The following is a 72,089-nucleotide window of genomic DNA, read 5'->3' on the forward strand; positions in this document are numbered from 1 at the left end:
ATACTGAGGTATAAAACTCTGAAGTCAGAGCTTGTAAAGCAGTTACAAATTAAAAAGACACTGATTATGTATTTGTTTTCTTTTGTTATCAGGGTAGCACAGTATTTCAGGAAAACCCTAAGATTCTCTAAGAGAGAGAAAAACGGGAAAGAGTTTAATTGGGCTCCTGTAAAAGTACTTATTTTCTGGTTGTTGTTGTTGTTTTATTTTTTCATTTTTCTTAATATTTTTAATAAACATCAACTTGTTGCCAGCGCTCCATGAACATTAAAAGTTGCAAAGTTCTATGTATTTCACAGTTTGATAGAAACTTAGCAAACAGCAGCCAAACAGATGCTTTTCTAGTAAGGAACTGCTGAAGGAAGAGCCAAGAGATACCTGTATGCTTCTGTTTCTTTGTCAGTTCAGTAATGAATGGGATCAAAGCTCTGTCTTCCAATAGTTTTTCTTATCTTGAGAAGACATGAGTGTTTTCATTTTTTCCTTTTTTTTTTTTTTCCTCCTTTTATCATGGCATAAGCATACACTTAATTTCCTAAATAAGACTTTGTGGTCTACATCTTTGTGTGCATTCATGCATGTACATCTGTCTGGGTGTGTGCATAAGTGATGCAGATTATAATCTGCAAACCATTCATTGGAAGACTAACAGACAAAAATTAAACCCCAAGTGGCACTTTTAAATTTGATCCAAACTCCCAATAAGTCTGGCCAAGACAAGGTCTGAAAATGACTTCAAGAGCTGCTTTGGTGGGCCAATCCCAAAGCAGCTGAAGTCAATGGAAGACTCTCCTTTTGCAATCATCCGATGTGGAATAGGCCCAATGGATCTACCAGGATGATGTGACAAGACCGTAAGTGATCACATATGCATAAATGAGATCCTGAACTGTGTTCACATGTCTGAACTGTGTTCATTTAAATCCCCAGGACACATATGAGTTCTCAACAGCCATTAATTCCTTATCTGTCATAATGAGCTTAAATTGTGAGCTGATGTCCCTGGAAGTTTTATGCAAGCTTCTTCTTTTACTTAACTGGAACAAGTCAGACTTTAAAAAAAAATATAAAAAAAAATCTCACAAAACCAAAAATCAACAATAGTATTAATAATAAAAAGTATCTTTCTGGTTTAGTTGTAATTTCTTTTCTGGTATTTACATCTGAGATGTTAACACTATGGCCCAGACACTGAACTCTCTTGAGGCAAATATGTTAAAGCTTTATAGATTAAAATAATTGTTCCCAGAGTAAATCAGATAATATGCGAAGAGATACAGAAATGAACATGATGAATAAATCTACTGTAACCTAAAGTAAGAGATGTTAAAGATTAAAAAGTAGAAGGGCATGGGACTTCAGGGCTTGCACTTCTTTAATAAAGCATACTGACAATAGTGTCAAGCAACTATAAACCTTATACTACAACTATATATTATCCTGCAAATTGCTGTAAATGGAAATAAACAGCGGTGCTCAGGGCAGCTGGCTTTAGTTCATACAGAGCAAAATGACCGAGAGTACGAATGAAGACCGTAACATTTCTTCTTTTAGTTAATACCACTAGAACTAAGAAATGAACATTAGAAATGCATTCTGTATGGGATATATGAGTGTGCATGCAGAAATGGGATGGATAAATGCCTTCAAGCATAGAGATCAGCCTTACATGGTTGTGGTGTTACTTGGAATGGTAAATGGTCCACTGGCATAATTCTCAGAGCATAAAGCCAACAGCATATTTAGAGGGCAATCACTGAGAAGTGACATGTCATTGCTTCTTTGGTATTTGGAAATCAGCCGGAGGTAGGAGCTGCTACCTTGAAAGAAATGAAATCCTGCTGACCTGCAGATTAATGCCATCTTTCCTCTTTCAGCCACAGGAACTCTTGGATCCTGGATATCTTATAATTTTAGGGAGAGAGAAGAAGAAGAAGGGGGGGGGGGGGAAACAAACTCCCCCCCCCCCCCCAAAAAAAAAAAAAAAAAAAAAAAAACAAACAAAAAAAAAAACAACAAAAAAAAAAACAACAAAGAAACAACATTTAGTACCATCTTTAAAAGGCAGATGGTTTTCCTGTCTTGCATCATATATCACTGAAGCAATGTGCCACCTCTGCTTGCCGCATTGCCTACACCAGCTATGACATACAGGTTAGTTTGAACCTTGGCTGGTGGATTGCTTTTGAATGATCAGATTATGTGGGTGATTTAGACAGTGATTTACTTTGCCTTGTTGTTTTGCTATTGGGTTTGGGGGGGGGGGTTACTTGAATTTTTGTATAATTATTAGATTCAGCACAACAACAATTTGGAAGATTTTGCAGCTTTTAAACAAATACACAATGGCGGCAAAATCTAATTTACAGTTTATGGAAGTATACGCTGAGAATAAATCCATTACCAATATTGGGCACTAAATTTGTGTTTATAATGTCATGAGCATTTCTATTTTCTTACAAACTAAATCCCTTTTATACTGGAAAAATTCTTGACACAAATATAGTATGGATACAAAGAAAAGCAGGCTACAAATTAAGATATTTTGTTTTGTTTTCAAAACCAAGAAAAATTTGAAATTCTGGTGCTAGTGGGTTAGGGTTGGGGATGTTTACATGATAATTTGAGTCAGGACTAAAACAAAAGGAACATTTTCATCCTTTCTGATTAGTAGATGTTTGTACAGCACTCTGAAGATGAGAGGCAAGTTAAGTGTTATTAATTAATATTCTTTCAAGGTATTTATAGGATATGTATAATATTTATGCATTTATGACAACAAAAATGTTTCAATATAAAAGTGAATTATCCCAGAAAAAATGCCAAGCTTTTGATCTGCTTATACATCACATCACTGCAAACCTTTTCCTTTCAACCTAGAGTTACATTCGAAAGCAGAAAGATATACAGCTGACGTTTCAAACTGAACGACACTACGATAAACTAGGGTTTCTCCAGAAGATAAAATACATCATAAATCGGTGTAACACTTACCTCATTTTAAATATTACTGTCTCCTTTTATCAGGTAACACTATATAACCTCCCTTTACCTCCTTTCTTCCCATATTTTATTTGGTATATTAATTCTGAACAATGATCACAACCAGAATTTTTTTTTAATTAAAATCAAATATATGGCTTTAGAGGCTTAGGTTATCTGATAAAAATATTTTAATTAAAATAAGATACTAACTCTTAATTCTTTGATGAATTGATAATAATTGAAATGTACAGTGTTAATTTTAATCTTCAGCCAGTTGTTTAAAGAAATAATTCTTACCCTTCCTCAAAGTCAAAAATAAATAAGTAAAAAAAATCCCTCAAGGAGAGAAGGAATCTCTGGCCCAATAGACTTTTTTACTGTAAATTATCACAAAATCACCATTAAAAAATAATATATATATATTTATTTATTTAAAAAGTTATTTAACTTTTTTTTTTTTTTGAAGAATAAGTAATTACTTGCCAGACTACAGTAACTGACTTGTTTCTCTTTTCATAGCACTTTACCTATACAGAAAACTCTAGCTCTTACAAATGTACTTGCTTTACAAAATGCTGGCTCCATCATAATCAATTGCGAAACAGATTTCACTGCCATGAGGATTTCCCCTGGGTCTTGCCCTAAGGAAAATGCATGTAACCCAGACAAATTTCAAACCCAGAAAATTATTTGTATGATGGCTGTCATGGAGCAGCTCTGCAAAGACCCATTAGAGGAATGTTGAGAGTAGGAAATAAAACTCAAATGTTTCAAAAGCACACAAAACAGGGAAAAAGAAACTAAAGGCAGATTTTATTATTACTCTCACTGCTACTAATATTGTAAACCACTATGAGAATAAATTCTTCTTCAGGCATTTTTAAGAACTTGAAATTCACACTTACCATCAGTGAAATTTAAAATACTGTTATAAAACTCCAGGTCAAGTTTCTATTTGGAAACTAATTTAAGCATAAGTTTTTAAAAATAGATCAAATTTTTAGGAGTGGTTAATCATCTTATATGGGCATTCAGGTTAACATGAATTTGATAACCAGGACTGAAACAAAATTATAGAACTTGTTTGGCAGGTATTGTAAGAGTTTCTATAGAATTTAAGAAAACTTGGAAATATCAGATACATGTGCATGAGTTACTGAAGAAATGTTTTTCCTCCTTTGAGTCTGTTATACTTAATTAGATATTAACTCCAGGTGGGATGTCACCTGGAATTCTTTCATTTGGAATGATTGATTTTTAAGATCTAATCCATTTTGATAAATCACTGTGTGAGCATGGCTCAGTTCAGAACAGTGATTTAATTCTACTGTGACTATTCTGACCTTAAATATTAAGCAAGCATGAGATACTCAGAGAAAACTGTTATGGACTACTCTTCTGAATAGAAGCATTTGCATTTAGTTCTTTACAGAATTTTGAGATCTTTATATTTTTCATATCATTAATCAAAATTACTACAAATAAATTCTGACTAGTTCTTTTCATAATAACTTAAATTAATCTACATATGCATTCTGTTTAAGCCACTGAGAAAATAAAAAGATGAGAAATGGAGAACTGTGTGTGCCATTTAATACTCTGTAAGAGTAAAAACTGTTATTATTTATTACGCTACCCACATAAAAAAATCGCACCACCTATGCATGTTAGCAGACCAAGTATGCTGAAAGCATGGATGCAGATGTCAGGTTATGGAAAGTTATTCTCTTCTTTTAATATGCCTCCAGTCTATGCAAACACCTTACTTGGGCAGCTAAATAAGTACTGCAAGTTGTGGAAGTGCAGAACACCAGTGTTAGTGGGAATTGCTGGCCAGACTTCATTCAGCAGCTAAATGAGATCCTGAGAGTCCAACTGTCAGCATTTAATTCCTTTGTTCAGCAGCCTTAACATGTACACTTTCTTAGCATATGTATAGTTGATTGCTCACACTTCTTCCAGATCTTGCAAATATTCCTGGACTGAAGTTCATTCCTGTGTGTTGTACGGGTTGTTTAAATTTGTTCTCGTCACATCTTTTTGCCCTGATCCTGTAGTAGGGGAAGGGCTGAGGATTTATTTATGCATACTATTTATTATTTTAACTGTTATTTCAGCAAAAGTCTCATAAGATCTAATATGATTTGCCATTTCGAATATTTCCTGAACTTTTAAGTGTGTTTAGGAAATGAGGGAGAACAAAACTTGATTTGGTATATCAATAAAGTCATGGACTTGAATTTTAGAAACAGGTAAGTAACTTTTTAATTCTTTGACATTAAATTTAAAAATGTTGTGCCTGAATTGAGGCAGCTATTTGCTCATAATTTAATGTTATGACTTGACACATTTGCCTTCCTAATATCTATTTAATAACCATTAGGTAACCAGAATAACAGAATTAGAGACATTCAGTATGGATGTTTCGAATCAACACCAATCCTTGGTAAGCAGTATTCTGGCTTTAGGGTAAAATGCATTTGTTATCAACTCCCAAAAAAACGTATTATGTTGGTGATTTTTAGTCTCTTATTTCTGTCTTTTTGGTCTGTCGCAGGAAAAAATAAATAAACATCAGCATGCAAAATTACTCTTACGCTAGGTCAACGGTGTGTTTTAGAAACAGGTTTGCAGGAAGCAGATATCCAATAGCTTTTACTTCTCTTTCATCTCATGTCTATACTGTTTGCCTTCGTAAGACAACAGTAACAGACAATATGAAGAAATTTGTGTTGCTTAGAAGTTATGTCAGTCTGTGCTTTTCTTGAGCATAACTCTCAAAACAACATATTTCTTACCTTTTTTTTTTTTTTTTTTTTAATGAATCAATCTTTTATTATCTCCCTTCACAGAAGGGCAACATTTGTTTCTTTATTTTGTATATGATGTTACTACAATAGATAACAGGATATTGCAGTCTTTGTGATGATTTAGAACCAAGGGGGGCTTCTTTCTTTTTCTCTTTTTTTACGTGCCATTTCTTTACCTCGTTTGCTTTTGGTTTTGCTCATGCTGGATTGACCTGCACATGTGCTGTAGACAGTCTTCTGGCTTGCATGCACACACACACGTGTGGTGCATATACCAATGGGATCCACTGCCACATTCTGCATGCATTCCTGCAAAAAAAATTCCTCTTTCTTTTGAAAATTTGGCTTATTGATGTGTCTTTTTACAAGGAAAAACAAACCAAAATAAAATAAAAACAGCAACTAAACCAAACAAATCCAAACAATAAAATACAACAAACAAAAAACAAACACTCTAATTCAGCATATCCTGAAAGAGGAATGCTCAAAAGTGCTCATCAAACCTGAGAGGGGCTTGGATTCAGGACTGCTTTTCACTTCCTTTTTTTTCCCACAGAAGAAATCCTAGTACTGGTGAAGTCTTCTAGATTTGAAAAATATACACCCCTGTTGAAGTGGCTGCACCCAGAGCACATGATTAATACAGATTTTGTTGATTAATCAGTACATGTTGCTAAGGGTACTTCTTGTTTTTCTGGTGATAAATAAGTAGAAATAATCACACAGATCATAGAAAAATAATATTTCTAAAATTAAACATTTTTGCCAGTTAAAAATGTGTGGAATAATCTGATAAATAAGCACAATACTTAATTTTTTATTCAGTTTTTATAAATCACTTTATCATTTTGAAAGAAAATTTTCACAAAATTCCTTCAAAAATACGTATATTTTACTGAGTATATGTATAACAAAATGGTAAATTCATGAGATTGTCAGTTTAAACATTTTGTTCAGAAATGATTTATATTAATGAAATAGTCTCTTTTTAAACAAAAATAAAGAATGTTTAAATATCATGAACATCACCACCACGTTTTGCATTTTATAAGTCTCTGTCATTCTTTAAATGACTTTATTCCCCAGTTAGAGAATAAAGATTCAATTTCTAACTATGCTTCACTGCTCAAGGTATGAAAATTTCTTAAAAAGGAAGTATAGGATCAATTTACTGTTAAATGTATTACAGAAGTGAAATGTTAAAACGCTACAATGGTATGTTGGAAGCATTTAATTTTGATAGGCATGATGTATAGCTAGGGAAGTAAGTGTACTCAAATAATTATGCTGTCTTTGAAAGACTAGGCAATTTAAAAGTAGATTATCCAATGAGACTGAAGTAGTAGTTGTCAAATTTTCAGGAAGTAATTAAACAAGCAGAGGTTCTCTCTTTTTTACTGGCCGTTTCTGGGTTGCATAGGGATTATGAAGAGAGACAAGAAAAATGACAGAGAAGGCTAAACAACACATCAAACTCCCCTTGAACAAAACTTTTTTTTTCCTTTTGAAATTACAAACAAACAAAGTAATATTTGTAATATTTTTCTTGCAGGTATTGGAGAAAATGTTGCTCTTTGGAAAAACAAAAGACAATGGATTTTATTTTTTGAATACCTCACAATGAAATCTGTGTTGCCCCAGAAGACTAGTTCCCCTCTTTAGGTTTGAGCTTTTTTTTTTTTTTTTTTTTTTTTTTTTTTTTTTTTTTTTTTTTTCAAGGGCTTTTGTTTAGAACCAGGCCATTCTGGTTGGCTGCCATCTGGCACTTGGCCTTTCCTTTCAGAAAGTGGGGCTGCAATTGTTTCTCCAGCTGCTGTCAGTGCTTCCTGAGCCTTTGCACAGCTCCACGCCGCTCACAGGGTGCCTCCATCCTCTGGTGTATGCAGCCCAGCTCTGTCACACTCTGCTTTTTTAATGCAATAGCTGCCTCTGGTTTTCTCAGTGAGTTAATACCTCATAATGAGCAGCTCTTTGCCTGGGCCTTGGTTTAGCTGAGAACGGCTGCTGACTGCCCCTTGGACAAAAAAAGTGATGGAATATGATGATGTACATCAGCATCCCGTGGCTGCGGTCCAGCACAGGTATGCAGTTAGGTGTCCAAAAAACATCCAATGGCCAGCAGAAATATAGAGGGCAGGGGCACACCTTCATGCCCACTTCACTTTAGTGCCCTTTTCACTTGGCTTGCTTGGGGATGTGCAGAATTGCCCAATTTTTTATGATCTACAAGACAAAGTACTCCATGGAATATTCTAATACACATGTAAAGGTAACTGTATGCATCTTTTGACTTCATTTCTTAAATTTCTTTCAAACAGTAAATGTGGTTCTCCCTCCCCCCCCCAAACAAACAAGCAAATAAAAAACAACATAATAAATTTATTTATTTATAATTATTTATTTATAATATAAAATGTGTGATTGAGCCCCTACAGGTTTTAAATAGCAATGAGTCTCAGCCTCCCATTTCCTTGGCATCAGGATAAGCTGAGCAACAACACAACTGTGTCATTATTTTCATTTAAAGTAGATATGATGGCTGTTGATAAAGAACCTGATCCAGTAATTGCCAGAAGGTATTTTTAGGGGGTCATCCATTGGATGAGGAACTTCAGGAGATTTGGAGATTTCTGCAGATAAATTTATGCTTTCTAAACTCATGGCTTAATTATGATTCTGCAGAGACAAGTTCACGATACACAGGAAACTTTGAAATCGAAGGTGCACATATATGGAGTTGAAGTAGTATGGACAGAAATTGGAAGTACAATTAGTCCAAAACAGTGACTCAAATCCTAAAGCTGTTGTGTTTAATCCTTAGTGGTAGCTTTTAGTTTTTTGTCCCAAGGGCAGTTTCTAGCAGCCATAAACAAGACACACAATATTTAGTGGGTTTAAAAATTCTTATCTAACTATCCTCATAACCAATCCCTGAGTATCTAGGCACTAAGTGTTGTATCAAGCCAATGTTTTCTGACTTTAGGAAGATGAGAAAATTGATTTACCCACTGTATGTGTTCTGGAGCATCTCTAACAAAATAGTCCACTCTCCTACTTTACTGTAGGAGGAGAAAAGTTCTGTAGTTTTTCTTTCTTGTCCTCACTTCCATGACAGTGCCTTACAGCAGGTAGGGTAAAATGCTACCTATCCCAGGGAAAAGAATAACCAAATTTAGGTTTGCTAAAATGGTTGAATACTTTGAACTATGGCTGAGTTTTGGATTCTGTAGCAGGATAGAAAGCCCTTAACAGCAACTCTAATTCAAGGTTGAGATTTGACACATAGACAATTTTTGAAAGGGCTTATGTATCTTACATAATTTGTTTTAAGGCAAATAGAACTGAAACATGATGCTCTTTCAAATACAGCATGCCCTTAATATTGCTTATGAATTTGTAGCAGTAAGATGGAATTCATGGTGCTTTCTTAAAAAATAAAAAATGACATACATATAATGTGGGGGAAAAAAAAAAATGTTCTTTAAAGTGACTCCATTTCAGCTGTGCCCTGTTTTGTCCAAATGCCATCTCATCATCAAAGATATGTTAAGATATGTTCCTGAATTTGTATACACTGAGTTTCTCTTCAGGAAGGAAAATAAATAAATTAAAGCTCAACATACAACTGTGCAATTTTGTGTGTTTGTTACTGCTTTTCATTCTGTTCTTGACAGGCACATAGTGACTTCCTAAAAACATTCTAGCCAAAATTTGCAAGACAGCCAAACCAATAAGCACTGCCTGAATGTTAAGATGTAGTACTTCCACTACAGTGCTCACAAGCTGTTAGGCAGGATGAATGTTAGGCTCAGGTGAATGGAGATGCACTGCTAGTTTCTAGAGCTATGCTGGTGGTACAAGCCAGCTCACATCACGGCACCATGAAGCCCAGGCTACCTATTTCTGCTTTTGGTACCAGCTCACCAACCATCTCATGTCAGCACCCTCCAAACCTATTCCAAAGCAGGAATGCCAGAATCTGGTATATGAATGTCCAGCCAAGAAAGTGGCTTTCATGCTTATTCTAAAATTTCCATCCATCTCTCTCTGTATGTTCCAGTAGAGCAGACTCCAGTGGACATATCCCACATATCCCACCCCAGGTGAGGGAGTAGATCAGATCACTCCAGCAGCTTCTTCGGACAAATGCCTCAGGAGAGGCAGTAAAAAGCTTTCTAAAAGAGCCCTTGCCCTGCACAAGGCAGTAAGTGACACCAGAGACCACTTGGGGGGACTCTAGGTCCGTGGGACTGGCCTCTAAGAAAACAGGAAAGGAAACTAAGTATGTCGGATAGACAGACCAACTCTTTAATTGCCTACAAGTAGTCCTTTCTGTCTTGACTTGTTCTAGAGGCATGACGTTTCTCCTGCCAGCAAATTGCTGACCCTGTCACTTTCAGTTGCCTAAAGAACTAGCTCTCCTCCCCTCCAGCCAGGGCTTTGGCTACTCTCTCACTTGGTGCTAGGACAAGTGTGGAAACTACCCATATTGTAGGCAGAGCCAGACAAGGCTCTCTTCAGCTTCCTTACCCTCTCATACAACAGAATAATGCAGGATTTCTCACTAGGACATCCCGATTTATAGCTGTTTACCTCACCCTTTAAACTCCAAACTGCAGGATGTAGACCATGGATGAAAGCTGCTACCTAACAGCAGCCAAGGTGCTCAGCTGCAAGGGCTGGCAGATACCCAGGGCATCTCTTGGAGCAAAATCTCCACTTAGAAAGTCCATAGTTACCAGTCCAGCAGCTAATCCATTAACACCTCCATAATTAGCTCTTCAAAGTGAACTTGTACACTTTCTTTTCAAAAGTGGGTATCTGAGAACATCAGTAAGAAGATTTTATTTTCTTTTCAAAATTTTTGAACCGTGCACCTGGAATATTTTCTCTTCCACTCCTTACAAATGGTTAAATTCAAAAATTAATGGGTTTTACAGTTATCTGAACAGTTTTGCATTTCTGTATCAAGCCAGCATATTCAAAACATCATTTCCAGCAGTTGAAAAATAGAGACATTAGGGAAATATAACAATAGAGGAAGGTGATAACTCTTCTGCAATTGTACTATATGCTTACATGTATGCACTACACTGGAAGGTGTTAATAACACTAAAGAGGCACTTTTCAACCTGTCTGTTCCTGGTAAACCTAGATAGGCACCTACATATCACAAATATTATACAACAATTCTAAAGACACTCCAGTTTGCATCCACAATATACGGATATTGACAGGAGAGGTATCAGAGTAAATACTCATATTTGTGATTAGAAATACGGATATGTGCACATTAATTCAGTCTTAGGACAGGTCTGTTAACAGACTGATTTTTTTCTTAGTTGACACAGCTGATCAGAGCTGGTTGCCCTGGCTGGGAAGTCACCAGCTCGCTGCTTTTAATGGAAGTGATGCTGGAATCAATGCCCAGCAAAAGGCCTGCGGTGGTGAGGCCGAAGTGTTGCAAACTGGTCTGGGACTGGTGCGGAGGAGCTGTCCTTGATACCCTGGAGGGGGATAGGTGGAAGGTCTCACTCAGGAACGAAATGTTTGCGAGTTGCTCTTCCTACAAGTGCGGCTCTTAGCCTTGTTTCGTGTCACTGGCACAGCAGGCGGGGGGGAGCGGAGAATACTCTCTGAGGCGAAATGGCAGCTGTTAATTGCAGCTGGTATTAATTACTGTGAGTGTAAATAGGACTGCGAGGAGTAAGACTGGCTTGCTGTCTCACACTGTGTGTCAGGACCGTCCTTTGGAACCACGCGCCCTTTGCAGCGGATGAGCAAGGAGAGGCCAGCAGCGGGGCGCGGTGCCCCAAACCGCCCCGTGCCCGGTAAGGGGTCGGAGTATGGCCACATGGGGCATCGTTACACATGCGAGAGAAATGTGGGGGCATGCGAGAGGCACCAATCGGCCCGCTCTTTGGATTCGTTTTTAGTCCTGTGTCGGGCTGGCTCCTAATTGGGCGGCTTGGGAATTTTCCCCAAATAAGTACGGGGTAACTGATTTCGGGAACCCAACTCCATGCTTTGGCTTCTGTGCAGGGAAACGTGAGTACGAACACCCTTGCCAAGGCGCTGGGTTTAAAACCCAGACCAGAAATCCCTATCAAAACGCGTCCGCCGCCCTTTCTTCCCAGATAAGAGGCCGGGTTCATGGAGCAGCGGGGGCCGCTTGCAGTCGAAATAGGTTCCACTCATCCCCTTTTCTCTGCGCCTTTTCCGCTCCGCAGCATGTCCCTCGGCCATGTGTTAGGAGGCGAGGTGTCGGCTCCCATCTCCCGTGCCGCCGCAGCATCGCCCTTCACCCCCCCCGAGCAGCCGACCTTGCTCTCTGGAAAGAGTTCTCCCTGATACGGGGCTCCTCCTATTACGTTCCCCCCCCCCCTTTTTCTTTTTTTCGGGGTGGGTAGGAAGGCTGCCCTGGCGCTAGCGGCGAAGGTAAATCTCCCGGCGGCGGAGCCTCCCCGACGGCAAAGGCTGGGCGCCGCGCCCCGCCGCTTCTCTCGTGTCCCCGGTGCTCTGGTTTTCCTCTTCCTGAAGCCCTGTGTACACAAAGGGCTTGCTTCTGCCTTTCAATTAGGTAACCGAGATTTATTTACTTTTGCTCTTTCTGCCGTCCGTACACATATTTAGTGTTTGTAGCTCCTGTCAGCCTCGGGGTTGGGTTTCTTTTCTCCCCGAGAAGTTATTTATTTGTATTTCTCGGGAGGCAGTTTTAAATCAAATGCCCGTGTCACGGAGGATTCCGACATGCCTGGCCCCTAAAACAAGCCGGCGACTTTTAAGGAGTCGTCGGGGCGCCCCTTAGCACAGGGGGGGCCCGGCCGAGTGCGACCCACCTCCAGGTTCCCCCGTTGGTCAGGGCTAGGGCCGGCCGCGGTTCTCGGGGTGCCCCCGCCACCCCTCGGCTCTCGAGGAGCCCCGGGTGGGTGGATGGGCGGCTTCTTCGCCGTACGTCGGGGGGCAGGACGAGCACACCCCTCAGGAAAGACAAAACAAAGCAAAAAGAGAAGAAGAAAAAAAAAAAAAAAAACGGGTACTGCTGGAGAGCAAGGATTTCCCCGAGTTCAAGGGGCCTTGAGACGCGGTAAGGGCACCCAGCAGCCTGGGGAGGATGCCCCAGCGCCACCCACGGCTGCGGGTGGGGGCCAAGGATGGGGAAGAGCGTGTGGTGGTGGTGTGTTTGCGTGAGTGTGCGCGGGGGGCAGCTGCTCGGTGCTCCACGCAGCCGAGTGTCATCCTAGGTGGCAGAGGGAGCGCCTACCGGAGGAGCCGGGGATCTGCGAGGCGAGCCGGTGCCGCAGGAAAGCAGAGGGATGGCATTTACCCTCCCGGCCACCAAAGGTAAACCAGATTCGGTCACTCTCGCTTTTTTTTGTTTCCTTCGCCTCGGCGCTCAGGGACCTGCCCTCGGGTCCCACGCTGGGTAGGAGACTGCCCCCGGCCTTAGAGGGGAAATAAGGGGACCGTAGGCGACCAGAGGGAACCTGAAGCGTTGCCTCCTTGCTGCTCGACTCCTCCTCGCCCCCCGGCTCCGGCCCGGGCCACCCGAGAGGCTGCTGCCCATCCTTAGCATGAGGGGTTCGAGGAGGTGGGAAGGGAGCCGGGCATGGCTGTCTTCCTGGAAGGGAAACTGGGGAAAAAATATATGCCTAAGAGATAATGCGCGACCACCTGTTCCGCACCCTCCCGCAGCTCCGCACGCCCCGAGAAGGAGCTTTTATTGTCAATAAAGAGCAAAACGGGAGCGGCCGGTAATGAGATCAGGAAAAGAGGCATTAGAAAAAATAACGCTGGGGCACCGCACACGTAAAAGGAGGGTGTTCTCCAAAGACACTTCTGGGCGAGCTGCAGTAAAGGTTTTATTGGTAATCGAGAAGCGACTCCCACCCGCAGGCTTGGCGTTGAAGGACCACCTCAGGGGGCAGAAGTGACACTGCCTGGCTCGTGGACGAGACCCGCTGGGCAAAGGGCACGGCTCGGTAATAACAAGTATTTACTAAACGAGTTACTGCCAAATGAACGCCGGGGTTTAGGCTTCGATTTGCTGGATAAGCTCTTTAGTAACTACGAAAGCAGGCCAACAACTTTTATAGAGGAAAGGAAAATATTTAACGTCAGTAACTTCTCTAGTAGCTGAAAACTACCTTCTGACAACAAACGGGACTTTCCTTCCCCGTCGAATCAAAGAAACGCTTATACTTAAATTTCACCCTGAAAGATCTACTCTATTTTTTTAAATAACAGTATCAACAGGGCAATTTTTCAGCTTCAGAAGAACCAAACGAAAGCAAAGCGCTGCCCGCGGACAGACGCCTGGGCTCAGAGCGGCTGAGAGCAGAGCACCCGCACCGGTGCCGGGAGGGTTTCGCACACGCAGGGAGAGCAAAAATGCCATTTCCCCTACAGGTCCTGAGGTTCTTCCGAGGGGATTTTAATTAGACAAAGGAATTACCCGCCCTGGCTCCGTGCCTTTAGGTAGCTGCGGGATCTGAGTGTCCCCGGCTCATCCTCCTCCTCCTCCAGCACCGGGGCCGCTGGCTTTTGGGTTCCCAGCTGGGCTCCTGTGTCCCGAGGATCTCCTCGATGTTAACGTGGCTTTAAGGAGGAAAGGAGAAGAAGGAGGAAGGCATTCGTGACCGATTTTAGCCCGTGCCTTGCTGCTTTTCCTCGGTTCTCAGTCCTGAACGGTCTCGCTGCAGCTGAAATCACTGAAAATCGAGGTAAGGGGGTGTTCAGATGCGGGTCTGCAGAGGTAGCGTGAGTTTATGGATGAGCAATTTTGTCACTTGTTCAGAGCACTCTCCTTGAAAAAGAGGAGAAACCGGAGAAACGGTTATCCCTCTCCTAGATTAAAAACCATCTGCTATTTCTGAATGTTTAAAGACTTTCGTCAGGATTATGGCTTTATTCCAAATGATAAAACATAGGGATTTCACTTGTCACTGCCGCAGGAAAAGACAAAAAAATCTCCACCTTCCCTGCTCCAAAATAACATATACCCAGAGCATCAGAACATTTTTGGTTTTTATTTTGCTTTCATTAGTCAACGTTGAGACATAACAAACGATTACAGATCGGAAAACACATTTGGAAAAAGCAGTAGGGTCACGTTACAACAAAGGTCTGGCCAGCATTAATCTGGAGTTTGGAAAACAGTTGACAGTTGCGAGGTTTCTTTTTTTGTGGTTGTTTTTTATTATTATTATTTCTCCTTTCCTCCTTCCCTTTAAAATAACCCCCTCCATACTAATAATAATGAAATAATATCCCGAACCCTAGTGCGATTACCATAAGCAGAGTCCCTTCTCACTTGCAACCAGCACGGCCGTGTAAATTGAAAGATCATTTAATTATTTTCATTCTAATCGCTTTAATCCCGCTTCTACTAGGAGCAAATGATGCTAATGGGATCCACATGGAGAAGCCCCGGGGTGGCGGTGGGGGGAATCCTCCCGGCCCCGCGCTCAGGCAGGTGGAGCCGAGCGGGGCGGAGCTCGGCTCGGCCCGGCCAGGAGCTTTAAAATAAATACAACTTATACAATTTGCTCTTAAAACTCCCCCACCCCCGTGTGTGTATATATATGTGTGTGTGTATGCATATATATGTATGTATGTAGACACGCTCTAAGGTGACCCTATTGTCAACCCGTGGCAACAGGGGACCCTCCTGTAAAACAGAAGGAAAGTCAAGCCCCGCTCTCGTTCCTTGGCCCCCTCCCCCCCCCCCCCGTTGTCACCCCCGCGGCAATAGGGGACTCTCCTAAAACAAGGAAGGAAAAACGAGCCCCGAGCTCTTTCCTTCTCTCTCTCTTCCCGCCCCATCCCCAGGCGCTCGGCGGCAATGCGCCAGTGCCGCCCGCTGCGCCTCCCTGGTGCCCAGGGAGGAGGAAGGGGATTAGTACACGGGATTAGTTCTAGCAGTGCTCTCGGCGGCCAGCGACTCGGCATCGGAGCCCGCAGGAATGCAGCTCACAGTGGGATCGCTTTGGTTTGCTTCGGGTGTTCGCGCACATGTTCAAATACAGTACCTGCCTATTTTTATAAACATCTCTCAGTACACAGTCAATCAATCATGCTGGCAAGCAAGCAGACCAGGAGCCTAGAGTATATACAAGACATAAATATATATACACGAAACCCTCGTCAGCGTTGTAGTATTTACACATTATTTTTCTACAACCCTTTTCTGAGGAAAACTGTATCTGGAAGATCTAAAGCTGGGAAATCAAGGTGAAAAAGTAGCAGATATTGTTGAGGAAGTTAAGTTATACCATATGTTCTAATGCCAGCAAGAGAAATGTTAGAAATAAAAAGAAAAAAAAAAAAAAGAATTTCCAAAGTTGAAGACTTGTAAAAAACCCTATTATGCTTACAGTCAAGGACTCAACTTAGAGAATATGTGGCTGAAAAAAAAAAAAAAAAAAAAAAAAACAAAAAACAAAAAACAAACAAAACAAACAAACAAAAAAAAAACATGAAAACTGGTCGTTTAAAAATACAATGCAATAGATATATCTGGAAAAGACATGAGTTTACCAGATTTTCTAGTCAGCAGAGCATTCTTTATGTTGCAGTCATTTCTAGTCCTACTTTAATTTGAAACATATTTACATCCAGAGATAGGTCCTTGCAAATGCACTGCGTATTTTTAACGATCTTTTGATAATAAGAGCTCTGCACAGCCCCCTCTTTGTGACGCTGAGCCTTTTGCTTGCAGGAGGACATGTGTGAACACAGCATCTTTAGCATGAGGTGCCCAGCAGATCTGAAGCATCCCAGCAATGCGGAGAGAATAGTCTACCTCCAAGGTAGGAGAAAATCAACTTCTAGGTTATAAAGGCAGACACCAAGGTTGGGGGAAACTAGGAGTTTCACTGAAACAGAGGTGGCTGGTGCTGCAGAAATGGCAGGGTGCAGTTCTTAAGTTGCCACAATTCTTACCTGTGCCCCCCTCCTCTGCATAGTGAGCATCAGGGAAAGCCCTGGGCTGCTTTGGCCTGGCAGGGGATGATGCCTGGGGAGCAGGAGCTGAGTTTCAGCAGGGAGTATCACAGGCAGCTTTTCCCCAGTGGTGAAAGCTGCCAAACAAGCTTGTGAAATTGGGGACCACCACATTGGTCTTGCTCAATAACGATCTTGTGACTCTGTTCTCTCTGTGGAGCCATTGTCAGGCATATTATTCTTCTGTTGCAGCTACAGCATTTGTTGTACACATTTTCCAATCAAGAATAAACTTGATATTAAACTCACTCTCACTTTGTGGTTGTTTTTGTTAAAAAACAAATCATATAAAGAGCTTAAAACAAACATTACTGATGTCAGTGGAGTGGTTTTTGGTGCTGCCATTACAAGTCGGCTGGTAGTTAGAGACATAAATAGTAGGAAAAGTTAGTTTCATTGGCTTCTCTGAGACTTAAAAGCATATATTTAAAAATGGGTCTGTCTGCAGAACAGGGATTGGATTTTTCATCTGCTTACATCTAAGATGCCCTCCATTCTCCCTGTTAAGTACGATGTTTAAAATGGATTGGATTACTCATTTGCTTAAAGGACACTTTCATTCTTATATAACCATTTCCACTTGTCACCATATAAGTGAGTGCTTCATCTATCAAAGCTTTACTCTCATGAACTTGATGCATGATTTTCTGCAGCAATGGATTATGGAGTCCTTTGACATGTCTTGGTCTGTGGTGGATAGAAATCTTAACTGATAATTTGCAATTAAAATAGTACATAAAGTACTGAAGAAATACTTAATAACTTTAATACAAGTGGTGTTTTATGTAAGCACTGTAGCACTGATTCCATGTTCATCTTCTCGAGTGATAATTGTAAGGAGATTTTCTTTTGCTCTCAATTAGCAGTGGATTAAATTGGGTTCATGTGAAGTTCACCATCTTTATTCACAAAAACTATTGGCAAACATGTAAATGATGTTTTAATGTTTTGGAAATATTGTGAAAACACACTCTTTTTCACTACCAAAGATTCCCACTCTCCCTCCCCCCGAAAAATCATTATTAATGATACTATAAATAAACTGAGATCTTTGAGTTAATTCTTGTGTTCTAATCTGAAAGAAAAGCAACAGTTATGAGATGCCAGAAATGCAAACAATGTGAAGAGTTTGTCTGGTGATGTAGTAGAGGATTCTTCGTTCAGGAGAAACATGCCTAAGCTCCCTTTAGAAAGCTAGGAAAATTAAAAACAAATTTTGATGGACAAGTTTGATTTATATTTATGTGTGCATTCTGCTAGAACAATTATCCACATACTGATGTGTTTTTTTTTTTTTTTTTTTTTTGTTTTTTGTTTTTTGCAAATGAAACAGTGTAAACTTGCCAACCAACCATCTTCGCTTTCTTTAACCTTTCAGCATAACTTTGTGATTCTTACTTCCAAAGCCAATGCTACTGGCCCACCAAAGACTGTGTCAGCCAGAGCAATCATATAGATCATAAATGTGGGTGGATTTGTCAGCCGTGTTCTCCTGGATAGATTATTATTTATCAGTCTATGAACTGACAAATTCTCCTTTGCTAGTTTATGTCGTATACCTGTACCCCTAGAATAGTTTACTGAGACACCTTTTCATTTGGACCAATGTTTTGCTGCTGCCAGTACAGATGGGGCTCTTCTATTTATTTTACAGGCTTTGTGTGCATCATGGATATTGAATTTGACTATATCTCTTTTCTTCAAGGTGTAATGATTTTTGACCAAAGCATTATTTGTAGTGAGTAATGGTCTTATTTGTACTACTTGTAGTAAGCATGAAGCCTCCAGTTTTGTTTCTCTTCTTTACGGATAGTAAAGGATGGTTGTCCAAAAAGATCTGAGAATGCTGCTATGTAGTAGTTGATATCATGGGATCACTTATTGGCTCAGACAGAGTGCTAAGCTAAGACCATGGGTCTGCCAGAAGGTGAGGTTAGAGATACTCCTAAGCTTTTACTTTTTCCAAACTCTACTGACATTCTGTCTTTACTCCTCGCTTGCTTTTTTTGACAGTGGTGTGGTCAGGATCATAATAGGGTGTATCTTGTTAAATGCGTTGAAAGAATAATGTAGATAAGCCTCTCTAAGTGCCTTTTTTTTCTTTTTTTTTTCTTTTTTTTTTTTTTTTTGGTGGCCTGCTTAGCACTGAAGTATCTCATATTCTATATAAAATTCTGCACACTTCATGCAGCAGACAACTTCTGAAGTAATCTAAAGGTTGTAAAACAGCATTTGTAGGATTGATCTGTGGATGACCGGAATAAGGATGAGAACGAATTTATTGACATAAAACTATGTGGGCTTCCTTAGTACCAAGAAAAGGAAATAATATATTAAAACAAATTTATATTAAAAAGCTGAAAATGAAGTTTTAACAAAAGTTGATTACTAACCACATGACTTCTGCATTTTATTACATATGTAAACCTTATATGTAGGAAAAAGATTCAAACATTTGTTATCATATTTTCAGTGTGATAGATTTTTTTTTTTTTACTATAAATTTTGCTGCTGTGCAAGGAAAAAGAATTAAAAAAATGAAAAATAAACTAAGAACTTATTTTGCTAGTACAAATCAGAAATGGTACTGGCACACTTTAGACAGCATGCAACAATAGTAAACAAATTCATTGATATATACTCCTAAATGGAATATAGAAATAGGAAGTTACAATTAATGTGAAAAAATGCAGGATCTTAACTGTCATTGAGAAGTATGCAAAGAGACACACTTAGCACATCTAAAGCAGTTCAGCGATTTCTTTGCTTATTTTGTCATGCAGGTGATTAATGCTACAGAAGGCAAGTAAATGAGACCGTTTAAAAGTTCTCCAGTTATAAAAATATATTTTGATTTGATTGTGTTACATGTAACTGCAGTAATTATTCTGAATTCTTGATGTGAAAACAGGGAAACAGCAGTTGTGAAAACACTTTTTATAATGCTTAGGAAAATGTTGAGATGAAAGTCATGTAAAGAATACCTGAGGCATCATGCCTGTAAGGAATATGTTCTCTGTGGTGTAGTGGAGTAGTATTAAATCCTTTTTACCACGTAAACCTCTGTGAAGCCTGATGAGTCAGTGGACAGAACATATCTGTGGAAAGGTCCACTGGACTGATTGAAAAGTCATGTTGTTGGCACTAGGTTACATGACTGCAGAAAAGCTTGCACAGCATAGACAGATAGTTTTCTTGGAAGGAGAAAGCCTGCTTTTGAAATTAAAGTAGTCATTTCAGTTTTTCTATATTGGATGTTTAAGAACACAATGCTCCAGCCGTAGTCCAACAGGATACATTTCCACAGCTAAAGTGAAGGAGACACATTGTAAATCATTTTCAATATCTACCTTACGTTTCAAAAGATAACGCTCATTTTCTTATGCAATGTTTTTGTATCAAAAATATTGTGAGCTTATTAGTTTTTGGATATTAGCATACCTTAGTTTTGGCTATTAAATACATCTGCCCCAAGTCCAAGAGCACATTCTTTGCAATTGGCAGCCTCTTCCCATGAGCAAGGCTTAGCAAATGAGATCCTCAGAATTTAACGCTGCCAAAAATGAGATAGGTTGCATATTTGGTATTTTCTATAAAAACAAAACAAAGCAAAACAAAAAACCCAAACCCTCATCTAAAAAAGCCTTGATTTCCCTCCCCCCCCCCCCCCCCCCCCCTTTTAAAATAATTTCTCAGCTGTGTGGATTAGAGGATTTTCCTGAAGTTTAACAATAAAGGCTATGCCTCCTCAGAAAACTTATATTTATGCTGGTATCCACTGTCAAACCCAGACATTGAAATAACGAATGAGGTTCACTTCCTCAGAATGTGTAAATGTCCTGATTCAGAGTTAAACTGTCAACAGCTGAAAGACAATACCATTGACATGTACCTGGCACTAGTTACTCAGGTTTATTTTTTCCTGGAAAGCTGTTTTGGGCGACAGAGTGGCGTCCGGGTTTCCCAGGTTGTTGTGCTGACAAACTGCAGTGGTGGTAAAGGCAGGGAGTCTGACAAAATCTCATTAATCATTTTAAATTAAATCCAACATTCCTCTCCAACACTGCCAAGAAGAAAGCTAACTTTTACAAATGAATACCCTCTCTGAGAAGAACCGATATCCTGACCATGTTGCTTTCAGATAAATATTCTTGATTTCTGTCATGTACTAAATACCAAGTAAGTATTATTTTTAAGCTGAAAAAATAATGAGTTTGATGGCCAGAAATCTGAAAAGTGCTTTTTGCTTATTTTCTGTAATAGGTGCTATGCATGAACATCTGATATTTAAGCCCACTTAATTTTTTTCAGTGAGCTGCAGATTTTTACTTTATATAGATATTATTATATAGATTATATAATTATATAGATTATATAATTATATAGATTTTATATATATAGAAAAAAAGTTGCTTTTTAATGGAATAAAATTACACATAAGGAATGGAAGTGTTCTGTGCAAATAGCTTATAATCTCTCTCTTCTCAAAGCTTGTTTAGTTGAATAAGAAAGAAAAACATGCACATTCATTAACATCACTGTCAACAAAAGCACTGAAGTGATGAAGGAACTATGTGATCTCTAAAGCTTTTTATGTATAAATTCATTTATATAACTAATCCTAGCTATTTGGTTATGATGTAATTACACCCATGGTATGGTAAGTCTTAACTTTTAACATCTGATAAATAATATTAGAAGATTACATAAAATTTTATCTAAGATCACTATTATATGTAGGTTATAACAGTTTGCATATTATTTCTCTTTAAGCCAAACTGAAACCATAATGTGCCTATAGGAGACACAGGAAATCCTTTAAATCTGTCCTTTGTCTATTTTAATAGTGCTTTTGAAATTAGTAATAGATTTTACAATGGCAGAGAACAAGTCACCTATCATAAGGTTTATTACTTCTGATATTTACACGAAATATGTAAAAAGAAAGAAAAACCCTTCTCTTAAATGTTCAGTTGCAATCCAATCCATGACTTTTCTAAATACTTAATATCGTTATTTTGTCATATTAACATGAGAAAGTTAGTGTACCTCAATCTTTACTTAACTACTTTAAAGTAATTTAATACTTTTAAAAATAGAACTGTAAAGATAACAGATTGCACAACAACCTTAAATACAGAACTAAATTATTACCACTTCAAAAAAGAGCAATTCCAGTCTATAGATTTGTTTATGCAATTAACATTACTAAATTTCAGTATACTGCACAGGAAATAGTCATGTTTATTTGCCTGGGTAGAGAGTTCATTTTCCTAAATCTTTATTTTGAAGCCATTTTATAATTTTTGTTTTTCCATTATAGGGAATGGAAGGGATAGGTTGAAGAGAACAAATAGAATTTATTTTTCTTGAATGAAAATTCTTGCCTGCTTCAAAATTGACAAACTTGTCTTGCTTACAAGTGTTTGGGCTTTTATTTGTTGAAGATTCTTTGATTTGAGAACCCAAAGCTGTAGAAATCTGTTTTTTAGCATGTGAATTAAAACCATTCAAGTTAGAAACACAAGAATATGTAGAATGTCAGACACTGACTATAACTAAGCTACATCGATATGTAATATACACCATATTCTTTAAACAGTGCAATGAAAGACTCAGAAATTAATCCGGATCCAAAAAATTTGTATTATGATATTTCAAGTGGACACAGGTACACTAGTTTCCCCTACACATGAGCAAAGAACAATTGTATTTCTGTGACATCTGAAGTGTATTCTAAAGTCAGTAAAATTTCAGAAATGGATGTTCAAAACACAGCTTTAGTTTTTTAGGACTGGAGTAACCAGCGTTTGCTATGCCACAGGCTCTTTTCTTCCTTTCCTGTATCTATTACACAGTTAAGTGTGCAGGCAACATTACGTACCACCTTTCCAGTTTGACTTTCCCAATTCCACTGTGAGGGGAGAGAAGTTCTTTCACAGCTTCCTAATAAGCAGTCACGGAGTATTTCTCTTGGTACAAATCTGTAAGATGTATGGCCAGATTTCAAAGGGCATGCAGTGGTGAAATCTCCTCCTAGCTACCAGTTAATAGTATGATCACACTCACATCATTAGGTTTGAGATCCTCTACGTATTCTGAAGTGCTTGATCAAGTAGCAACTTTCACAGCACACCAACAGTACAGTGCTTAGTAACACCTAGGGCAGCGTAGTACCTATCACTATTTCCTTTTCAAATGTACATGTAGAAAGCAATAGTGTATACTGAAGAAGACACTGCCCAAACCTTTGTTTTTAGAGGACTTTTGGAGGATGATTAAGGAAATTCAAACTTTATCTTTTCTCTTTGTAAGAGTGGTTTTACACCTGCTTAAGATTTTTTTTTCTTGTAAAACATGGCAGAAAATTGCCTAACTTCAAGAAAATTCTAGATTATTTAAATAAATAGATATTACTTATCTGCCACTCTGGAGAAAGACACAAACCTCAAAAGAAAAAAGAACAGATGAGATGTCTATTGTAATTTTTTGTTTATTGGTACCTCTATGGGAATTCACATGTGGCACATTGAGGTTTTCTATTCCACTCTGAATTGGTAACATAATGTACAATGTACAGCACGAGTTGGGTGCTAATCAACTAACACGGTTCAAAATCATACTTAGAAGATCAGATGCTGTTATTTGTAGTGAGTAGTATTTTGTTTTCCCTCCCCTCCCCCCCAGACTTTAAGCGCATTGTCCTGTTTCTAATTTATCACCCTGGTTTTTGAAGCTTTCTAAACCTTGTTAATAGATGTACTCAACTATCTCAGACAGAACATATTCTGCCTGCCTGGAGGCTTTGTTCTGTATCTGTCTGATGGGAACTGAGGGTAACTGGGAAGTAAGAGAAATGCCAATTAACGAATTGTACTCTTGTATCAGTGCAAAATCTAAAACGCTATCTCTCATGTCAACATAGGTGCCGGTGAGAAGAGAATTAGACCTTGAGCTGCATTTGTGGTCCCAGAAGAAAACTCTTCCAGATAAGATTAGTTGTAACTTCAAAATTCACTGAATTCTTCTCTTTACGTGTGTAACTTCTGAGGAGTGGTTTCTAGAAAGCTGTAATCTGCAGTCTTCATGTAAGAGCACCTCAAGGAGCACACAGAGACTTGTCCTTATTGTTGTTTTTACAGATTACATTACAATTTTCCTTTTTTTTTTTTTTTTTTTTTTTTTTCTGAACAGGGACAGACCTTTGCCTAAGGCAATGTTTAATATAATGTTTTTAACATTTCATGTTTGAGATTAATAAACGATCAAGGAATGCACAGTTGTGAAATACATGAAAGGACAGAGTGATGCAATGGAGGGACCCTGAGAGAGGGGAATGATATGGTAAAACTTTGCTGGAAGATTACTGCAATACTGCTGGCAGTGTACACTAACAAACACAAATGACATTTAAACTTGATTAAAGGTAATTTAATAAAAAAATACAATTCTGAGTGCATTTTTGCATGTGAACCAGAGCTATGAACAAAATCTTATGCAAAATACTTGAAGCAGCAGTAGCTACATTTTTTTTCCCCTGTTATTTATGTAGCCCTTATGTAGACTGAAGTAAGTATATTGTTAGTCACTGCTTTTCTCACATCTAAGATGAATGTAATAACCACTCAGTGCCAAAGAAAAAGCAGCAGTGTGGGCAAAGTGCATGCCTATGAAGAGTACAACCTGCATTCAATTCCTGTCTCTGCCATAAGCTTTCTACATTAAAAAATAAAAATCCACAGCAGTCTGTAAAACAGTACTAAAAAGATCTTTCTACCTCATTTCATGGTGTGGTAGGTAAAAATGATAAATCTATTAGTTACCACAATGAAAACAGATGCTAGAGCTATCTGAGGATTATGTAAACAAACAATTAGGAAAAGATTAAGGAATGACTCTTATTTCAACTACAGATGATGTCAGTTTAACAGAAGCACTGCACTACGAGTTAAAACCAGGCAAAAATCCTTATTAACTTTCTGCATTTTCACTGCAAATGCACTAATATTCTACATGCCTCAGAGAATGTAAGATATGACCTGACTTGAAACCATTTCTCAAGTATTTTCATAAATCTAGCAGTATTTAAAAATCTAGCTACATAAGAGACTCAGAGAATACTTCAGTACCTGGGTTGGCCAAACAGTCTGCAACAGCTCCAGTCTTGCACAGTAACCACTCTAAGCATGCACAGTCACTGTTTTTAACAGCTTTAACAATGAGTCATCTGGTATAAATTTGTCTAGGCATTTCCATCATTGACACTTCTAGACTGAGGGAAGCAGTTGAAAGAAGCAACATGTTTAGCTGCTCTCTACCACTTTTCCTGTTGAAATTTTCCTTTGCTTACAGTGCTGAATAGCTGAATGTAGTTGTCCTATATCACCAACGTGCCAACAATATAGGTTAGCTATGTGTAAAACACATATTCTTCCTAGGCTGTGTCTAACTGACATCAGGGTCCATCTAGAACAGAGGTTTTAATCTTCTTTAAATTTGAGTTAATAGCACATTGTTATTATTCAAGTTAGTCATATAGTATTAAATATCAACTTTGATATTTTACAAGTATTCTGTCATCTTCTGGAATAAAATTTCTGATGGTATTCAAATCAGTTTCTCTAACATATGTATCTGAGGTAATTAGCACTGTAAAAGAAAAAGCTTAATGCAAAAGAAAGAAGTACACTCTTAAGAGATAAAAGGAGAAATTTTAGTTAAAATATTTTACAATAAAATAATTATGATTATAAACCTCTTCAGTTAAATATATACACATTACATGGCATTTTAAAAAGAATGAACTTATTAAAGTTTCAAGCAGATCTAATGCACAAATCCACCACTTTGTCAGCTTAGACTGTAACGTCAGTTTTAACATTTGTAAATAGTTGTGTCAGACTAATGGCATTGTTTTGTGCAAAACTAAAAAAATTACGAAAAACATATCTCCAAATCCTTCCATTCCCACAGTAAATAGTTAGAAAAGGTAGTCTGCACATACACACACTTACACACACAAACTTTGATTGCATACAGAGGTTAGAATGACCAGCACTAAAATAACCCCCATCTCTACAAAATAATCAATTTCTTGAACTGATGTAGTTTTTGAAAATTACAAATATTAAGTGCTAGCAAATTGTGCTTTTAGGCAGCCACATGGCCAATAAGGTAGATGTTGTCATAAAGGTGCCCTACAAAATCTTCACTAATATTCTGTGCGGCTCGTCGTGTATTTCGGATGAATTCTCTCTTTGACATTTTGTTCTTCACATGAGGGCTGGTTAGATCAATGGAAAGTAGAATCAAAGAGTAACACAGTACATAAACTGCATCTAGACAAGAAAAAAAATATAAAAGGAAATGGTGATCATTACAAATATTTCCTGAATCTTACCAAGTCTTCAGCATCTGGGCGTATAACTGTACATATAGGTACCTAACAATATAAAGGGATATCCCACCAACATAAAATTTAGTGTACCAATTTTCAAAGTAATTACATCAGCACATTGCCAGATGAACAATTACAAATCTTTTAACTCTTCTACAATATCCAAAAGTCACTGATGGCTCTATACACATTCATTTAAATGGATTCTTGAAGTTTTTATAAACTAAGGTCAACATCCAACCAAAGCTTATCTTTAAATATCTTTAAAAGCAGTCCCATTGCTGAAAACTGGCTTCCCAGCAACCAATTAGAAATGCTTATTAACTTCAGTGAGGCCCCAAATTCCCTCATTTCTCTGGTACTATCCACAGGGCAAAACATTAAGTGTGTAAGTCTTTGCAAGAGGGAGTTTAGAGATAGTAGAGTGTAAACACAGAAAAATTGAAGGAAAGATATCATGTTTATCCCTCAACACTTCTTAGTTGGGTCTAAGAAAAGAATCTGTACATTTTTTTTTCTCTTTTTTCAGCCCAAACAGGATGATGCCTGAGTATTCAACATAGGTGAAAGACCCTCCCAAGCTATATATGTACTTAGACAAATATTTTAGATGCTGCTTGTGTATTTATTGTGAGCAGTAACATCAACCAAATATGTACAGAAATACAGAGTGATTCACTGAATCAAAGCTCTTTTTGCTTACCAGGGCTAAGGCCAAGCTCTCTCATCAAATCAGGGTTACAAGCACAGAATCTGTGAGAGAACTTTGTTATAAGAGTCTCAAGGTACTCCCCACGCTCCTCAGGGGCATGAATATGTCTGAAGAACTCTCTCAGTGCATTTGGTAAGAATTGATTTCTGAAGTTGTGCAGTGTCACAAGGTCATCCAAAACATCTCGCCTGGTAGAAGAAAATCCCACATGATTAGAGATGTTTCTTTTACCTATTTACATATGAAAATGTAGGTTTAAAAATCAATACGAAAGGTTTAGGGTAGTTGGAGCTTTAGAATAGTTTATTAGCTTTACTTTGGTTGAAAGACAAAATTATCACTAACATTGCAAAGACAGTAATATAAATAGCACTTACAATAGCAACCAAATATGAAAATATACAACCAAAAAAATATACAACCAAAAATAGCAACCAAATATAAAAATATACATTAATTAGCAGTTTACATTTCTTCATATGCAAAGTCACATATACTACACATAAAGGCTTCAATTCCTTTAAGCAATGTGACAGTCATTTAAAGAGACAGTAAAGAGAATACATTTCTGTGTATCATGCAGGTTTTGTTGCTTAAGTAGAAGCTGTTATAGCAGTATCTTGTTAAAAACCAGCTTAAGTTAGATAAAATTTGCTCTCAAAGCCCCTTTAAAGTCCAAGTCCATCAGAGTGCAATGCTCTGAAGTGTTTTCAACTGCACACAGAAACAACAAAATCATTCAGACTAGCCTAAACACACAGAGATGAAGAAGACATTTGAAGCAAACTTGGAAATACATTTGAGTGACATCAAGAATATTCTGTTACATTGGTCCTTTCTATTAAACAGTTCAGTACTGAGAGGGACATCTAGAAACCCAGTTTAACTTTTAGTGCCTGATTAAACTCCATGAAGGGAAGATGAATAGCAGAAGGGGTTGTTAAAATTAATTTGCAATCTCATCTGATAAATGGTTTTGTATTTCTTCTACTATACCAAAACTTGATATTTTGATTCATTTTTTAGTATCATCACCACTGACAGTCCTGTACTACAAAGTCAGGACTGTCAGTGGTGATGATACTAAAAAATGAATCCTAATAAAAGGAGTTCTTTTATAGTACAGGCTGAATAGGATGAGAAGCAGGAGAGGATTCCTGCTGTAAATGCTGCCATCCCTCTGCTCATCCTATGTAAGTCCAGTTATTATTTTCCTCCTCTTACAACTTTCATTTGAACTGGTAGTTGGTGCCCCTCTTTCTTGATACTGCACCACCCCAACCTGAAGGTACCCTGATGGGCAAAAGAAAGCACTGTGGAGGTGGAAGAGCATGCTACAGTAGGGGGTAGAGTTCCCTACCACAATCAAATAATGGTTAGATAATCCATCATTAATTAAAAAGCTACTGCCACTTTATAAAAGGACTGTTTTTCCTGCTTAACACCAAAAAGAAGGACCAAATAAAAAAAAGCAACAAAATATCTACAAGTCCTGAACATCATACAGCACAAACTATTGTGTGCAGTTTGAATGCACGCTACAGCTTACACACAATTTATATGAAGAACTGCAAAAACGGAGAAATAGCACACTATGTGAGATTGATTCATTGGTTATAAGTAATATTTTCAAGGGTTCTTATAAAGTGTTATAGTCTAGAACCAAGAAACTGTTCAGATTTAGCAACAGCATTACCTAGCTGTGTTTTCATATAGTTTTACATCAATAAAATTATATTAATATAAACAAAATATTTATTATTGAATGGTGCTGTAGACTGAGAATAGCTGTTTTCTCCTTGCAAGAAATTCAAGTTACCTTTCATCAAGATAGATTCGCAGCTTCTTCCAATTTAGTGTTCTTGTGCAAAAGATAAACTTAGCAATTTCCTTTGGCGAATCGTCTAGTATGCCTTTGGACATAAAGTAGTTGACTCCCTGAGATAAAAAATATGTACATATAAATATGTTTAATCTTCATATTATGTTTAGGAGCAAGCACTGTCCTTAGCAATGTAGGAACATAATGCAACCATATATATATATTTAAGCAGAATTATTCCTCTTCCACTCAATAACATTTCAACATGCACAATACAATCTAAAAAGGAACTTAATATGTTGTTATGGTTGAGATTTTACATATACTCACAGTAGGATATTTAAAATTATGAATCCCATAATTCTGTAGTATCTCATTTACAGTGTAGACTAATATTTTGGTTTTAATACTGTAAAAAATTGTATTTAAAATGCTACGGGGACCATAACTTTTAATTTCATAAATTTTGTAGAGAAGAAAATCTTAGCCATAATGTGTTTTGTCTTTTAAATCTTTGACTAATACATGTGAGAACATTAATGTTTATGACGCATCACATTCAAATAGATGCATTAAATGCATTTGTTTAAATGTGTAATAATGCAAATAAACACAAGCACACTGATTTCAAAGCATAGGTCAATATAAACATATACAAATGTGCATACACATAAATAAGAACACTGCATCAATATATAAATACCTTAAGAAAAATAGAACTATTGTGTATATTTAATATTCATATTATAATTTCCACAATTTTCCACACTTTGCCAAGCACACATTTCTTATAGAATACACATGCCAAATTTCATTTAAAAATAAAAATATTTTGTAAAAAATATTTCAACGATATCCTGAATTCTTTATGTTCACTGTAATATCCCAAAGCATGAAAACTTTTTCCTTTGATCAAAACCACCTTGATGGATTTTTAAAATGTTCAAATGTTCCAAAAACAAAAATCTAACAAACTAGCTTCATTTCACTTTGCCAGGGAGTGGGAGCAGTTTTAATAATTTGTTAAACAGAAATTTAATGTTCTTTAATTACAGTATCTATTACACCATAACATTGAAATAATGTAAAATGTGTACAGGAGTGCATCTCAGTGTAGGCAGCGTACACTGAGGTAGTGCCACTATCTGTATCACTTTTAAACACTTCTGAAATCTTCTGAAATGAGACCACTATTTTTTGTAAGTCTGCCCTTTTAGTTTACATTGTATACATTACATCTATAAACATGTAGGGGAAACCTGTTCAGTCTATAAACTAACTTCCCAGTGCTGTGCAATTTTGCTCAAAAAAGAAATAAAGTACTGAGCATAGGTTTGGAAAGATGTTTTATGAAGTGGATCAGTAAAACAAAATCTCACTTATATCAAGTAAAAAATAAATTAGAATATATGCCCTGAGATACAGAGTCAGATACCTAAGATATCCATGACAAGTGAAAAGCCAATAAACACATGTAGTATTATCTAACCTTTTTTTTAACCAGTCCATAATTTTTAATATTTACAAAAAATAGCAGTGGAGAAGCATACTTTATTTTTAAAAGAATGTTTTCCAAAATAAATACAAATATAAAGGTTTTATACAGTTAAGAAAAAAATAAACCAGAAGTTTTAGTGCCTGATTTTAAGAATTCTTATTTGTGACAGTAATGAAATGTACTGCATTATACGTCTGCATTTAAGTCCAAATTAAATTATATTTAAGTCTGTTTGAAATAAGGATGGGCAATGTATGGTTAAGTACTTTCTTGAATTAGAGGTAAATGGGAATGTAAAAATGGGAGACCAAAATGAGTATGAACCTCTTATTAATTTCTCAAGTATTTTGGCGGTGTGTATGTGACTAACAGCAGGACACCAGGGCTTCACTATTCTTTACACTTTTGGCTTAACTATGCCTCCTTTACTTATATCCTGACTTAATGAGACTTTAGCATTTGCTTCACTAAGAAGTGCTTGTTTAAGGTAATATAAACTGGACCCTGTCAAAGAAGTTTCAGTAACGCTCTACTTTTAAAAGCATTTATGCTGCAGCTATTTAACGAACACTTCTGCAACATATCCAGAAAATACCTGGCACTTCATAGATGAAACAACATGAAAACAGCATCTACTTTAAGACAAACAGGGGATTGATTTTTCTGTGTCAGTAAAAGCAGTAAGTCATTTCTTTTGTGTATTAGATTACAACTCAGTGTAGGATCCTTATCTGATACTCTAATGAGTCTTTGCAAAACGTTTTTATCCCGTCTCTTAATTCCCTCTCTCTCCCCACCACACACAATCTCTTAACAATATCTCTCTGTGAATGCAGTCTCTTTATTCATTTTCCTCATCTCTTTCACAAATAAACAGGGTATAAATGAAATACACTTCAACGCATGCCATCATCTTTAGTTGCTTTTTATTTCTTCCTAAGCAACCACAAATACTTCGCAGCAGTAGAAATTTGAAGATTTCTCTTCAAAGTTCTTAAATTTTGACTCACAGCAAATTAAATTTATTTTCAAGATTTAAGGCATGTCATCAAATCTGCTTTCTGTAACACTGTAAACACTGCCTTGTATTCCTCTCAAAACCCACATCTCAAATAAATCCCTTTAGGAAGCTAGAATGGTTGCTTGTGGCAGGTATAGTAGCTGAAATAAGTAGTCCTACATGCTAGTAAAATCTATGCTAATATTATTTTTCAGTCATCTGGTGATTCTTCTAGGTAACGTTTGACTGAATTCAGCTAGGCAGATCTGAGCCACTATCCATCAGGTCTGAAAAGGTCTTTTTAACACTTAGAAATAGAGCAGGATGAGCTGGTTTGGAGGAACTGTAATTAGGTGAACAGCACAACAGCCTAGATTGCCAGCAGCTGTCAAAGTTCTGCAAGGAACCTGTTTGTCCCTATGATATTCTCAGCATTATAGAGTTAGGAAAGATGCCTTAAAGATATCTTGCCTTTCATGGCCAAGAAACCAGCTCTGGATAAAATCTTCATGGATGAAGGAGTACTTTGATTGTATGTGGAAACAGCAATCATATAGCCCAATAGTTACAAGAAGAGTAATTCATTGTATTTACGTAACTTATTTTCTATAATTGCTCTTTTTTTTTTTTTTCCCAAAGCATTTAATAAGCTTTTCACAAAATGCTTATATTACCAACCTATTCTGTTACAGCACTGACACCTCTAGCTTACTTTTTCTAGTTCCCAAGAGTCTTTCCATTCATTTATATCCATACAGGACAGCTACAAATTAAAAAGTTTTCTTTTACAAAATTGGTTTAATTTTTGCATTGATTTTATTCACTCATAATAGTACTTCCAGAATTTTTCAGTAAAGTAGTTAACATTAAAACATTGGACTTTTCTGTTTAGTTACACATACAAAGCAAACCAACCGTACTCTAAGTTGGTAACACAGAACTCTCTGAAATCATGTTTCCTCTCCTCCTACACATATACATTCTTTGTTTTTTAATATTTAAATGGAATTGTCTGCCAAATCAGAAGTAGGAGATGATGCTTTTTACCTAATGGACATTTAAAAATACTACAGCTAAATATATGACAAATATATTTGTTAATAGAGACAAATTTCATTTAATATTTGAAATCTGACATAAACATTTGTACACTGCTCTATTTGTTCAGCTTACGTAGTTTTAAAAGGTGACTAAGGAAATCGCTAGTAGAATATCAACATTAGCATTTTCAGTTGACTTTTCCAGGCTTTGGTAGGATTATGTAAATATCAACACAAAATGCAGATTTCTTTCTAGATGACTGTGCTATATTTAAAAAAAAAAAAAAAAAAAGGAGGATTTTGATCACCAAATAAATTTAAACACTCTTAATAAATGATTAGGAAATATGGGAATTCAAGTATAACTACTAGCTTGATTATATAGATGATTTTCTGGGGGGCAGTGACTCTGCTTTTATTTTGTATATAAATAAAGGCCCCTGGCCTTTTCTATCCCCAATTTCTATTTGGGGCTTCTAGGTAACACTAACATGATTAGTAAATGATAATTAGAAATGTACAGTATTATTATTTATGTTTCTTTTCTACATAAATACAGTATCTTAATACATTTCATGGTGATTCTTCCAGAACAGAACACAAGTACTGATTTTATATTTTCCAGTAGGTATTTATAAGGTTATTTTCCTAAGTTATCAAGTCATACAGTGATTTACTCATTTGGTGACAAATGTGGACACAATATAAAACATCCACTTCAACAGCCTCTTTCATGGCATGTCTTTAAAATACAGTCTCAGTGATACACACTTGTGATGCAATCTTTTAATTGTAGAAATATTTTTCATGTTACACAGCTTCCATAACTGGTAATTTAGATGACTGAAGTTCTTTGACTTAAAAGGACAGTTTTCAAAATGGTTTCAACTCTGTCATCCATTCCACCTTTTCACATAGTTAGAAGGGAAGTTGAAATCACATAGAACTTCTTGCCCCTGTCACATGCACATACTTTTAATATTCTTAGGAGAAATAAATCAATGCATCTCATCCTTAACTTGCTTAGTAGATCACTATGAAATGGGATAACTGTTCCAAAAAATTTGGCTAGAAATGTACAGCACAGTAAATATTCTATCATCTACAGCCTAGCTATAATTAACAGCCAGGTAAGGTAGCTTTATGCACATCACTAAAAATTAATTTATAACCAAGAATAGAAAACTCACATCCCTAGTAAAAAGTAAGGGCAGTTGGTAATGAAAGAACCAATTTCCATAAAACTGGAAAGCCAAGTACACTGTAAACACTGTCTCTGCTGACTGTATTTATGCTGTTATTATGCTACATAAAGGATATCCTGACCTCTATGAAGGCTGAGAGCTTGAATACAGTCCAGATTCTAATAAATCCATATAAATAAATGCTATCAAGCAGAATCTTTAAGAACTGCTATCATCAAGAATGAAACAGAAATTATATCTTCCTTCCTGACCAAAGTATTTTTCCACCTTCATTTCCAATCTAAAATCCATAGCATAGCCCCGTGTAATAAACTTGACAGTATATTTTGTAGGGAGTCAGAAACACTATACAAAAAGTGGGAAATAACTTCTGGTTGCTTACAAGCTCTGAGTCATAAGCATACATGATATGGAATGAGCACTGCATGAAGAACGTTTTGCATATGCCATACACTCTTTAGAATAAAATACAGCAGAGACCATGTAGGCAGATTAAACAACAGAATATTCATATTCAAGTCTTAATACTAACACTAAGGCACCCCTTCTCCCAAAAGAAAACAAAAAAATGTTCCAAAATCTTGGCTACAGTGGTGCTGCCATTATGATGAAAAACCAAACAACAAACAAAAGAACAGAAACCAAACATGCATAGGAAGGTTTTCAGATTGTGTAATGTGATTATGCACATCCTTTCAGCAGAATGTGAGCACCTGCTATGAATTATGCAAGCTCATGCACACAACCGATACATTAAATTACAGCAGATATCACAACACCATGCACACAACAATGGCTAACCAGAGAATCCTACCACAAAGTGTGTAGATGCTCTTCCCTACCCCGTGAGCCACCGCTAGCTCTGGAGCTGTTGCTGTGGAGCCTGGTTACCCATTTTCATGACATGGGCGGTGTCCTTTGGAGAATCTTGCTCCTGTGGCTGTAAATATTCCTATTTTTATAGTACTTTGACCAGGTCTGTTATCAAATGTAAAGCAGAGTTTGGCAGGAAATTCCATGACACAATTTGTCATAGTGGAATGTCATATCATATATTCCAGTCACAGTGTCCTTATAATAATAATTCTGCCAATATCACAGTTGTAAACAAGAAAAGCAATGGTATCTGAATTCCCCTGAAACTCAGGCCCTGAATGATTCCTGCCAGGCTATGGTGCTCCACAGGGAGAGAGGAACAGAAGCCCTTAGGAGATATCCTGAAGCTTTAATCTCTCACTAGGCCTGACACAGTCTGTTCATATTGCCACTGTACAATATAACTATAATGAAACCAGAAGGAACGTAGCATAACAAATTTAATATCTAGTTTAGGTATACTATGATATCTCTAATTTGCTCATCTTCATTTCCTTGAAAAATACCAACACCTTTATTCAGTGCATTTTGTGATGGCTCCAACTACTTTAAACCTACCACAATTGCTTTAAATTATGTTGGAACATAACATTATATTAAAAACTTAAAAACAGTATATTTTAAACTGAAATATGAAATGAAAAATTATCCTAAAACAAATTGAAAGGCAAATAAAAATTTGTGTGGGCAAGGCTGTTGCCAATTAAAGCTTCATATATCCTTGAAAACACATTGTGTTTCATTTGCAAAGCTTTACATTTATTACTATATTCATTAAAATCCTGCTGAAAATCAATGCTTATCACTCGAGCAGAAAGGTGCTGATAAGACATCTCAGCACTGTGTATCAAAGTTCAAGGCAGAGCTCTATGAGAGAAATTACAGAATACTATAACTTGTGACTAATAAAAGTAGTGTGTTTCTTTATCAAGCAGAATATGAGGTAAAGCATGAATTTAAACAAAATCCCATTATTGTAATGATTCATATAACTGCTTTATTTATGTCACCCTGCGGTCATAAGTTCATGTTTTCTGCATCTTATCAGCCAAGTGAACTATTGGCTCCTGGAAGTATATCTTTTCATTACTCTTAATTCTTTTCCTACTTTGGATTTATTCAATTGCCACTTCCTTGTGTATGTATAAACATATGCAGGAAGTTAATATTCCCTTTTGTTCAGTACTGTCTACCAACTCTTCCTAGGAAACATGAAGCAGGAGGAGTCTGGTTCTGTACACAAAAGACTCTCTTTGTCACTTTGGCATTAACTGTGTATTTCCCAAGCAAAAGCTGTCTACTCTCAAACTCTTTTCTTCTTTGAAAGGTGACAGAGAGAGGGCAGAAACTGACTTTCCCAGCTAGTTACATAAATTAATAAATGGAAACCTTTTAGCTTGACATGGGGTATTTTTTTGAAAATAAATTTATGGCATTACATACTATTAAGAAGATTAGGTTTATGCAGAACAAGTGTCCACAGAAGTCAAACCGATCTGTTGGGTAGTTCAGCAGTAAATCTTTTTCCATAATATTTCAAGATGCATTCCTTGACAGTGAAAGCTTAAAAACTCTGTACAAGAAATTGCAGTTGTCACAGAAGTAATTGCTGTCACTTTACACCTCATCCTGCTTTGCATGAAGTCAACTAAGTGTGATCAAATCCATACTGTGAAGCAGCATTTTAGTTTATGTATGCATGTTAGTACCCTTTTTAAGTTTCGCACTACCTCTTCAGTTAGGATTTCCCCTTGTTCCCATGCCATTACGTGATTATGAGTTTCTGGCATCCATAGGTCAGACTATAGTACAGAGCATTTAAGAGGCAAGCCACGTAAATGATGTGCACAGGTACCATACGCAAAAAAGATCAAGAAGGGGCTGTATCTTACTATTAACCAGTCCTATTACAGAACAAATACCTATTAAAACTTTGCTTCTAATATGTCTATAAAACAACAGTCATAATTAAACTGTTTATTACTGTCAGCAACAGTTTACTTACCTCATCAGGGTTGGCATTAAAGGTGAGACTGCCCTCATCTAGCTGCATATACAATTTTCTAAAGGAAAATCCTAGAGGTGGATTCTTATTGTATATAGAACAGTGACCCCAAGTGGATTTGCACAACCTATGAAAACAGAATTAGTCTATTATCAAAATTATTTTCTGTGTTTCATATATTTACAGAATCAATGTAATCAATGCTGCAAAACCAAACACCCAAACAGTAAAAGGTTGATTTTAACACTTATTTCTTAAGCCTTTTGCATGTGTATTGCTCAAGTCTTCAATGATATGATTTTTTTCTTTTGCAGGTTTTGGTGTATTTGAATGAAATCTCAAAAATGCATCCCAGTAGGTGGCTTCATAACGACATCCACACAGCTGGGACCTCTGGAACTCTAGTATCTGAACAGTGGGTAACAAGTGACAAGTTGTTCTCCTGCAGCAGTATCAGAGATTAAAAAATTGTGTTTATTTTCTTGTGCTCCAGTTTTGCAGTGAGTGAGATGCCACATCTGCATCAAATTATCCAACTCACTACTTTCTACCTGTCCTTTTTCCAGTCTTGACCAGTCTGGGTTATGTGATCCAACCCCACCACTCCATGCACATTTCATCTATACTTTCCATTAGTTCACAGTTTCTTTTCTTTCTATCCCACCCTGACTCTGTATCAGTTTCATCAGTTTCTGTCCCTCATCCCAGTTTCTTTGACGACACCGTCTGAACTTCCCTTGAACTATCACTTACTAGGCACTTCGTTTGTTATATAGATTCCTTATTTCAGTTGTGGTTCTGCTTTAAGGCATCTGTTTTGTAAATAATTGACCACAATTGTCAGAATTCAGCAGGTAACTACTGAGAATGTGAAAGAATGGTTTTCAGATCAGGAACCTGAGTCCCATTTGGACTGAGTTCAGAACTATAACCACAGGACTTGCTGAAGTCTAAACTCAAACATATCCAATACAAATGGAATATTAAAAACTAAGATGTTTGCAGATATTATGTGAACTGAGACTTTTATAAATTTGCTAAATAAGGACAGGTTTTCACCAAACTTTATGCTTGGGAGGAATATTTGTGAAGATTTCACTAAATGTATATATATTTGTCCTGTGAAATACCTCATATATATATAATATACAAAATATATATATAATGTACAAAATATTTCTGAGGGAAATACACTTTCTACCTGTATGCTAAGAATATACACTGCATACAATTGTTTAATTAAGAAGCTATAGTATACTTATGCTTTAGTACTGGAAATCTAGTTGTGTTTTATATGGTTTTCATATTAAGGGTCAAAAACAGTACAACCTACTGAAATGTTAAGTGCATAAACTTAGAAGCTTAGCAGGACCTTCACCAGAATTCCTATTTTCTGTCAAGACAACAGTCTCCAACAACAGAACAACTGTGACTAAGAAATAATTGCATTATTCTATTACTGAAGTTCATAAAGCATAATAGGAAGGGAAACTGCTTCAAATGCAGATGGGCAAATAAATAGATGACGGAAGGAAAAAACATAGAGCACAAAGAAAAGAAAATAAACAGGACCTGGAACAATAATCCATTTATTACATAAATACTACTTACTGTCAGTTAAGGGGTAAAACTATGTTGTGAAAGAAGACACACATTCTGCTGACCATCTACTCTAAGCTAGGTATACTTTCATATGATTCTTCCCTAGTGCTGTAAAACACCAAATATCAAAGATGGTGCTTGTAATTCAATTTTGATCTTATACTATTTTATTTGATAGAATATTCCATTATTTATTTCCTGGACACATAAACAAGCAGAATTAACTCTGCGAATTATATAAATGCATTTCAGCTGTTGTTCAGCTGCAGAAATTACATGATATATTTGCAGAAATGACCTTTTATTTCCCAGTTCCTTCTGTCACTGTCTTCCAAATACAAATGCCTAGGTTGCTCTAAGGTAAGTAAAGTAGATGAGTTCTCATTCCTTTCTCCCTGGAGCTTCAGTTGAATAGATTTGCTTGCTTGAGCTAGATATTTATTTGAAGTTCAGAGAAGTAATAATACAAACAGTTCAGCTGTGTGTTGAGTTAATACAAAAGGGAAGACAAGTCCATTTTTTTCCCCATGATATAATCAAACAACAGGTTTGTAGTAATACACATATATGCTTACACCAAGCACACTTGCATGTACAGTAACATCTACTAATACTTTATAGTAATTACAAATCCAGAATAACATTTTAAAACTGTACTCAAGTTTCTCCTTTTAACTTAGAAAACCTTTGCTAAGGTTTGAACAACACAAAGTGCATTTTGAGACAACATTTAAGTTTAATAATTGTTTTTACTATTTCCAGGTAACAGTTTTTTGTTTGTTTGTTTTGCTTACCCTTGCCAGAGAAGCTCATCATTAGCAAGATCCTGCCAGACGCACGAAGCTAGACAGAGATCAGTTGCATTCAGGTATGACAAAATGGTAAAACTAAGCTCTGGTGGCAGCATTTCCAAGTTAATGAATCCTTCTTGCTCTTTAGATTTTCTTGTCTTTAATAGATGGTAGATATCAATGCCTCCTTGGGCTTGTTTCCGGTGGCTTGTATTGGAAACACTGTTAGTAGCTATCCTCCTGCCATGTTCTCTGGTAAGATAGCCTTGTCCACTGTACCCTTGCTGTTGCAGTTGCTGGTTCCTAGCAACTCTCCAGAGTCCCTGACCCATCTGCGAGCCTGTTGGACATAAAAATACAAGTTAAACATTCTCAGATATTTAAAAATATTTGTAAGACAGAGTCAGGTCAGATTAGAAAATTAAAATTGTAGGTTTGTTCTGAATAACAAAAAGTGACTTTTATCAAAGTTATGCTGACAGTTTATTCTGTCTACAAAGAAGCAATTACATAAATACTGGAAACAAAAATCATAATAGAAACTAGAAGATTTTTTTCCAAATGTTTCCTTGCTTCAAGAGTTACAAAATTAACAAAAAAACTTCTGCAAACAGTATCACAGATTATTTATGTCTGATGCAAGTTAAGAAGACTCAACCAGCAGAGCATTTGTAATTATCTTTTTCATGCTTCCTTTAAATGTAATTAAAAAAGCTTATTTAGAAATACTGAAATGCTATAAAATGTAAGGAAAAATGAAATTGTCCTCAGGATTGGAAAGCACATAAAAATAGGCTGACATTAAGGCAACACTTAACAACTTAGGAATGGCTTTTAGCTACAATATTTCTAACTTACTTCAGTGATTATATATTAAGGATTCACTTTGTTTGTGAGAACTCAAAACCTTTGGTTTATAAAAGATCCACCAGATGGCTGGTAGATAACATAGAAAGGTAAGAAAAAAAAAGTAAAGTGAAAAAAGTTTTTGAAAATCCTGAAAACTGTAGGAACCACAGTGACCTACCTAAGCATTTCTTTTCTTTATTTTATTCTTTGTGACAGTGCTTTAAAAAAAAAAAAAATAAAAAGAAAAAGATAAATTTAAGGGAACACTGAGGTTGAATTCTGAAATCATTGTGACAGTAAGTTCAGTTACTGTGTTGAACAATTCTCCAAAATGTAAGGCCACTGCTTTGAAAGCCTGGAAGTCTTAATTGGAACACAAGGTGGTGTCTACTCCTCTCTTTGCTGTTCCTCTCTACAGCCTTTTCAATGTCTGCATTACGATCTCATATCCCAAACCCTTGAGAGGTACCCCAGAAGTACTTAGATTGAATGTAAGAGCCAGGATTAAACGTCACCTCACACAAACAACAAAACCTCACTGGCTTCTGTATTTACTTATCACAACTTGTACACTGCATCTATTTATTTATTTTTGTCAAACTTGGCTGCAGATTGTAATAAAGACAACAGATCCTCTATGCTATTCAGGTTTGATGATTTCTGAAAGCCACAATTCAAATTTCAGTAATAACCTGCATTTACTAATAGGGAAAATTAAAGGATAATATATCACACTAATTCATTATTGGAATATTGTCTGAATCCCATCACAAGTAGTGCATATATGGTGATATATCTAATGTTCTGGCTTTTGCTACAATGACAGACCACTCCAAGTAATCACAGTAGGAATCTGCAAGATCCTGATGCTGGCTTTCGAGAAAGAAACCCGTATGGTCTGTTAGGATCTCACATGCATTTAAAGTTATTTATATTCTACTAGCAGAGGGAATTAAGAATGGGACTTTAAAAGTGTTAAAAGTTGGAAATGGATGGAAACTGTTCTACATATGCAGAAAGAAACAGGCCACAGATAAGGTGAGTGATGAAAATGGAGAAATTACAGAAAATATAGAAAAAAAGAGCATAAACAATGGAAAGCCCTTGGTAATTTGTGCTGATGTTTATAAAATCCAGATGTAAATTAAACACGTATTCAAGATAAAGAACTGCCTACACCTTTAATTGCCCAGCTAGATTAAAATAAGAGGTAGCAACTTTTTTTCTTAAAGCAATATGATTCCCAGAGCTGCAGTTACTCAGTGCTACCTTTTTCTGTCTTTGAACAGCTAAATCTCTCCAAGGAGAAGGAATGTTAATCCCACAGGAGGATCACCAGTGCTGTTGCAATAAAGTCAAGAGCTATTAAATGAATCAATGTTAGGTGTGCCAGAATTGGCATTTGGGACTACAAGCATAAACCCATCAAGTCTCCTGCCACTCCCAACTCCAGCTGCTGCTTCTACTGCTGGAAAGAGCAGACACGGTATATTTGTGCAGTAAAGAACGAAGCTCAGAACCAGTTTGTTTGGGTAGGCCACACAAGAGCCAGGAGCTAGGAGGAGACTTTTCTAGGGGATGAAAAGTGCAGATAAAATTTCTGAGCAAATACAGCCTTTCAAAAAGGGTTACTATCGGTGAAATAGAGGATTCAATTAAGATGGCATTCCTATTTTGCTAGGCAATGTATATAAGCAAGAAAAAAATACAACAGCATTCAAATATTAAACATGACATTTTACATAGTAAGAAATAATAAAACCTATGTGAACTGTGTATGTCAAGTAAAGAGAAAAGAAAGTTCTGCTAGATCTTCTCATTAAGGTAGTTTTTTGTAAGCCAAATTAAGGAATGTATTTTGCTAGTATTTTTGACATCTACTCTGATGTTAGTTTCCATCATTACAGCAAAGCTACATTTCTATATATGTTTGTTAACTGCAAACTGATAAAAGAAGTCTTTCAAAAGCACTAATTATTTGGACATACTTTACATATGTCCATATAAATAAAAGGCAAAAAAAAGTAGCAACAAGAAATTTTCAAGGCTCTGAGGTACATTAGGTACATGTTGTGGCAAATTGCATAACTGTAATATACCAAAAAGACAAGACAGAAAGAACAACAGCAACAACAGCAGTATATGAAACAGACCGTAGAAAGGCTGCGCCCAGTGAGTTATCAAGCAAACTTTATGGTGCTTGGTAAAGACCTAGCAATTTTATAATAGCTTTCAAACCACTTCAAGGTCAGATTATCTTTCTGTTTCGTATACAGAACCTGTAAAGAATTTGGTCATGGTTGCAGGTGATCAAGATTTCCTACCTAGGAAATTACATATCCAAATTTCAGTTGCTAGCTTACTGTCTTTACTGCAATACCCAGCTAGCAGTTCCTGTTCATAGAATATGCTCTGTTGAGCAATATCGAGCTAACAAGAGCACTAACACTTGCTGCTGGTTTATCACCCTACACAACACTAAGCGTGACACATCACTTACAACACAACCACTTCTAAATTATTTAACACAAAAAAGTGGCTCTGAGACAAAAACAAACAAACAAAACTATCAAGAAACTAGAGCTCTTGTAACGTACTCACATACTTACACAAACGATACCGCTGCAGAAGTATTGTAAACAGGCTTCTAATTGATGCTCTAAGTACCAACTGAAGAAGTTCGGATGACGGGAAGAGAGACACGACCCAAACCACTCAGAAAGGCTGCTGGAAACTGACAGGCTTTAATGTGTGCGCGGCTACCCAGCAGCTGCCGTGCTGGGTGTCTGTTGGATCGCGTCCCCCTTCCCCTATCAAGCAATCGCCTTTGGCTTTGCGGTAATCCTGGATAAACGCTGTGAGAACTGACTCGTAACACAGCAGTGGGTTGACTCACTGCTATTACATGGCCCTTGGCGCAATGGCGCCCAGAAGTATATTTTCCAATTATTTTGAATGCCCATTTTCAGCCTCCAGGTTCAGTAAGTCGCTCAGATGCAGGCACCAACCCTCCAACTGACATAACTTCACCTAACGATGGAAACCTTTGGATGGCTTGCGCACACGACGTAGGCAGGGAACACAACGTGAAGCTTATTCACAAGGCGCTGACCGCCGCGGCTGTGCCTGCCCCACGCCTGATTTGGGTGAGCAGCGCACCCCTGAACGGCGCCTCCCTCGCCTCGCCCCCTTACCTGGCTCCCCAAAGCCTGCTCGGAGACCTGAACACCGGGCGCTAAGAGCCGAGCGCTGCCCGGGCTAAACCGGAGGGGCTCTGTGGCCGCCACCCGGCCGGATAACGCCCAGCACAGGGCCGGGCACAGCTGTCCGGGGGGCTCCGTGCAGCGCCCACCCAACCCCCGGGCAGGGCGCCCCGCAGCAGCCCCCCGGGCACCCCGGGACCCCCCCCCCCCCCGGTCCCTTCTACTCCGGGGGAGGCGACGCCCCCGCGCCCCCATTGGCCCTTCCCGTTCGCCCGCCGCTTCCGATTGGCCGCGCCGCCCGTCCGTCTGCCGCCGGCTGCCCCGCCGAGGGCAGCCCTCCGCGGCCCCTTACCTGTGCGGGCTCGGCTCCCAACCGCCGCCGCGACGAGCCCGCTGCCAGCCGGGGCGGGGGCCGCGCCGGGCAGAGCGGGGCTGGGCGGAGGGAGGAGGCGGGGGGAGCCCGGCAGCCCCTCGGGCGCGCAGGGAGGCCGCCGCCGCCGCCGCGTCTCCTGCCGGGCTGGGGCTGTTGTTGCTGGAAGTGGCGTCACGGCGGAGGGACGCGCTGGAAGCGGAAGCGGCCGTTGGGCCGCGCGGCGGCGGGCGCCTGAGGCGGGCGGTGAGTGCCGGGGCCGCGCCGGGGGTTGCTGGGCTGAGCACCGTGGGGCACGGTAATAACAATAAAAACAAACGGAGCGTCGTGACTGCAGGCTTGTGCTTTTTTTTTTTTTTTTTTTTTTTTTTTTTTTTTCCATGAAGATAGTGCCAGGCAGTCATCTGCCCAATTCTAGCAGAAAAGCAAATGATAAATTTCTGCTCAAAGGCTTCACAGCTGAAATCATTACTTTTATGCAGGCTTTTGGGGAAGTATCATGAAGGATAATGGTAATTATTCTGAAGGATAAACAGCAACTCTCCGTTGCCAGATTTTTAGATCTCTCATGGCAGGTTTTTTTTTTTTCAGTCTCCCCAACCTCCACCTGAGAACTTACTAATCAGTACTGCTTGCTTTAAAAGTATAAATTTTCTGTACTTTATCCCTTTGAAAAAGCTGTTCTGGGTGTTGGAGATCTCCTGCATTGTTGATTCTATTTTGTTGTCATTTTTTTCTTCTTGCAGTCCTCCTTGCAGGATAGTTCTGCAGAGAGAGGCACCTCTTTGTAGTTTGTTTTGTGTCATTAGATGAGTCTGTTCTGTGAAGCAAAGCTCATAATAAAAGCAGGTTTTCAGCTTGAGCGTGACAACGTAGAGGTTGAGCTGGACCTCTTGCTCATAGTTCCAGTTAGCTTAGTCCTATCTTGAAGTATCTGGGCAGCCTGTTGCTACACTTCCCCATGAACAACTTTAAGCATTCTTAATGGATCATCTAAATAGAGAAGTATTGTCTGATTTGAAACAGCAAAGAAACTTGTTCACTCATTTTTAGTTGATTTAGGCAGTCCTAAATTCTTGATATACATTCAGATCTCTGTCTTTAAAGATCTAATAGTTGATGGGATTAGGCATTGCTACTTGATCCTGATACTGAAGGAATGAGGAAGATGAGTATTATTAGCATTGAGCCATAGCTCTGAGCTGTATTGTAACACTTTGGAAAGGCCTGTAGAAAAGATGAGCAGACACCTGTTAAATTTCAATGATAATTCTATTGCATTTAGTAATTTTAATGTTTTCTTTTTTTTTTTTTGAAGGGGGAGAGTGTACGATATTACATCTATCTCATAATCTGAAAGAAGAATAGAATTTGGAATAATGGCAACAGGAGACCTAAAAGGAAGTCTAAGAAAAATAGAACAAGGACTTCGCTTGTTAAATTATCCAAGAGATGTAGATTATACAATGTAAGTAGCAGTGTGAATGAACTATGCTAATACATGATGACAGCAAGATGTGTAAAGAAAATATGTATAAATACTAGCTTTGCATCCAGTGATGAGTAAGCACAAAGGGTATGTCTATGAAAAGTTGAGGTTTGATAAATAGGGACTTTAACTAGAGGTAGTGCAATTTTGCTCATCTAAGCGATCCTTAGAATAATTGTAACGTCTACCACTATCTTGCTGCTCTTTCTTCTGGTGTTTTTTTTTTTTTTTTTTTTTCCTGTTCTGTGATTAATCTGTCATCTTCCTTATTTCTTTGTAAGTGCTAGCAAAACTTTCCTCAGGAATTTTCATCGTGTAAAAATCACAAACAAGGTGTTCAACGCTGAGCTAGAAATGCTCTTGGGCTTTAGACCTGCCAATGTTAGAATGATATGAGAGGTCACACAAAATCATTGTTTCAAAAGTTTTACACATAATAATAAGGACTGCTGAATGAGATACATGGTAAGTTCCTATGACTCAAGATAGCTAGAGGAAAAACTTAAGAAGAAACAGTACAACTTGGGTGTGACATGCTGGCAGTATTAAAACACCTTTCAAGTAAAATGTTTGCAATCATGTAATTAAGGGCTTTTGTTATCTCCTGATATGTAAAATACTTTTGTGTCTCAACAGGTTAGTGAAGGGTGATCCAACTTCATTTTTACCGATCATCAGTTATTGTTTTACATCTTTCTCAACTCAAATAGCAGAACTTCTGGTAAAGTGTGATGTGGAGCTTACAGCAAAGAGTGACTTGCGTTTTATTGAAGCTATTTATAAGGTATCTATCTTCATATTCTTTGCAAAAGAGACACAATTTTGCGTATGGCCTCATAAAAACTAAACATCTAGTGAGAGTAAAAGTTTTTCGCGGTGAATAGGAACTGCAATTCAGTTAAGATTTAAGATGAGTAGTGACTAAATGTAGGGCAAGTTTTTATTTAGATTTTCCTGAAAATAGGAAAGGATATTGTTGTTCAAATTTTAATTTTAGGACAGTCATAGACGCAGTAACATAATTGAGTTTTATTTTAGGTATGAGGAATATGTAAATATTTGTTGCACAATAAGTTAAGTAGAGAGAAGTGACCTTAGAAGAAATCATAACCAGCAAAAAAAAAAAGTAAAAGTCAGTAATTGTAATAACTGTTTCTTTGTTGTGTCTTTATTTTAAAACATCATGCCAAATTAATATTAGAAATCTAGTTCTTAAGAGTTTATAAGTTGTAATCAAATAAAATTCTTTAGGCTGAATCAAAATAATTTTACATATTCTTCAATGTAGACATAAGCATGTTTTATAAATGGAGACTGGATGTATTAACTAGTACTGGCTTATTCATACTAGCATTCCGTACGAGGATAGCAGAGAATCCTTTACAAAGTCTCTATGTGAGCCTTAGTTAGGCCTCCGACTCATTTGCTGATATCAGTACAAACTGTTACTGTGCATTCACTGTGGAAAGGCTGTTTTTGTTTAAATTTTTTTATAAGTAACATCTATAATAACTTAATGTTTTAGACTGACATAAATTTTGCAAGTGTGATGTGAACAAAATACTTCTGGAAGAGGTGTGTTGAAAATCTAGCCAGAAGAAACAGCTGAGTGTATGTAAACAACCAAATGAAAAAAGGATTCATTCTGAATTGCAGAATGAAAGAAAGATAAGAACCTGAGCAGGCTATTTTTACAATAAATTATATGGTGATTTTTGAAAGCAAACTCTATTTTGTTGCAGCTTCTTCGAGATCAATTTCAATATAAACCAGTTTTAACAAAACAGCAGTTTCTTCAGCTTGGCTTTGCAGAGCGAAAAATACAGATTGTTTGTGACATTATCAACTGCGTGGTGAAAAAGCATAAGGAATTAAGTAACTTGAATAAGGTACTAATCAAATGGTAACTTTATTATGAGGTATGTTTCTTCTGACGTATTGTTGGTGCTGCAGGTAGAAGGTGAAGATCAGTTTATCTGAAGATGAAGCATTACTGGTAGTCAAAGTAGAAGGAAAATTAGTATGAAGTTCCACCTACGATTTTTAGAGTGCTGTTGGGTATACAAAAGATGTGAAACTGACAATGCTTTGTAGTGTATAAACAAAATAGAATTACTAAAACAAAGATTAATCAAATACTTTAACTTTATGGTAGGTAGTGTATCTTCTGTATTTCTCAACATAGTGAATGTTTATGTAACTCAGACTTTACAGGTAGATTTTAAAAACAAAGCAAAATCCTCTGCTATGTTGAAGCTCTGGTAACATTTAATTAAAACATGAACTTGTGTTTGTGTTTTGGTGGTACACATCTGAAGTCCGATTATTAATCATGTTTGATGGACATTGTTAAAGTATTTTTATCATTGTATGTTACATTTAAAGACATCTTGATTGAAAAAAAAAATTCAGTCTTTGTATTTTACAGGAATTTGTTTCATATAATTTTATAACATCTTCAGAACTTGTATTTATTTCATTTGTCACTTTAGGGAGCATAATTACCTACTTTTTTTGTTCCTGAAGTTGGAGTCTTTCAACTTCTTCAGTCTGGAGAAGAGAAGGCTTTGGAGAGACCTTAGAATAGCCTTCCAGTACCTGGAGGGGACCTACAAGAAAGGAGGAGAGAGGGACTCTTTCACACAGTGTAGTGATAAGACAAGGAGAAATGGTTTTAAACTGAAAGATTAGGATAAAAGATTTAGAATAAAACTAATTACTCTGAGGGTGGTGAGGCAGTAGAACAGGTTGTCTGGAGAAGCTGTGGATGCCCCATACCTGGAAATGTTCAAGGCCAGGTTGGATGGGGCTTTGGGCAGGTTGATGTAGTGGGAGGTGTCCCTGCCTAGGGGATGGAACTGGGTGATATTTAAGGTTCCTTCCATTCCAAACCTTTGTGATTCTATGAACTTTGTTGCAAGTTGTCATTTACACTTGTGACTTTGTTGCAGCCTTGTGTAGGTGTTACCAGTATAATGCATTCATTCTAACATCTATTTTTGACTGTTAATTTAGTATATAATTTATTTAGACAGTGTTGTATTGAAGAGGTTTAAATGTCTTTGTGTGCTGTGCCTGTTAATGACACACCCTCCACCCCCCTTTTCAATTTGAAGGTTAAATCCCAAATGAGGAAGAAACTCAGACCTTTAAAGTGTGAAATATGGTCAAACTGTGGTACTGTCCCTGCTGGTCCCAATGGCAGTGCTGTGAATTCCAAGCAGGTATGAATGTAGTTGTATGTCTAAATGTTAATCTGATTTATAATCTAATCTCCCAGGCTCTTTCTAGAATATGTGCTTTCACTTAACTTCTGATGTTTGATCACACTAGGTATCTTTTTCAAAATTTCTGGTTTTGGCTGAGATAGAGTTAATTTTCTTCAGTGTCTGGTATGATGTTGTGTTTTGGATTTAGGATGAGAATAATGCTGATAATGCACTGGTGCTTCAGTTGCTGCAGAGCAGTGCTTGCACAGAGCCGAGGACTCTTCAGCACCTCGTGCTGCCCCGCCAATGAGGGGGCTGGGGGCGCACAAGGAACTGGGAGAGGAGGGCAGCTAACCCAAAGTAGTCAAAGGGATGTCCCATACCTCCTGGTATTATGCTGAATGGGGAATACAGGGGAAGTTGGCTGGTGGGGCTGCCGCCACTTGGGAAGGAGCTAGGCATTGGTTGACGAGCAGTGAGTAGGTGCATTGTGCATCACCTGTTTTGTACATGTTATTATTTATTATGATTACTGTTTCTTTCTTTTTTGTCCTATTAAACTGTCCTTATCTCAATCCACGAGTTTTACATTACCAATTCTTTTCCCCATCCCACTGGGAGGGAGGGAGTGAGTGGCTTTGTGGTGCTTAGCTGCCTGCTGGGTTAAACCACAACAAGCTATTACAGAAAAAATTGTTTCTCTTTTACTGAGCAGCTGATCTCAGTCTCGATACTAACAATCTAGTACTGTTACCTGTTAGTTGCATTATACAAAAAAGGAGGAACAGTAATCAAAATGAAGATCCAATTGGGAAAAAACAATATACATCCTTTTTGGAGATTGAATTGTGTTTGGCTTGACGTGCTGGTTTCAATGTAGGTTTCAAAACACCTTTTACTCTTCAGGTATGTGTGCAAGTATATTGAGAATTCCCATGAAGAAAAGAATTCCAGCTTCACTAAAACATGTAGTAATCTGCAAGTGTTTAGATAGTGCACAAAGCTAGTAATTATGGATTCTTAATCATTAGGTATTTTGTACTGTGAGAGGTAGAGAGCATAAGACTTGGGAAGAAGGGCAGAATTTGTCTTTCGCTCTCTTGGAGGAAAGTATTCAAAGGAACTGAAACATGTAGCTAATAGGACTACTTTGGCAGTAGCCAAGGAAAAGAGTTCCAAGCTTCCTAGTTCTGTTTTTTTTTTTTCTTTCTGAATGGTATAGAGGTAGTTTTAATGTTGAAACTGTATTGTTTCATGCCTCCGTTCATACTTTGAAATCTAATAACCTGAGAAATCATTAATGATTTTTTTATACAATAAGAAAGGCAATTAATGATTTCAGTACCGTTCAAGAAATACCAGGGTATTCAGTAGCTGTGGTAAATGGTGTGAATATTTGTTTTACAATTCTTTCACATGTATGTGATTACTTTTCAAAACTTCAACTGTTATTACTTTCTATGTTTTGCAGCCAGTTGGGAAAAGTTTGTTAGATAAACACCTGGCCTTTTTTTTTTTTTTGTGATAGATTTTTTTTTTTTTTCCTGTTACCTGTCTGAGGAATTGCAGTTTCTTGTAATGATCAACACCAATGATTTTTTTTTTATATGCTCAAAAGGTACCTCAAGTAGAACGGCACTCAGGGAGTGAAGTTAGTGACGACCTTCATCCAGCGCCCCTTTGTTCAGCACCGCTTCATCCACCACCCCTTCCAGACGAGGGAGGTAATGAAGAATTGTGCATAGATGATGATGTTGTGGAAGTTAAATGTGAACAAGTAAGATTTTTTTTATTTAAGATGTCCATGTGTATTCTTAATATTTCTCATGGGACTTTCCTAAAGAGGGGAGGCTTTAAAAAAGATAGCTGGATTCTTCTTAAATGTAACTAGTAGATACATGACATGATAGGGGGGATAAAAAAAAGTCAAAGTCTCTTGTCTTTACAAGAGACAATTCTGTTAAATTTCTATAAAAGCTTAGTTCTGTGAATGCTGTTAATGACAATTCTAAAAGATTACTTTCTAAACGTAGCAGAATGTGGTTGTTGAACATGAGGAAAATTCCACTGAGCTTATTTGATCAAACTATGAATTATATCTATGTCAAAATCAGAGAATGTGTTCTTATCCGTGTTTTCAGGTCATAGAAGATAATTCTCAGATTGAGTTCCTAAGGACCCAGCTTGCTGATTGCCAGGAGAAGCTTCATAAACTAGATTGGATTGAAGATAGGCTACATGCTGTAGAAGAGCGACTGAAAGGAAAGATTACTATAGACGAGAAGGACTGGAATAATTTGTTGAGCCGAGTTTTGCTCCTTGAAACAGAATTACTGGTGCAGTCCAGAAAGGTATATCAACTTCCATTTTTCTTCTATAACAAAAAGGCAGATATAACTATCAAAATATTTTTTTTTTAGTGTTATGTAGACGTTACCAGATAACAGAAGTGTTGCCAGACACGGCACTTACAGCCTGTTTATGCTTTTCTCGCCTCCTGATGTATGTCCTTTGCTATTTTTGTAGGGGTGATCTTGTATTCAAGTGCTGTTCATGGAGTTGGTGATCTTTTTTTTCTTTATCTGTGTAGTTCTGTCGCTTTCTCATGCTCTGAAGTAAAGCTCTCCATTGGAAAAGGTTTCCTTTCAGGAACAGCAGGTATAGCTCAGCGTATTTTCATGAGTAATGACCATGTGTGTTTTTTATTTGTTAGTGAACTTTTAGAAGGAAGCTTTTGTAGACTTGTAATTATACTATACTTTGAAAACATACCGTTTCTGTAGTGGAGGATTTCATTATGTTAGGGGCACATTTAAGCTTGCTTTTTTTTGGTCCATATCATCAAATTTTATCTCATACTGGACTGCAATTGTTGTTGCAGTAATTTATGACGTAGTGCTTTTTCCACTGATTCAGCTGAATTCATATCTTTTAATTCTCCAGACTGATCTCTAATCATATACATCTGAAAGATTGTCTTCATTCTATATATCTAAAGTTGTCAAAAATAAGTGGTACAATGGAAAATAAAGAGTTAATGGGAAAAGTTAATTCCCTCTTTAGTCCTACTGGTATTTTGAGGCTATCTTGTACATTTGTAGCCTAACTGATCTTTCTCCCTTTTGCTCTTCCCTCCCATTTTCTTAAGCCTTACTGAAGATGCTTGTTGTATTTTTAAATGTGAAAAGGTACTGTAACTGTGATGTGGCTGTATTTGACATATATGTCAGAGCAAATCAGGTGTTTTCTTACATTGAGACTGTCTTATTTCTCATGGTATTGAAACGCCTTTGTATAAAGACACATATTACATAATTTCATATATGTGCATGTGTTTTGAGCTGCAGTGACCCATAGCATCAATTTTGCCATTGCATGCTTGATTTCAAAATGTATTTGCATGTGTATCCAAAGGATACCGGGAGAATCTTTTCAGAAGTTGAAAACTTACGAAATACAGTTGATCAGTGTTTCGTTTTTCTGTAGGTGTAAGAATGTTGAACTTACTTGTAATCAGGACCTCAGAGTGTATATCTGGTCCTGCAGTATGAAAATGTTGCTAATACTTGTATATAGTGTATAAAGACACTTTAATATTTTTTTCCTGTGTTTCTTGAAAGTGTGCTAGTAACAGAAAGTCGTGAAATAGACAAGTGTTCAGACTAAGTGCTGGCATATTTCTGAAGGTTGTAGTTCAGACAGTAATGACTGATATTATCAATTACTTTTTTTGCTTAAGAGTTTCAATGGCTACTTTTGACAGCAGAATGGGAAGTCTTGTGATTCAAATTAGTCTTTTTCCTTAATTTCTGTAAATTTGGTTTATTATTACTCTGGTATCATATGTATTGAAGTAGTTCAGACGTCTGGAATACCTGCTATGAAAATCTTTAACACTAATACCACTCAAAAATTTCCATGTCTCTACTAGATGTTACTGTAAGAAATTATCTGCAGAAATAATTTTGATTTTGGTTTGTCTGTGGTATTGTCTGTGGTATAAAGAAGCAGTTTTTACATAAAAAAAAAAAAAGTCTTAAACTGTAACTTTTTTTTTTCAACAGTCTCTTGAAAACTGCCAAGAAATAACCCTTTGGTTCAGAGAGTTGCTTCTGCTTTGTTTTTATGAAATTCCATCCAAGTTGTTCTTCGTAGATACAGAAGCAATTCAGAATTACTGCTTTCTTCTTAGTTTTGCATTTTTCAGGGAATTTCTGGCATCTAGCCAACATAGCAGGACCACTCTAAGATCTGTATTGCACTGCTGCCAAAGTAGCAGCAGCTGTGCATTTAACTCTGGGAAAATCTGAAAGCTGCCAACTCTGTTCAATGAAAGCAATTGGGCAGAAGGAGTCAGTGCAGATAATCTTTTTTTTTTTTTTTTTTTCTCCTCTGCCTTCTCTTAATTGCAGTTGTCTTCAGCTTGTTCCCACACAACACCTACTAATTCTTCCTCATTTACTTGGATATAATTCCCTGTTAACTGATATAGTTAGTCCAGTATATAAAGTGATATATTTTACTGCAGGGTGAGATTTGAAATTATAATAATAGTTACTGGTTTAAAAAAAAGTCTGTTTTTGAGTTTTTTCCTAAACTTTGAAATTAGGAAATTGGACATATTTGTTGTGAGTAGAACATCAGTTTTGATTCCTTGTTTATGAACAACCTTTTCTAAACTAGATTGAGTGGAACTGAGAACCTTTCTAGAAAATAACGGTCTCATTTAGGAGCCTGAAAAACTAGCTTAAACTAGACTTTTGAGTTCTAACCATTTAGCTGAAATGAATTTCAGTTCATCTTTACAGTGATTTCTAGGACTTCAGGAGCTGCATTTCTGATTATCAACTGTAAGTGGAAGGTTTGCTTACTTTAAGCTTCACAGCAGCCACCATCAAGATATAACTGTTAGCACAGGCTAAGTACAGTGTAACTGTTCATATCTGTGTAGTGCCAACATACTTGGATTGGTGTAGCACACGCATGCATATTTGGTACTTACGTATAACTTTGTTCAGTCAAAAGATGTCTTAAACAGGATATAAGGCTAAAATGCAGTAAACTTGTATTTCAGAGAGACTTGTCATCAGAGTTCAGCAATGTATGTCAAGAACGTACTTCTAATACGTTTCCAGATTCTCCTGGTGAGTATTAATTTTTTTTTTTAAATTAAGCCATACGCTAAGCGCTTCTTGCTGACCTTGACTAAAACAGTGTTTTTTAACTAGACAGTTGTGATTTAGAGACCTTTTAATTTAAATGCATGCTTCAGATAAGAAATGAATCTGCTAGCAATTTAATGTTTCTAATTTATTCTTTAGAAGCTGTATTTACTCCAATTGTTTTAAACTTATTAATGCAAATACATGGCATATTAATTTAGTTGTAAATAACACTCTACCAAAAGTCTCAAATGCAAATTTAAGGTGCTATAGAGTGAAAGCTGTGAAAAGTAATAATGTTGGCTGCACTTCAAAGCAGTTACAATGTTTTTTAAAAAAAAATATAAATTTTTCAAGTACAAAATAAATTTGCTGCCATGGGTTTATTATATCTAAAATAGTTGTATGCTTTAAGTTCTATTTACTTATAAAGGGGCTCAGGGAAAACTGAAGTTTTTTGTTTATAATCTATGCTGAATGTTCTCAGTAGTTTCATCCCTTTTGAAAAAACAGCTATCCTCACTAGCTTTTGCACTGAGCTTTCTTATCTTGAATACCACAGCAAAAGCTTTTTTTCAGTCTCCTGCTAAATTTTGGAATACACAAGAAGTCAATGAAACAGTGTTAAGTGGGAAGAAAACTAAAAATATTCTCTAGTTCCGAAGTAATTCTTATTTATTAATGGTAGCTTCTTAGCCTATATGTTTCCTCACTTTAATTTGGTCCATCTCCTCTATGGTGGCTATTATCCCTATAACCATTAGTTAGGAGAGTATTGCATTTTGTATTCTCATTTATTAGGCCTTTTTGTCCCCTTCTGGGATATTAGATAGAGACTGGAAAGGAAACTAAGAATTTACTTATGTTAATCTGAGTAATTCAGTTTCCTTGGAAATTAGGAAGGCCTCTTTACAGACCTTTTTACAGACTTAAACAAACAAAACCAAACCTTGCCACTTGTTTACTTGCTTTTGTATGTTCAATGATTTATTATTGACACTTGAGGACATCATAGTCAGCAAGTAGGTTGATGTCTTTAAAAGGTAACCTTTATGTTTTCAGATTTAGAGAATTAATCTGGAGTTTGCAAAATATGATTCAGAAAATTGTAGGTTTAAAGGCTGTGCAGCCAGTCTTGATGCTTATATTGAGGATATGCAGTACTCAGAATGCATTTTTTTGCTTGTAGTGCTCTTCATGAATCGCTACTGTATTGAAAGAACACTTGTTAATTTTAATTGATTAAAATAATACATTTCAAGTACAGAGAAGTGTAGCTGAACATGTTCCAGAGTTTTTATCTGTAGATGGTTGCAAGACTAAAAATAAGGACACAAACACTCGTTTTAAGTACTAAATTTTATTTTCCCTGACAATACTATTCTGAATTAAAGAATATCAAAGCCTTCCCAAAGTAGAAGATAGCATGCAGCACCCATTCATCAGAAACAGACCTAAAACTAGTCCAATGGGAGCAGAGCTAGGGAGACAAAAAAACTTATTTTTAGCTAAGTAAGTGATGACTTTATATTTTTGCTGCTTAAAAGACAGGTTACCTTGCAGAAATTAAAAAACATGTTTGAACAGGTGATTCACAATACAAATAATGTGAACATTCTGAAATTACTCTTAATATTCAATCCAGTAATTAAAGTTCATGTGTTGATTTTACTGTAATCAGGATAAAAGGTAGCCTTCCTAGATGATCTTTTTGGAATTGGTCTTGTGTTATACATAATATACTCTACCTACCCTTGTTTTAAGAAATGAAAAAAAAATAGTAGCTTTTTTTTCCCTCTCTAAACAATGCATTCTCTTCTGTTATTACATACTGTAAATCAAGCTATTTGATAGCTGACCTTGCAGTAAGAGAGCAAAAAGGCAAAGGTGACATAAAAATGAGTCTTTCTCAATAGATACAGAAAGGAAGGAGGAGATGCCAGAGAGTCTTCATCAGTCGTCTGGATACAGTTCACTATTATCCACAGACCCATCTCCTAAAGCCATGACCATTAATTCTCATGGTCTGACAGACATTTCAAAGGTAAGTAAAACTGGCAAGTGCTTAGTTGATTTCCTTTGTGGGGTCAAGAGAACAAGTAAGCATTCGTTTTAGTTGTATATACTACAAGTGAAAAACAAGGAAACTATGCAAAACTATGTCTAGGTCTGTCTCATAAAAATCCTTTCAATATGTAAACAGTGCTTAAAGTTACATTTTCTCAATGAATTTTTCAGGTTGAAAGTCCATCTGAAGAATGTTAGCTTTGAAGAGTTCACTAAACTTGTTGCTTTTAAATTGCAGGAGACAACAAGAGAAAGAATGGAAAGGATAAGTAAAATGTAAGTAATAGGAAAGGGCAGCAGGAATTCATTTCCCAGGAGGGAGTTGTACTGGACTGGACTAAGGCTTATGGAGAACGTACATATGTGTTCCAAACCTCAAATGTCTCTACATCAGGTGTGGCATTTCCTTATGACTCCACTGGATAATAAATCCACTTAAAGTTCTGTATTTTTGGGATGAGTCACTGTTTTGGTTTCTAAAAAGTAATAGAAAGCGTTGTTACTAGTACTAACTGGAGATTAAAGAGTGTTTAGAGTTTGATTGACAAGGAATAGTATCTTTTGATAGAAGTTTCTGGAATGAGCAACTTTGCCTTTTACTGTATTTTAATAAGCATGTGTGAGTGTGTAAACTTTTTTTTTTTTAATTTTCAGAATAGAAGAAACCTCAGAATTGTTGAAAACCTCAAGTAAGGCTTCTGAGAAGACTTGAAAGAACAGGTCTTCAGACCTGGTCTCTGTAGACTTATGGATATCAAAATTAATATGTATGTTTGTACAGCATTAAATTTTTAATATATTGAATTTGTAATGATCACTGGTGCTTATACTCCTTTCAATAAATATCTTTTAATGCATCCGTGTATTTTTTTTTCTCCCTGACTTTTGGTTTTAAAAATTGTTCAGATAACTTCCACCCCACCCCAGTCTTTTTGTGATGTGAAGTCATTAGAGCAGTGTATTTTTGTGTTGACATTTGTTAGCAGTGTGCTAACTAATATGTTTTTTAAAGTGTGAGGTTGAGGACCGTGGTTTACATCCTGTTGGAAACACTCCAGCTGGAACTTGCATATTGTACCCAAGAGGCTTTCTTACATACCATCTTACCATCTGTACTGTTAAATAAGTCTTAATGAAAACTTAAATACATGATTTTAAATATGTACCCTTTTTACCGTTATTTTTTTATTTTTTTTTTTAATAAAAATTTTCATGCCTAGCTGGAGCACACGTTATGGATTCCGTTAACATTGACAAAGTGAGGGTCAGTTTGATCCTAAGCACTGAAATATGCAAGTCAGTCCATAGACTTCGACTGCGAGAGATGTGTTGAGTGTTTTAGTACTGTTACCCAACACATTTTAAGACCAGCAGCACAGATGGAGACCATCCAGTATACAAAGATACAAAACACTTCTATGATTTGAAGCCATATTAAAATTTCTCTTTAGAGATATAAGTAGGTATAAGACTTCTATAAACATTATATAATCAAACCAAAGAGGCGTGGGGTATGATAAGATTTATTACACATATGCCTATCATATCAGGATTTCTTTGTGCTATAATACCCACTTCGCGTAAAAGGTTTTTGGAGTTTGATATCATAAAAATTGGTGGATTTTTTTTTGGCAGAGTTTGTAGATGAAGGCAAAAGCAGCTGTTCGACATTATGATGTAAAAAATGATTTATGTGTTTTAATGGTAATTACAATTCTTTTCTATAACCATATGGAATTTAAGTTGACTATTTTACATATAAAGAGCAACGTATGTGGATCCATTATGCTCTATAAACTGGAACAAGAGTTTTTTTTTTTTTTTTTTTTAATTTTGCATTAGAGCTCTTTCTTCACTATACTTGTTTCAAATAAATAAATACAAGCTAGATGATGTGAACTAGTTTTGCCGTTTTTGAAAACAGACCTTGTAAATTACTTCATTAACCTAACAATTAAATGATTTTTTTTGTAAATGTGAGAAGAAACCACTTAAATAGAAAATAGGTGCTATCTTCCTAAAATAGGACTGCAGCACCATCTTGTGGAAAAAATTTATACAAAATAATAAGCAGAGTAGGAAAAAAGTATCCAATTAAAAACACTGTTTTAAACTAATAATGGTCAAACACTTAAGTCACTTTCAATGATTAAGATCTGGTACTTAATTTGTATTGCAGATTACTCAAATTTGGTTGTACTGAACTGTGAGACAAGCTGAGTTCAGTTATATCCCAGCACTTAAGCCTAATTTGAGTTGGTTTTCATCATTAGAATTGTATTCAAGCTGAGGGCTGTGATTACAGTGTGCCCTAATTCCTTATGAGTGTATCTAGTTATCTTAATTATTCTTGGAGTTACTTTTACATGTCTAACAGTAGTTAGTAGAGACATCTTTGAACTCCAAAGTCAAAATAATTGTTGCTTTTTTTTTTGTCTGTTAACCTGGTGTAATTGTTAAAAGAGTTTTGAATAAATACTCCAGTACTGTATTTTCTATCTTTATTTTTTTTAGCTTCTGCTGCTGGTAAAATAGTAATAGTGTGACTTCAGTTTAGCTATCCTTGGTGGGGGTGGCAGTTTTCTTACTGTGGAAGATCAAATATGTGATTGTTCAAATGAGCTATTCCTTTTAATTTCTTAAAATCAAGAATATGTGTAGAGTTGGGGAAATAGCTGTCTGGTGCCCATATACTTCAAAATAGGTATCTTTTTTTTCTTTTTCTTCGTTGCTGAAGTTGTTATTATGTATGGCAACTAATTTGTTCCCCCTTTCCCATTGGCTTTTTTTTTTTTTTTTTTTTTACGAGTTACATTTATTTTTGTTTTGTTATACTCATGAAAAGCTAGGTACAGCTAAAATCAGAGATACGGTGACACTAAAATTCAAGAGGTGCATTCTTGTTTTGTGAAGGTTAGATTTCCAGAGGAGGAATAAAATATGGTGATAAAAATGTGAGAAGCTGCTAATATTAATGAAATTAATTTAGTTACTTTTTATTAGAGATATTTAAAATTCTTTCTCAATCATCAATGTTCAGAAGTTAAACCAGCTTATTTTTTATCAACTGCGTGTTTTGATATGGGATGTTAGCTTTTTTCTAACAGTCTGAGTTGTACTTTCTGTGCACTATATGTTGCAATTTAAAATTATGTATTTGACATTACGTTTATCATTCCAAACACTTTATGCCAATAGTTCCTTCTCAGTTTCTCTGTTGGAACTTTTTAAAACTTTGTATGGTAAAAACCTAAGGAGTTCACCCATAACACTCAGACAGCACAATAAGCTTTGTTAAGAAAGATATTAGATCTGCAAAAAATGTCTCATAGTATATTAAAGTGCTTCATATACCATGGTAGTACGTTGCTTCTGTAGTCTCTAGGCAGATCTGTGCAACAGAGGTCTGTTTTTTTGTTCTTTGTAAAATAGGATGATGCAGTTATGCCAGAGGAACAATCAATGCAAGGGTAGTTATAAAAATACTTGGCAATATTTTTATGTGTACTTTGATTAACCTATTTCTAAATACCCAGGCATTTCATTATTGTACAGCAAAGCATTCACTTGGAATAAGACAACAAGATTTTTTTTAGTGAGCAAAATTTAATGAAGTTATTTCCCATTGTGTTTTAAAAGAATGCATCTTCACTACAGCTTAAGAACAAATCTGAAAGGTTAATATTTTTCTCTTAAGGATACATATGTTTTTTCTTGTTTGTTTTGTTTTTAACTTGATTTCCCTTGGCTTTAAATCTAGGATGCATTTCTCATTCAGTCTGCAATTAAAATACACAGAATTTGAAATACAACAGACTACTTTTTTCTAACACTGACTTCTGGTCTTATATGTCTTGTTTAATTTGACAACTAGCAGAACTGCCAAAAAAATAATGGAATTAATGAATGTCTTAGTGTTTCCTTACCACTTCCAGACATAATAAAATACTTCTGAGCATATTGTGTCTAGATCAGCTGTTCAATACATGACCTCCTACACTTTTGCAGTAAATTAGTGCAGTTTGGGGTGTGAGAGGTTGGTTGATTTGGGGAGCAGGAGGTATCTAACCAAGAAACATCACTCTTCGCACTTTTCTTTTTTAGTTAGAAAGCTTGGGTTTTGTGGGTACAGGGAACATACTTTTATGCTAGGACTTACAGATCCCAGTAGTCTTGGGAGGAGTGGTGGGAGATAGAAGTCAAAGTTTATTGGATCTAATGCCTGAATAAACCTTTCAAAAGCTTAAAAAGAAAACAAAGATAATAACAAAACAAAAACACAAAACCTTTAAGTAAAGGTACTCTACTAATGCATGTGATATTTTGGAGCAGTTGAAGGAAATTATTTAAAATGTTTGTGATTTGAGCATTTCAAATGGGGGAAAGATATCATCATAATATTAACTATATGATATTTTTTTGCATGAGTATCCTGGCTTATTTCATGAGATGTAACAAACTCAGTAGCTTTGTATATGCAACATGGCCTTATTTAAATGTAGAAGATGCTGTATTTTTGGTTACAAAACTCTCATTCTCTTTAGACACCTTCCAGAGCAGATACTTGATTTGGAATTGGTAATGCTTTTTATAATCTGGGAGTAAACTGCTCTAATTATAGGTTTACAACAGCAAGCAGTAGTGTGGAGCAATGGTGTTCTAGTGCAGCAAAAGGAGTCATTTTTCCCCTCACCTTTACCTTTCAAGTTATCATGAAGTTAACTTTATATGCAATAAAATAAAATAACTTCTGATGATTAGCTCCACCACCAGAGTGTAGTTTTTCCCGTTAAGTTTATAAGGATTAATTTTTATCAAAAATGTTATCAGAATATTATACCTCAGGGTATTTTAACAAAAGATACAATTATATTTCTAAAAAATGCTGCAAGGTTTTCTTAAATTTTCATGGTTGTATTTCTATTCTGATCTTATCCAGTGTTGCTGCACTTCATTGAATGCATGCTGAAATATGAACTGGGATTAAGGGGAATACAGTTAGAGAGCCTTGAATGCTTTCTGTGAATGCTGAGAATAGTTTCATAAAGCTGAACTATTGGCAGTACCAGCTTAAGGGATTTCCTTCCTCTGGTTCCCATTCCCATCTGACTGTGCTGTGAACTGCATTTCTTAGCTGTTGTGACTTACATATACTAGTCTGAAAATATGACATGCAGGGTATTGTATTTTTTTTTTCTATCCACATCCACAGATAGCTCTGTGATTCACCTTATGACACGCCATACAAACATTTGTGTCTAAACTTCCAATTGGAGCAGCATACTGTGCTATCAACAGGTAACTGGGCAGCAGGAGAGAGGATGTGTCAGGTTAGAGTTTTTACTGCTGAAGAATTTTTCTCTGAGCTCATAGTAAACCAGAAGTGAAAAAGTTCTCATGCAAAGTCTTGACATTTACATTCGTGAAATCTTGTGTTTTTTTTTTTTTTTTTTTTTTTTTTGCACGTTTAATTTATGTTCGAATTGACCAAATGAAAGGGCCAATGTGTGTTAGAAAGAACATGTAGAATAGCATTACAGGGAATCTAATTCTGGAATTGGGTTTGCTTTCAAGTTTTAAAATAGCTCTTTGTATTGCATGTGCTTCTGATTTTTTTTCCCAGCCTTGTGGGTTTAGCCTCTTAGTTTTCTTTGTGTTTTAAAAAAATAAATAAATTAAAAAATAAATTACTGCCCTTTTGCTAAATAAAGGGACCATAAAATGTACTGTCAAATACAAAACAAATCCTTAGGGAATATGTTTGGTAACCTTTTGTATTATGTTACAAACATATATGCACATGTAAAGCATATGAAATAATATTCTGTTTAGATGGTCACACTATATTATAAAAATAAGAAGCAAATCCTCTCAACCTTCATTTGACTGTAAAATGGCAAGGTAGACCAATTAATGTTGTTTAATTTAAGCGATATCAATATAAGTGAATTTTAAAATACATGAAGACACCAGTTATTTTTAGTAGCGCATGCCTGATTGTTTCATAAGTGATAAAGTTGACTGTGCTATACCTTCCTTACCAGACTGAGTTATGATCTGGGATTACATAGAATCTTTATCCATATATTGTTGCATAAGTTATTTATAGTTATTTTATATCTGCTTTCTTCAACTGTAAAACTAAGAGATTCCTCTTGTTTTCCTCTTGAGAGTATTATAAGGTTTGGTTCATTGTTTATGCCCACTTTAGGAATTACTTAAGAAAAAAGCTATTGGAAAAAATTGTAGTCTGGTTTTAGGAGTTCTCTTAATTGAAACCATTCCATTGGAACCTATGGAAGGAACTGAAGGGTGAGTTCATGAACTTACTTGAGCTTATGTATTAGTAGTAACTTAAGCTTCAGCTTCTTGTAGTTATAAAAGTAGTTGACAGCTGTGATAATTTCAGATAAAGTAGTTGTGCTTTTGTGTGAACTACAGAAAAATAGGTGCTGATATGGTGGGGGATTGCTAGACTGAATACTTTATCAAATCATTTTTTAAGCTGTGATGCAATGATTTAAGTCTCATGACTTAAGTTTCTGTAAAGTTTTTTTTTTTTTTTTTTTTTTTTCATGGCTGTTAGAATGTTTTTTGTCCCTAGTATCCACATACCTGCACAGAAGGAAGGGATCCAGTCTTTATTTTAGAATGAGGGGGAAAGAAAAACAATCATTCTAGTGATTTGGAGAGGATTGAAAAGGATTGATTGTCTTTAGCTATTTTGCAGTTGATTTCAGGAGTTTAGCCTTAAATTAAATTTTTCTGATAGGCTTGGCTTTGATATGCTGTTTGGATTTTTATTTAGTGACCTATCTGATAGTCTTGACTCCAATTTATAAGATTGACAAATATGTACTAACTGACACTGAGCTAGAACAATAGGAAGGTGTGATCTATCTGTAGTCTGTGGCAGTGTGCTTCCCCCAGGCCCTCAGTTTGGCTGCTGTCTTGCTTAAACATTGACTGCAGCAAACAATACCTTGCTCAGGCAGGTAGCAACCACAATATCAGCTTAAACTGGGTGCTGGAGAAACTGACAGACTCAGCAGCTAAGGGCCAATGGAGCATGCACCAACAAATCTATGACTATTCATATTCATCATCTTGCCCCATAAATAGTGAGGAACCCAAGAGCACTTCGAGCTCTTCTGCATGGCAGCTGGCTGCAGGACAGATTTTCCCTGAGTAGGGACACTACTCAGGTCATGACTGATGCAGAGATCCCATACTCCTTGCAAGAGATTCCTTGCTGCAACTCCTTGGTAAATGTTTAGTAGCTAACTAAACTTTATAAAGTTTGCTAAGATTATACCTTAGATTGTGCGCACATAATCCTTAGACATAAACTGTTGACCAAGTCTGGGACTAGGAGTGGATTCAGCCACACCTAGTGGATTCAGACACACTTACCTCTTCAGTTTAAGGAGTTGAGAAAACAAGGGGATCCACTCTGAACCTTATGGATCAACAGGAAGGTCTCCTGGACATGTCTAACTTACCCTGGTCTCTATGCAGTAAATAAGCAAGGGTAACTTGCCATCTCAAATCTTGCTAAGTCCCTGTTTTAGTAACAGTTAAGTTTTGTTAGATCACTACATTACATCAATACATATAGTGCTGCTTCTCTCTTATAAGCGAAGAGTATAATTTCATCTGTGAACACTTGGTGAGCTTTGCTATAAGGGTACAGCTTTACCGTATAAGAAGGTAGACTAATCATCATGATGCAGGAATCATCTCTTGTTTAAGGAGAGAAGCCGGAGTCCTACTAGAGATGTTTATGGACTTAAAAATGTATGTTCAGAATATGAAAGACAAAAGTGTTCCCCCAATGTTGAAGTGTGGTCCATATTGCAGGAGATTCTTCTGTGAGTTAAAAATGAAATTACAAGGGAAGCAGAAAAAAAAGCTCCAGATATGTTAAAAGCAGATATCAGCAGAACCCTTTTTATTCTAGTAATGCTTACAAAGATAAATTCATAACACGGTCTATTAGACAAGCAACATGAAATAAAGAGGGGTTGCATTTAATTAAAACTATACTAACACTGAGAACCATTTGAAATGAAAAATGTTCAAATGAATAGGAAAAATACCTTATAAAATGATGGTAATACACTAGAATAGCTCTTTTTATCCTCTGGTGTGTGTGTGGGACCCTACAACTGAATCTTTAAAGGTGATGTGTGGAAGGAAAAGGGATGGTTCAGACTCCTAGACTTCTTAAAAGTTCAGCATTCTACCCAATAACTCCCCTAAAAGTGGGGACGTTGTGAGCAGTGGTGTGAAAAATGAAAATGACATATTCTGTACTTGAAAGCAATGTTATCCTTTTGGAGGGAGATAGTTGACTTTGGATTTGGAATCCGTTTCTGTTTCTGTTCAAAGCTTTTTTTTTTTTTTTTTTTTTTCTGCTCTTAAGATTTAGGTAATCCCTTCTGCATCATTCTCCATGGTTTTATCAGAATGCATTTAGCTTTCTGTTAAAACAAAAATATTAAAATTTCATGCTTCAGAACATAACCAGCAAGGTCCAAAAAGGAGTTTGCATCCAGTGCATGCATGATTGGTGAAAAGAATCAGGGACTTGTGGGGGTCAGAATGGGACCTCTGTTTCTCTGAGAGAAAAAGAAAAAAAAATATCCGATGTTCAGTGCTAATATTAATTTATGCTATCATCTCAGTTCAAATTTAATGCAAAGTTTAATATGATTTGCTTATTTGTGTGTTTTCCTCCTTTGCTGACAGCCACACAAGCAGCTATTCAGGTCATATTTCTCCCTCTCACGTTTCAAGTGAAGTTTCAAAGATACCAGGTATTTTACTTTCCCTGCTGCATGAATATGAAGCACCATTGCAGAAGCTTGTTGGAGGAACATCATTTTTGATAAAACAAAAACAAAACCGTCAGTCCTCTTTTCTGGTGCGGTTCTGCCCTCACCTTCCAACTGTCTTTAATGAATTGGTTCAGGACAGGGACTGTCTTTCTTAATGAATTGCTGTCAGGAAGTTGTGCACACAAAAGTGTGAGCTGGGCCAGTTCGACGGGGGAGGGGGGGGGGGCGGAGAGAGAAGGCCAGAAACAAGAGAGAAGCAGAATTCAGCCAAGCTGCATTGGCCAGGCACAAAATCAAGGCAATACCAGAGGGAGAGGACAGGTGCACGCAGCTGGGGGTACCCAGAAGCGAGACTGGTGGTGAGGTTATCCTCTTTTGGCGTTAAGAGATTGTGAAATTGGTGCATTATAGTATTTATTGCACATCACCCTCGGTTTCCTGGGGACTGAAATTCCCTTTGCTGCTAAAGGCTTTCTTGTTAATAGCTTGCCTGCATGGGTTAATTTTCCTCTTTTATGATTTACGAAGTGAGTGAATATTTTGGTACCTTGTCTCCTATTATAGTACCTCCTCAGAGAGTCTCTTCTTAGCCTCCTTTAGGTCTGCAGTGTGCTTTTTGAGTGCTGTTATGTTTTAGGATATATATGAGGTCAGGCCTAGTGTGACAGATATCACAGTCACCTTGAATACAATGAAAACTAAAACAAACTAAAACATTGTTCTTCTTTTTTTTTTTTTTTTTTCTTAGGTGTTACTGGCCAGCTAGAATTGTGTGTTCTGGTATAAGTCTGTATCTTTTTTCTTCTCCTGTCTTGAAAAGATGGCTATGACTACATGGCTCTGTAATAATAAAAACAATGTAGTAGGAAGTGTAACAGAATTAATACTATCATTCTTGTTAGCTCTTTAAGACTCAAAACTCTTTAATAAGTGAATTAGTAATATTCAGCCTCTTTCATTAACCCATTATCCTCCAATTCTTTCCAAACTATTAGAATTTGTAATGGAGTGAAAAGAAAAACAAACAAACAAAAAAACAGATTAAGGTAAACCAAATACTGGCACTGTAAGCAGATCACTTCAAAAATAGTGATTAGTACATAAAATGAAATATTTTCAAGATGGAGATACAGCAAAAGAGGTTCCAGCCATTTAAGGGCTTGTGACCATATGGTTTAACTGATATAGCAGATACGTGTTGCTTAAAGATCCTTTCATCATGGTTGACTGCAAGTTTTCTCTTGCTTTCCTATGCCTTTTCTGACCTCAAGAGAAGTGTGTAATAAACTTATTTCTGTATTTCCTTGCAAGCTTTTAAAGTGATACAGGTTATTTAACCTGTCCCAGTACTGGGACTTTAATATTGTCTTGACAAATGATTTTGTAGGCCTTTAGTTACTATGAGGACAAAATGAGACAATAGCTATCTTGAGTAAGCTTGTACAAGTCACAGACCTATAAATGAGAGTAGATGACTGAATTTAACATGTTATTTAAAATTCCATAAATGTCAGAGAGGGTATTCAGACTTCAGATAATAGACTTTTCATTTCTCACCCTCAGCAGCACACCGATAGCTAGCTCTGAAGAAATTCCACTCAGTTAAGTTTTCTGGACTCATTTATCTCTTTCTTCATTTGCTTGCTGTGTCTTTGCATTTTTCTCACAGTACAAGTCACATTAGATATGCTAACACTATTTCTGTTACATTGATATACGTAGTATTTGGAAGGTTGGGAAGAATGATTGGAGTTTTTTGTTGTTGTCTGCCAGAGCAAGCTTTAATGTGGATACTTAAAGCTGGTAGTACATTCAGCAGAGTAATCTGTCTTCTCACTCTGTCCATTTAAATAAAATTGTAATTGTAGCCCATGTAAGCATATGCATTCTATGAGTAAATGAGGTAGCACAGGTCCTGAATTGTTACCAGAGCGGTAATGTTGAGATCAGCATGGGCTGCGAGACCCAGGAAGTCTGGTCCTGAGCACAGCAGTCTTTGTGCTGCTGGAACTCTCCTTGTACTGATAACCGGGCCAGTCTGATAACTCTAGTCTTAACAACATGGACAGCAGCATATACATCATTAACTGAACGGGGGATCTAAAGTTATGTGGTGTTCCCAGTACCTCATGCTATGCAGTTGTAGTATCCCACGTATCCCACAAGAGTTATGTGAGAGGAGCCCCTTAAGGTAAGTTCTCAGTTTGAGGAGTGCAAGTATAACTTTAAATTGCTCTGTGAAATGACAAAGAAATTATTCCTGTAAGGATGTGTATATTCCAATAACATACATAAACAATAAGACAACTTTAATCCTTTTTGCTTCCTGTATTTTTCACTAAAAAAAAAAAAAAAAAAAAAAGATAATGTGTATTTTTATGTATTTTCCTCTGGGCACTAAAGGAATAATACCCCCAAAAATGTGAAGAAAAAAATTCAAAACAATTTATTTGAATAATAACTTGCAACAGAAATGCTATTATCAGCTATGGACTAATTCTTGCTTTTTTTTTTTTTTTTTCTTTTTTTTTTTTTTTTGTAACACGTTAAAACTGTTGGGTTTTTGCTAACCTAGAATGTGTTCAAACTCAACATTTCTATTTTAAAATAGGCTTAGTACTCTACTGATAAAATTGGGTCTGTGTTTGGAATGATCTAAGTAATAAATTCCTCTTCCATGTAAAGTAAACCTGCTATCCATGCAGGAATACTGCTCCTAAATCTGAACCTTAAGTCAGATAATTTACTAAAAGCTCATTCTGTTGTTACTGCTTCAGTGTTTGTCATTATACAAGGTAAAAAGCAGACTCTTACAGCAAATAGAACCATGGAAACATAGCATGTTCATCTAAATAAAACATATAAATTATGATACAAGTTTTTTATTTCAGTGTCGTTTATTGGCAGTTGTAGACAGAAGTGTCTACTGTAATATAAACAGTTTAGTCTTTAAGGTACATTTTTTCATATAAGACTGACATTTGCTGCTTTTTCCAGATAACAGTAGCCAACATTGTCTTATCAGGGAAAAGGTTAGCTACAGTTCTGTAAGTCACGGAGAAGATAACAACTTTGAATAATGGAGCGATGGTGTGAGTTTGCAGCAGGGCCTTTGTGTTTCAGGAAAGGTTAAAGACTAAAGACCTTCCCAGTAAGCTGACGATATCATCTGTCTTTTTCTCATAGAAATTCCCAATAGGTTAGATATGTGAACTCCAGAAAAACATTAAATTAACATGTTGAATTATACTCTTTACTTAGTACACAAAATTTAAGTTCCTTAACTTTAAAATTATAAAACTCTCTGCAATATAGAGAATATTTCATAATTGTGGGATTTTCTTTTTAAGAGAAATTTGATTTTATGTTAATTTTTCATTCTTTGAGCACTTGTTTATAACACTAAGCCAGCATTACAGGAATAACAAACAAACAAACAAACAAACAAAAAAAACAACCTAGTAATTTGATTTAAATTTTTGTAACTTTTAAAGGTTGATGCCCAAGAATATTTTCTTAAAAGCTCTATAGAAATTGCTGTTCTACATTTATTGCATCTCTAAATGTGTATCTACTTCCCTGATGAGAAATGTTTTTCTGATGTCAGTGATGAATATGATTGCACATAATGGTGCATTGGCCCAGTTAGTTCCAGCTTACTTGTTATCAGTATTAGCAAGTCAATCGCATAGTCCTCAAGTTCAGTTAGAACTAATTTTGTAGCTGAAAGTGAGTTTTATTAGCCTTCCTTCTCCTCTCTACTACTTTCCTTATACCTGGCCAGTTAATATTTTCCTTCTTTAAAAATTAAAGATACACTTTTCTGTTTTAGAAACTGCTTCTTGGACTTAATGTCTGGAATATGTGTCTGGGAAGAGAGAGAAGAATGAGATTGTTGGTTCTACTACCAGTACTAAAGTCGATTTTCCCTTCTGGTTTTATCTTCTATCTTTATTCTATGCCTATCTGGGAGGAGGGAGGGACCTAAAAGCCAAAGTTTTAAGAAATGCCAGAAATAGTTTCCAGCAATATTATTCCAATATGACTCTGAGCAGCCCTATTACTTTAAAGCCTTGCCCCTTTGCATCATCTTACTTGAATAACATTACATTTAAGCTAACCTGTTTTTTTATTTCATTAAGAAATTATTTATGGTGTTTATTACTGTATCAAATGAACATATTTGTAAGCAATATACTAACACTTTATTTTATGCCTTGCATGTCAGAAAGAGGCAGTTATAAGGTGATGGTGTTTGCATTCCAGTATATCTACAAGAAATTGAGAAACACACAAACAAACAAAAAAAAAACAGGCAAGGTCAGTCAATTACTATGGCAAAAGTGCTGCTCTTGTCACCTCATCCTATTGTGTTGGTGGAAATTATTGCTTAGGATATTTTTAAGAAAAGGGAAACCACTGTGGATTTTCTGCAGGCTATTCCAGAACATGAACCATGAAAGAGGTCTAGAAAATGTAATGCTGGGAAATATATCAGTTGAGCATTCTAGAAAAATTGTAACTACATTTGTGTAAATTGCATGACTGGAAAGAGACAGTAGAGAGTAAAGGCATAGACAATAATCTTCCAAGTATGATAATGCTGTCAGAACATAAACAGATCAGCTGGGAACTAGCACAAGCATTTTCAATGTTATTTGTAGAGGTAAGTGTAGGATTCATTATAAATCATATTTTCATATTGGATTTTCTACTTTATGTTTGGGTAATAAAATTCTTCATAGCAAAATTAAATGTCTCTGTGACTTTCAAAAGGGGCTGAACCTATTTATGCATTCTGTATCTCATTTTTGAATAAGCAGAATGAACTGAGAACCCATTGTTGCAAAATTAGAACTGTCATAGATCTTTTTATATTTGTCAGCATTGAACTTTGTCAGTATTTTTTTTCCCTTGGGTAGTATTTTCAATATGTATTTTTTTTTCTTCAGTATTTCTCATCTTAACAACCTGAATATTATCAGCTAAAAATGTCTCACAAGATATTATCTTCAAGAACATTTATGAATGCCTTTGGAGTTGATGTTTCTACTTTATAGCATTGGCAGCTCAGCTAAATCAGTAAGAAAGATAGTACACATTAAATCTTTATCCTAGTAGTTCCAAGCCTTCTTGTAAATTTACTTCATTATTTTTGTATTGTCTTTTACATTGTTTCTTGCTACCTTTTCTAAGTTTCTACTGGAAAACAATGAGACTGTTGGTATATTATCTGACTCTTAACCAAATAGGCTCTCTAGATATTTCAGAGGATTGTCTGAAAGAAAAATTAAATATATATATATTCAGGAACGCCTCTAATTTATATTCAGAATCTTTTCCAAATTGCAGGCTTATATCTTCATATATTTCTATTTCTTTATCTGTTCCCTCTGACTTACACAGCTGAAATAATTTTATCTGTTCACTTTTTTTTTCCCTTTCTTATATCAGTGGTTGAGTTCTTTTTGTCATATATTCTGTAAATGAACAATTTGTCAATTAATGAAGAATATTGGTATATAAAATAGAATAATGAAGAATATATGGTATATAAAATATTGGGAGCAAATATAAAGTCTCACTCAAATATCCCTTTAAAATCAAGATGCTAAAGAAAGTTACTGCAGGTTCTTTGCTGAGTCCTTTGGAAGTATTGTATATCTAATGTTTATACAGCATGGAGAAAATTAGGCAATTGTCACAACAAAAAAGTGCAAAAAGACAAAGAATAGATAAACTTGATGGATTCTTAGGAATGTGCTTACTTCACAGATAATTGCAGATTTAGACTAAGTGCAGCAACTTTCAAAAGGAACTTAATCTCATACCTTTATTAGTGTAACATAACTTAATGTTTGGCACTTAAAAGCAGCATTGATTTAGGGGTAATGATTTTGCATTTAAATTCCTATTAAAAAGATAAACACCTTTAAATGAGAAAAACTGTGGCCACTTGGCTCACTTAACTATGATGTATGTTTAATATGAAAGACCTTATGCAGTTTTTCTCCTTTGGATTTCAGAGGCCCTCTCACTGAAACTAAGTTTCAGCAACTTGTCTGCCTGAGACCTTATGGTTATTTAGAAATCTCTTTGAAATTGAGGAAGTTTCAAAGCTACTTACTTACATAGCTAAAATTGCATTGGATGACCTGTGAGAAACAGGTACCATTGCGAATTCAAGTTACTATTAAGATTCCTGTCAGCAAAGGCAGTCATTCCAGCCCTTTCTTATGAAATCAACCAAATAAAGTATTATTCAAACATCTGTCAGCAGAGACTTCAGGGCCTAACCCTCAGCTAAGCTAGAAACCCATAATGAAGGACAGCTGGTCCAAACTGCTTCTGCTTACATGAGGTTTCAGCACTTCTTTGATGTATAGATAGGTCACATTTGTGACAAAATAATTTTCTAGAAATAATCTGTTCAGCATAATATATGCAGTTCAACTCTTCTTAGTCTACCTTGTCAGTTATTTTCAGATTCTTAAAATGGTCTGCATACAAGTGTATTAATGTACATTTTTTTAAAACTGTTCAAACTTGCTGTACTAGTTTTTACTTCTAAAGCAATTAATTATTTCATAAGCTGTAATCAGAAACCTTCTGACTTGCTTTATATTTCCCTTCCTATAGCAAATCGCTTCTTCTGTTTTCTAAAATGGAAAATATTCCACTACTTATTCCCTGTGGCTCCTTCCTCTGCTTTACTTTAATGCAAGTACCTGCTATTCCAACTTCTTTTCAAAGATCTGATTTTTTTTTGTTTGTTTTTTTTTTTCTCCCCACTAGACTTACCTTCTTTTTCATTGCTTCTAGAGACTTTTCAAAGCTTAGGGTGGGCTAAAAGTTGAGAGTTAAGAAAAAATAAGATTTCACATTGCATTTCTAAATGGAATAAAATAGGGAAGGAGAAGGATTCCTTTTAGCAAGGTAGTTGATGTTAATTGTAACTTCAGTAGAAAGCCTAACTGCTGATGTTGACTAAAGATGGGATACTTCATTCACTTGGAAAAAGCATAAGAAAGGTTATTTATCATCGGGCATACAGCATCTCATAATAAGTTTTATTCTGCTTGTAGTTACCTGAAAGTTAGTGTTGCATTGGGAAAAAAAAAAAAAAAAATCCAAATCTTTCACACAGAAAACTAGGATCTTTGTCACCTTCATTTTTCTACTTTCAAATAGCGTTACTATTAAGCTTAAAAAAAATGCCTATTAAATCTCTAAATGCTGAATCTGATTTTTTTTTTTTACACCACTGTTTTAATGTTCAAAATTAGATTTCTTATGTTTCAAAATATTTTTTTTTCCTCTTTTGTTGTCTTCCTGTGAGGATCCCTGATCCTTTTTCAACCTCTATCTAGAAACTGTTGAGAACACGTTAAATTGTAGTTTGCTTAAGGAATTTATCACAAGGCAGGATATTTTTTTGGAAGTGAGTAAATTCAACCATGCTCCTTAATTTCTCAACCTTAGTTACAAATCCTGTTGAAACTAGCATTAGATAAAAGGGCCACCTTCCTCAAGAAAGTTTAGGAAGTTTTTTTTTTTTTTTTTTTTTTTAATAGGTGGAGAGTGGTGAGATGGTTTGGAAAATCTTGTATAATGGTGAGTAGTTCCTGACCATTCCAAGGATCTTCCATTTGTGTGTACTTCCTAAATCCCCACTAACATATTTTTTCCATATTGGAAGGTGAGTTGACTACAGTAGGGCCATATTCTTGGTACTAAAGCCCTGAAGGCGGAGTGACCAACTGTTGACCAACTGTGTGTAGGCAGTAGTTTTTTTTCTTTTTTCCCCAATGCTTCTAACCCAATGTTCATTTTTGCATGTCGTCTTGTTTTGGTTTTGGTTCCCCTGACCCTTCGTAACACGTATGCTTATGATTTCTAGTGATAACCTGAGGTATGTTTTAAGGCATGTCTGAGTTTAACAGTTTAACAACTTTTTAAAGTGTTTTAAAAACCTTTATGGATTTTATGCAGGCTTTGATTAACTGTAATTTTAATTAGTTTTTCTGTATGGTTTTTATGATAGAAAGTTACATGAAGTTTAAACTAGATACGAAGCGTATTTCTGTGGAAATGGAACACCACAACAGCTTGTTTCTGTGGCTTTTTTTTTTTTTTTTTTTTAAAAAAAAACA

General features: G+C 36.4%; 2 protein-coding genes across 5 annotated transcripts; one reads left to right on the forward strand and one right to left on the reverse strand.

The window, feature by feature from the left end:
- Nucleotides 1-23,274: 23,274 nt before the first annotated feature.
- Nucleotides 23,275-43,286, reverse strand: FBXO8 (F-box protein 8). 3 transcript variants are annotated; one of them, XM_068681240.1, is made up of 6 exons: nt 43,152-43,286; nt 38,751-39,087; nt 36,355-36,481; nt 28,728-28,846; nt 26,900-27,096; nt 23,275-26,137 (listed from the first exon to the last, which is right to left on the reverse strand). In XM_068681240.1, the coding sequence occupies exons 2-6, from the start codon at nt 39,077-39,079 to the stop codon at nt 25,950-25,952; spliced, it is 960 nt and encodes a 319-aa protein (XP_068537341.1). In that variant the 5' UTR covers nt 39,080-39,087; nt 43,152-43,286; the 3' UTR covers nt 23,275-25,949. The 3 variants fall into 3 exon arrangements, with proteins under 3 accessions (XP_068537341.1, XP_068537342.1, XP_068537343.1); XM_068681241.1 differs by lacking the exon at nt 43,152-43,286 and adding an exon at nt 42,791-43,011; XM_068681242.1 differs by lacking the exon at nt 43,152-43,286 and adding an exon at nt 42,206-42,320.
- On the forward strand, nt 43,276-55,953 carry CEP44 (centrosomal protein 44). Of its 2 annotated transcripts, none has more exons than XM_068681238.1 (11): nt 43,276-43,415; nt 44,488-44,637; nt 45,295-45,442; nt 46,401-46,547; nt 47,775-47,882; nt 49,486-49,644; nt 50,009-50,218; nt 52,942-53,011; nt 54,946-55,073; nt 55,335-55,372; nt 55,751-55,953. In XM_068681238.1, the coding sequence occupies exons 2-11, from the start codon at nt 44,549-44,551 to the stop codon at nt 55,806-55,808; spliced, it is 1,155 nt and encodes a 384-aa protein (XP_068537339.1). In that variant the 5' UTR covers nt 43,276-43,415; nt 44,488-44,548; the 3' UTR covers nt 55,809-55,953. The 2 variants fall into 2 exon arrangements, with proteins under 2 accessions (XP_068537339.1, XP_068537340.1); XM_068681239.1 differs by lacking the exon at nt 43,276-43,415 and adding an exon at nt 43,459-43,681.
- The last annotated feature ends 16,136 nt before the right edge of the window (nt 55,954-72,089 follow it).

Source organism: Anas acuta, chromosome 4 (genome assembly GCF_963932015.1).
Source record: "Anas acuta chromosome 4, bAnaAcu1.1, whole genome shotgun sequence".
NCBI lineage: Eukaryota > Metazoa > Chordata > Aves > Anseriformes > Anatidae > Anas > Anas acuta.

Bases quoted from the DNA above. Each gene is read 5' to 3' on its own strand.
- FBXO8 (XM_068681240.1), bottom strand. From the start codon at position 39,079: ATGGGTCAGGGACTCTGGAGAGTTGCTAGGAACCAGCAACTGCAACAG. The intron at 28,847-36,354 runs GTAAGTAAACTG...TTTTTATCTCAG, and splicing joins TTAATGCCAACCCTGATGAG to GGAGTCAACTACTTTATGTC. The intron at 26,138-26,899 runs GTAAGCAAAAAG...TTTCTTGTCTAG, and splicing joins AGAGCTTGGCCTTAGCCCTG to ATGCAGTTTATGTACTGTGT.
- CEP44 (XM_068681238.1), top strand. From the start codon at position 44,549: ATGGCAACAGGAGACCTAAAAGGAAGTCTAAGAAAAATAGAACAAGGA. The intron at 46,548-47,774 runs GTACTAATCAAA...TTCAATTTGAAG, and splicing joins AATTAAGTAACTTGAATAAG to GTTAAATCCCAAATGAGGAA. The intron at 50,219-52,941 runs GTATATCAACTT...CTTGTATTTCAG, and splicing joins TACTGGTGCAGTCCAGAAAG to AGAGACTTGTCATCAGAGTT.